This window comes from Lampris incognitus, chromosome 15 (genome assembly GCF_029633865.1).
Source record: "Lampris incognitus isolate fLamInc1 chromosome 15, fLamInc1.hap2, whole genome shotgun sequence".
Classification (NCBI taxonomy): Eukaryota; Metazoa; Chordata; class Actinopteri; order Lampriformes; family Lampridae; genus Lampris; species Lampris incognitus.
In genome coordinates, this window is record NC_079225.1 from 11538262 (window position 1) to 11610350 (window position 72089).

General features: G+C 48.5%; 1 protein-coding gene and 1 pseudogene across 1 annotated transcript; both read right to left on the reverse strand.

Moving 5' to 3' along the window:
* Positions 1 to 4781: 4781 nt before the first annotated feature.
* On the reverse strand, positions 4782 to 30756 carry gpr176 (G protein-coupled receptor 176). Its single transcript, XM_056295025.1, has 3 exons — positions 30322 to 30756; positions 16721 to 16973; positions 4782 to 6565 (listed from the first exon to the last, which is right to left on the reverse strand). Exons 1-3 carry the CDS (start codon positions 30545 to 30547, stop codon positions 5326 to 5328), a joined length of 1719 nt encoding a protein of 572 aa, XP_056151000.1. The 5' UTR covers positions 30548 to 30756; the 3' UTR covers positions 4782 to 5325.
* LOC130124783 (acyl-coenzyme A thioesterase 1-like) lies at positions 30554 to 45798 on the reverse strand (annotated as a pseudogene).
* Positions 45799 to 72089: the final 26291 nt, after the last annotated feature.

Consider the following 72089-nt stretch of genomic DNA (forward strand, 5'->3'; position numbering starts at 1 on the left):
TAGTGTGTTATATCGCTTGGAGGTGCATGTAAAATGTCTATAGAGTTGCAAAGCCCAAAGTCCACGCCAAAGGAAGTTGTTCTTTCCGACAGATCACCCGGCCTGGAGTGCCTCGTTTGTAGTCCAGCGTTTTCCTCCGTGACTTACTGTGTCACTATGTAACACATTTTCATAGTGCCCGCGAAGCGGCTGGTTTTCCCGCCCTCAAAGTTAGCGGAGGCGGCAGGACTCAAGCAAAGCTAGGTAGAGCGGAGGCCGGGAAAAGTTTGGTTAGTGCCTATCACAATGTCGAGAAGACACTATTTTCTTGGATATAAAGGCATATTCCCTTTGTATGGACTTCCAAAGGACGTCGAACGCGTAGCGGCTAGTTTTCCTGCCCTCAAAGTTAGTGGAGGCGGCAGGACTCAAACAAAGCTAGGTAGAGCGGAGGCCGGGAAAAGTTTGGTTAGTGCCTATCATAATGTCGAGAAGACACTATTTTCTTGGATACAAAGGCAAATTCCCTTTGTATGGACTTCCAAAGGAAGACGAACACGTAGCGGCTGGTTTTCCTGCCCTCAAAGTTAGCGGAGGCGGCAGGACTCAAGCAAAGCTAGGTAGAGCGGAGGCCGGGAAAAGTTTGGTTTGTGCCTATCACAATGTCGAGAAGACACTATTTTCCTGGGTACAAAGGCAAATTCCCTTTGTATGGACTTCCAAAGGACGACAAACGCGTAGTGGCTGGTTTTCCCGCCCTCAAAGTTAGCGGAGGCGGCAGGACTCAAACAAAGCTAGGTAGAGCGGAGGCCGGGAAAGTTTGGTTAGTGCCTATCACAATGTCGAGAAGACACTATTTTCTTGGATACAAAGGCAAATTCCCTTTGTATGGACTTCCAAAGGAAGACGAACACGTAGCGGCTGGTTTTCCCGCCCTCAAAGTTAGCGGAGGCGGCAGGACTCAAGCAAAGCTAGGTAGAGCGGAGGCCGGGAAAAGTTTGGTTAGTGCCTATCACAATGTCGAGAAGACACTATTTTCTTGGATATAAAGGCATATTCCCTTTGTATGGACTTCCAAAGGACGTCGAACGCGTAGCGGCTAGTTTTCCTGCCCTCAAAGTTAGTGGAGGCGGCAGGACTCAAACAAAGCTAGGTAGAGCGGAGGCCGGGAAAAGTTTGGTTAGTGCCTATCACAATGTCGAGAAGACACTATTTTCTTGGGTACAAAGGCAAATTCCCTTTGTATGGACTTCCAAAGGAAGACGAACACGTAGCGGCTGGTTTTCCTGCCCTCAAAGTTAGCGGAGGCGGCAGGACTCAAGCAAAGCTAGGTAGAGCGGAGGCCGGGAAAAGTTTGGTTTGTGCCTATCACAATGTCGAGAAGACACTATTTTCCTGGGTACAAAGGCAAATTCCCTTTGTATGGACTTCCAAAGGAAGATGAACGCGTAGCGGCTGGTTTTCCCGCCCTCAAAGTTAGCGGAGGCGGCAGGACTCAAACAAAGCTAGGTAGAGCGGAGGCCGGGAAAGTTTGGTTAGTGCCTATCACAATGTCGAGAAGACACTATTTTCTTGGGTGCAAAGGCAAATTCCCTTTGTATGGACTTCCAAAGGAAGACGAAGTGAAGAATCGGTTGCTAAAATTCCTTTTTACCACTATTCCGGAGTAGTACAATGCCAACCTTTTATGTCCCCTTCTTTTTACTGAGGACCGCTTCCTGAACCAGGCACAGTTCCGCGCTGGATTTTCCATTTGGTCGCCTTTCCTAAAGAAGAAAGCACCAGACAACAATGGATAGAGTTTCTTTTTTCGGGCCAACAACAGCCATATGCCACCGTGTTTGTTTGTTCACGCCAATTCACAGAGGAGTCCTTCCTCAACAGAGCCCGGTGGGAAGCTGGATTTTTGGCTAGGCTGGTGCTGAAACACAGGGCCGTGTTGAGGAGTCAGAAACACAAACTGTAAATAACATTATATCACTGAAATGTTTGTCTTGTGTTGATAATCGGACCAAATAGCTTGTGAACACAGTTTCAGTGCAGACAATGGATGTATACAGTTTGTTAGGGAGTGGTTTGCACAAACACTACAGCTGTTGCACTGGGCAGTCAGATTACATGCCTTTATTTCAACCGTATCTGCTCAAAATCGTGGGGGTTATTTTTACAACCAGCAAGGAGAAGAAGGACCCCGCCTCTGGTGTGGGAAGATGGCGGTGCGAATTCCCAGTACCGTCCGTGCAGTGTCTTTGTCCACGTCTGCGTCTAAGTGTTGTCTTCGTTTGGTGGCTGGGAGAGCTGGGGGGAATAGGGTGATTTCCCCCCACGCGCTACGTCCCCCTGGTGAAACTCCTCACTGTCAGGTGAGAAGAAGCGGCTGGTGACTCCACATGTACGGGAGGAGGCATGTGGTAGTCTGCAGCCCTCCCCGGCTCGGCAGAGGGGGGTGGAGCAGCGACCGGGATGGCTCAGAAGAGTGGGGTAATTGGCCGGATACAATTGGGGAGAAAAAATCCCCCCAAAAAAAACACTATAGAAGAAGAAAGTGAGCTTTTGGGGGGGGGGGGACTTCGGAGTGGCAAAAGGGACAGTATAACATAAATCTTTATTTATTTATTTTTACTGTGAATCGTGCAAAGCTACTGTAGTGGCGTCCCAGAATAAAAATATAGAGCTGGGATGAGCATGATAGGGCCACTTTCAATCAAATAAACTTTTTTTTTATTATTTGGTTGACTCTATGTAGATTAGGATTAGTTTGCCCCTGCCCCTGCAAAAAAGAAAAGAAATCCTGGATAATGCCTCTATGAATGTTTCTCATCACGTCTTGTTCGTGCCCACGCTTCATTTCCATTCCACACCGGCGACACAACAGAATACATATACCACCTCTACTCTGAGGGAATTGTCTCGAAAGGGGACGATTAGGGGGGGAAATAATGAAGTGAAAACTCTGATGGTCACTGTGACCATGGCAGTAATGCCGCTGACGACAGCGGTTGCCTGGATTACCAATAAACCAAAGCCAATAACAAACAGGGACTTTGTTCTCCTGTTTCTGCGTCTCAAAGGCTTCTCATGTGCTCCCTGTAACACCCCCCGGACTCCAAAGCAGATTAGACCATACCCTGTAGTCTGGTTTATGCGTTATAGAAGTTGTCTCTAGTTTTGAGTATTCAGAACCGCAGCTGTAATCTGTGTTAACTATGATTCGTGTTTACAAAAAGCCTTACAGGAGGGGCTTTCGTAGGCGTAGCGGGCAGTATTACAGTGAGTGTGGAAAGTGCACGGAGCTTTGATATGACCCAAGAGGTCCACGTCCAGGACAGGCGCTACTGGGAGAGCACATTAGAGGCTTTTGCGTAGGCAGTAAGCCTCTGAACTATCATTTGTGTGTCTAGACTTTGACCACGCATACCGTCACTTACAGTACCAAATCTGCAGCAGCAAAGCAAATATTGTACTGCTGCCAAGAAAAATATCTTTTTTTTTACCAAAATATCAGCTGTCTCAGACTCGAGACGTATCTTCTAGCTCTTCCTGGAAGATATGTAGGGTGCATTTCTAACTGGTGACTACTCACTGGTTTGTTGATGCTGTTTAGTCTTGGGGTAATAGCATATTTTCCAAAAGTAGCACATGTTGTCAACCATCGTTTCCCGGAAAAAACGTATATGCCGAGTTTGCGGGCCAAAACATAACCCCATGTTTTTTTTTAGAAATATAAAAAAAGGGAAAAGTAAGTGAGGCCCTAAAGAATTCATCCTTCCTGCTCACGCAAGGCCCAACAAAGACACAGCATGTGGAAATAAGATGTAAATAAGATGTCACTGATCTTTTGACCGACCTCATCACTGAACTGCGTGGGGTTAAACAATGAAAATATTTGTTTTGAATTTATATTTTAAATATTTATATTAATATTTATTTATATTTATTAATTTTATATGTTAAATATATTTATTTATATTTATTAATTTTATATTTTAAATATTTATATTTATTTATATTTATATTTATTAATTTTATATTATAAATATGTTTATATGTATTAATGTTATATTTTAAATATTTATATTTATTAATTTTATATTATAAATATGTTTATATTTATTAATTTTATATTTTAAACATTTATATATTAAACACCTTCGCCTTACCCCCCTCCCTCCTTTAAGTCAAAGCAACAGATTATTTATTTGTTTGTTTTATTAAGGCCTGATCACACAATTTCAACTGAAAGAACTGAAGTGAAAGAAGCGCAGAGCAGATCCACTATAGATTCTGGTTCATTGTGGACAGAGCTGGGGATTGTGGGTAGCCCCGGGAGTTGTGATAGCTTGACAAATATTTGAAGTGCAGCCCAACCATGTTTACCTCAGCCAGATCTGCAGGTAGGGGGAGTTTCTACTGTCTCGCGCATCAAGGCGAAGGCAACCGCCTCAGTAAGATGCAGAAGAAGAACAGAACCTTAAGATGACTCACGCCTGGCCTAGTTTTCAGATTATAAACGTTGAAGGTAAAGCTTGCACCTCCCTGCCTGTTTGTTCCGTTTTACAAACAAGACTGTATGAAGCAAGGCATTGATTTTCTGCCCGAGGGGAAGAGGCAATAAAATAAATCACACCAGACTTGGTTTAAAGATCCAGACTAAAATAAACTATTTGATTTTAGCCACCACAAGGAGGTGTTTCTTTACTAAAATATCTAAATCCTGGGAGAGTCGCGTGCAAGGTTCATAACAACAGGATAAATTCTTATTTCAGATTTTTTTTTAATAATATGTTCTTTCATATAGGACATTTTGCATTGTCATATTATAACAAATTGTTAAAATTCACTTAAACTCTGGGTACAAATGACACCATCTACAACATGTAAACCTCCAAACTGACAACTGTCCGAACTAAAAAACTATTAATCCATTCCAGATTTTGACTTTTTTTTTTTTTTTACAAATACATCATGGCTGGTTCATATGAATTATTGAACATTAATGAAGTAAAACATGGCAACAAAATTACACTGGCATAGGGTATGTAAAAGGACTGACAGTCCGATCACAGCATCATCCTTTTATCAGAAAATTAAAATCCTCACTTGACAAATTCCAGCAGAAACATGCTGATTATCAGTCCATCACTCGTAATTATTGGGTTTGTACAATGTATTTAATTTAGTCATCAATGTCAGCTCTCAAATCAAAGAACATTGTTGAGAGTTTTGAAAATTTCTCTAATTCATCAACCATGTACGGGTAAGAAGTAGAACTGAAGTGATCTGTTGGAACTCTCAGCTGACTGGGGAGGAGAAAAGTCTTTGTCATGGGTCAGGGATTATTATTGTTCAGGGGTCAACAGCAGGGATGGTGCTAACCTTATTGTTCCTGCTGATACGACGCTCTGGTCGGGGCCGTGGCTGCTTGGTCTGGATCAGCTCCTCAGGAGTATTCCCTAAAGGAGGCAGAAGCCTCTTCTTGCTGTTCCTTGTCTCGGGCAGCCACTGGGGCGGCAGCTCAAATGGGCCAAACCCAAACTGAGTGGCATCCTCTGCCTCCGTCGGCGTAGCGGGAGCCACCTGTGAAGAAGAGGCGTAGGCGCACGATTGGACCGGTGAGACCCGCGACGCTATGACTGGGGGAGGGCCCTCTTTGGTCACCACCACCCACTCCCCAGTCCCCTGCTGAAGGTCCTTCTTGGGGATCATGTCCCCTTGGAGAGCTACTTGTCTGGCTCCAACCTGGCTGTCCTCTTTGGGCTGAGAGCAGACCCCGGCCTCTAGAGAAGGGATTGCATTCCGCCCCTCCTCCTCTTCCTCCTCCTCTTCCTCAGAGGGCCTGAAGATCTGCTGCTGGCCGATGTTGAACATCTCCAGAAGCTGGCTCCCGGAGCGGCCGGCTGTCTCAAGCCCCCCTGACCCTTCAACCCCACCCTCCCCCTCCAACGATCCCAGACCCCCACTGCTCACCACGTTGCGGCGGCTGTAGCGCCTGTGAAGCCTGAGCAGCAGATCCAACAAGCTGCGACGTGCTGAGCGATTCACAGTCAGGAACAGGAGTGGGGTGGTGAGTAGAGACAACTTGGGCAGCCAGATGGCTGTGAGGTAAAGCGAGACAGGGAGCTTCTCGCTCTCTGCCAGAAAGGTGCGGTAGATCACCAGCACTCCATAGGGGGCGCTGCAGGCAGAGAAAGCCAGCACCACGGCCAGTAGGGTGGCATGGAGCTCAGCCTCTCGCTGGGACACGTAAGGTATGGAGATGCTGATCTGGGGCGTCCGCAATGCGGCGATTATCACTTTCTTCTTCTGGCTAGCGCTGAGAGCTCTGCGGATAAGCACCATGAAGAAGAAGACCAGAGCAAGAGGCAGGATCACGGTAGTGATGTTGTAGATCAGAACGTACACTGTGTGGCCCAGGGAACGGGCGTGGGTGTCTGAACATGACAAGGCGACATACACGTCAGTCACATTGGTCACAGCGAACACGGGGATGCTGGCCACCACTGCATGGACCCAGATGTAGATGACCAGGTCTCGGGATCTTGTGTCCGAGATCTTTCTCTCCAATGGGTAAAGAACTGAGTAATACCTAAAAAAGAAAAGAAAAAAAAGAATAAAGATGACATGCATCTTATTTCAGCTCAAAAATAACCAATACCTTCACCCCAGTGACCAATCAACATTCAGAATATGTTCATGGAGGATTTACATACAGGAGTATTTTGTAGTATTTTCACCCTAATCTGTCCTCCAAGTCCCCTCGATAGGAATGTTTGTAGTCAAGAGATAAACCTCTGATCTTTTCAACTCCCATGTCAGTTGCTTGTCGAAATGGTTAAAAAATCTCAGTTAAACTTCCATCAGATGATGGCTATTTCTACCACGCCCCCTACTGTACCGATTGGCAAACGTATGCTCTGTATCGACTACCATTGTGCCATATTGTTGACAAGTAGGGCCTAACATCAAAGACACCGAACTCGTCCTTAAAGACAGGATGGCAAGTGGGAACACTCGCGTTATAGTATTCTCCCCCCCGCCCCCCTTTTTCTCCCCAATTGTACCTGTCCGATTACCCCACTCTTCCGAGCCGTCCCGGTCGCTGCGCCACCCACTCTGCCGAGCCAGGCAGGGCTGCAGACTACCACATATCTCCTCCAGTTTATGTGGAGTCGCCAGCCGCTTCTTTTCACCTGACAGTGAGGAGTTTCACCAGGGGGGTGTAGCACATGGGAGGATCATGCTATTCCCCCCCAACAGGCGCCCCAACCGATCAGAGGAGGCGCTATAGTGCAGCGACCAGGACACATTACCCACATCCGGCTTCCCACTCGTAGACACGGCCAATTGTGTCTGTAGGGACGCCCGACCAAGCCGGAGGTAATACGGGGATTCGAACTGACGATCCCTGTATTGGTAGGCAACGGAATAGACCACTGTGCTACTAGTATTCTGTGCTCAAAAAAAACAAGAGATTGAAAGAGCACATGAGTATGACCCCCCTGCTTACCATGCGGAGCTACTATAACCAGCGTGGGCTACCACTAGAAAACCTTAAGCCCAAACGTGCCTAACTGATAAACTGCTACGGCCGTTGTGATGTGCGCTGCTCTCCCTACACCTCAGTCAACAATACTTCAGGTTATCCACATGCTGTGGCCTTCGCTGTGCAGTACTTGGCAGTACGTAATGCAAAATGACAGTCGGTCTCTGCACAGAGACCGTGCATGCACGCTGCACTGTGAAAGACATATCGTGCACTGCAAACCAGCGAACAGAGAAAAGATGATCTAATCTCTTTCCTTCACAGCACCGACTGCCACGTCGTATTTCTGGAGAGGCAGCGTCGACGGTTCATTAAAGGAGCATTATTTCTGGCCGGCTGCAGCAGGTGCTAGCTGCGACAAATGCCAGAAGAAGCGAGAAGAGACTTGTTTATTTCACAGTTTTTTTTTCCATAACGAGTGTGTTTTTGTGTGTGTGCGTGTTTGAAGGTGTGGCGGTTTCTCGGCATATCTGTGAACCAAGGCCTCCCCCCCCCCCCCCCATCTCCGCCGACTGTCTTGAAAGTAAATAATTCAGTGGCTTCGTAGCTTTCTGGCTGCATTTGTTGCTATGGAGCCAATAAAGGCTCCCGGACCGCAACCCTTAGTCGGGAGCTGCAAAAAATACAGACTCTGACTGCAGTCAAATGGAGAGGATAACAGAATCCCCCTCTGAGATGAGACCCCAACCGCCTGACGATACGGCGTGCCTTCGTTTGGGGCTGCGGGGCCGGCTTATCGCCCCTGGGTTAACTGGACTAACGCAGGGCGGATGGTCCACACCCCGCCCGCCCTGCCACCTATGGCTTCCGGCCGTTCTTCACATCAAGCGGAGCATGTTCGAAATGGGCCGAGCACGCAGCAGTGCAGGAGAGCTGCCGGTCAACTGACTCGCTCGTGCCGTCTGTAGCACAAACGGCAAGCGTCGGCCGCACACCTCCGATATGAAGGGCCCTCGTTCTAGCACTGTGCCAACACCTTATTCCTTGAAGGAAATGAGTCTGTGGGAGCGTCTGGGGAACAGAACAGTATTCTGAGCAGTCACAGTGACCATCCTGACACCAGGGTGTTGTGGTCCTTACAATGCCTGCAGCTTGCTGGGCAGTCGCAGTGCATCACATGGATGAACAGTAGCCACCATCCTGACACCAGTGTGTTCTGGTCCTCACAATACCTGCAGCTTGCTGAGCGAGCTTTAAAGGCCCGTCAGTACTAGCTATCCTTTTGGCATCCACAGCAGGGTGCACTAATTAGCAGCCAGTTGAATGACCCTTGAAGCCAGTATTGCCATTATTTGTTATGCAAATATCATTTTTTTAACAACATTGCTGTTGTACTGAGTAATCCGGTGCTGTTCTGCTTGAAGTTTGAGGGTGCTTAAATGGGGCTTTCTATTTCTGATTGCATCATATTAACCGACCTTCCTTTTGTCTTTCCTTTCCGTGTTCCTTTTGAATGTTAAAAATGTGTTACATGGGGCGTCCGGGTAGCGTAGCGGTCTATACCGTTGCCCACCAAGACGGGGAATCCGGTTCAAATCCCCGTGTTACCCCCGGCTTGGTCGGGTGTCCCAACATACACAGTTGGCCGTGTCTGTGGGTGGGAAGCCGGATGTGGGTACGTGTCCTGATCGCTGCACTAGCGCCTCCTCTGGTCGGTCGGGGTGCCTATTTGGGGGGGGGGGGGGACTGGGGGGGATAGTGTGATCCTCCCACGCGCTACATCCCCCTAGTGAAACTCCTCAGTGTCAGGTGAAAAGAAGCGGCTGGTGACTCCACATGTATTGGAGGAGACATGTGGTAGTCTGCAGCCCTCCCCGGATCAGCAGAGGGGGTGGAGCAGAGACCGGGACGGCTTGGGAAAGTGGGGCAATTGGGGAGAAAAAGGGGGAGAAATTGAAAAAAAAAACTGTTGCAAAATAGGTTGTGTGCAATCATAATGAGGATGATTATAATTTTTTGAGTTAGTGTTTGTAGTTGTAGTGGTGTAACAATACATGCAAAATCCTAAAAATGTAATGATAGTTCTGGAATATTTTTCACTGCATATCCATCATCTTCTGCTATAGAGGAAGATTGTGAAAATTTTTTGAAAATTGTGAGAAGCTGCTGCAAGGGAAAAGTTTTACATAGTGGATTTTGGTTATTGTTATTAGCGAGTGATGATCGCCAGAAGCCTTTTTGTTGGTATATTATATTTTCTTTTTTTCTTCTGGACAAAGTTCGAGCGATTCTCCGGTGAGTGCAGCGGAAGGGGAAATGCTAGCTAGCTAGCTGGCTGTATTAGCCACATTCTGATTCAATATGTGGGATTCAACATGTATTCAGTATGACATGTAGGTCAGGTGACTCGGCCATACTAAATTGTCCCTAGGTGCGAATGTGTGCGTGGCCTGTCCAGGGTGACTGCTGGGATCCCAGATGACCTCCGGATGTGGGCCACTTCAGGCAATGATGCGGCACCGATGGCCTTCCTCTGGCCCTGACAAAATGGATGTGAGCCTGAAGTGGCCCACATGTATAACAGCAAATATGGCCCACATATGCCAAATCAGATGTGGGCCTTTTCTGGCAAAGATGCGGTGCTCTGGGCAACATGTAATCTGGATGTGACCCTGAAGTGGCCCGTGTGGTGAATGGTGACCCAGGTCAAAAAGTAGTATACTTAAGTGTATTAGAAATATAATCTGTGTATACTAAAGTTAGTAAAAGTATACTTTTACTTTTTGTGCTTAAAGTATTCTTAAAATGTACTTTTAAAAAGTGTACTTCGAAATAGATGTCATTAACAACTGAAGTTGTACTCTATGAGTAGCTGAGTACACTTTAGTCTACTTGAAGGCAACAAAAAAAGTACAAAGAACGTGAAAGTGTACTTAGTACATTCTTTAAAACGTATAATTTGAATATGATAATTTTTCACCTGGGGAATATGGCCCAAATATCACAAAACAAATATGGGCCACCGTTGGCAAATATGTGGCACATGCGGCATTGCTATGGCCTGGTTCTGGCCCAGATCTGGCAAACAGGAGCGGACCGCCCGAGTGCCATCGTTCCACGCGGTATGTGGGCTGGATGGAAGTGTCAGGTGTGGGACGGGTCCGGGCCACAGCCATTTTGCTATCTGGGATAGGCTCCAGCATCCCTCTGACCCTGAGAGCAGGGTCAGCAGTTTGGCTAATGGATGGATGGATGGAAGGGTGTTTAAAACTTTCAACTATTTTTGTAAGATTTTGCATATACTTGTGAAAATACTGGTTAAGAAAAATGGGTAATGCTAGGCTGATGGGTAAAAAGTGCTAACGCTCAGCTTCCGAAAAGGTGCGTCTCCCTTCTGAGAGGAGCTGCTAAGGATCCTGGTAGACATCCAGCAGTTAAGCTAAGCTAGGCTTAGCATTTGCTCAGTTTGTCCGACTCAGTCTTAGTGGGACGCAGAGTAAAGCGTCACCATAATTCTTTTGAAAGAATGGCGTCTCTCTCTATGGACTCGGCCTGCTTTTGGCCTCAGCTCTGAGCACCACAGGAAGGTCGAGAACACTGCCGCTCCACGCGGCACACACATACCTCATTGATTTCCTCCAGCTCGGCTCCACAGGGGAGTGGATGGAGGTAGAAAAAGGTTTTTTCGGTTTCTCCCTCTGCTATTTCCTGGTGTTTAGCCCTTGTTTGATGCTGCTGTCTGGTGCATTATAGATTTTTTTTTTTGTTTCCAAGTTCTGGTGTGTTTCTAGTTTTACAAGAATTACTCCAACTAACTTGGCTGGGTAATATACAGGTACTGATTAGCTGATTTAGCGTACTGACTCAAACCCTCCACATCTCTCAAGAGGTACTTCCAAGTAGGGCAAAATGAGCTGATCGTGAAAACATGTGAGTTCACCACTGGCAGCCCATTTTAGCCACACATTTTAGTCACTAATGTGAAATAAGTTGTATTTGTTTTTGTTTTTAACCATTTCCTGGCAGAGGGTGCGTAGGCGAAGTGATGACTCATGCCTGAAATGCTTCCTCTAAGCAAAAACAACCATGGACATCATCCTAAAGCAAGCTGAGTTATTCCCCGAACAGCAACCTTCTCCTTATTTTCACACCTCAGATTATCCGTCCATCCCTTATCCAAACCGCTTATCCTGCTCTCAGGGTCGCAGGGATGCTGGAGCCTATCCCAGCAGTCATTGGGCGGCAGGCGGGGAGACACCCTCGACAGGCCGCCAGACCATCACACAGGGCTGACATACATACACACACACACACCTAGGGGCAATTTAGTACGGCTGATCCACCTGACCTACATGTCTTTGGACTGTGGGAGGAAACCAGAGCCCCCGGAGGAAACCCACACAGTCACGGGGAGAACATGCAACCTCCACACAGAGGACGACCCGGGACGATCCCCAACGTAGGACTACCCCAGAGCTCGAACCCAGGACCTTCTTGCTGTGAGGCTAACCACTGCGCCACCGTGCCGCCCCCCTCAGATAATGACGATCTTAAAGTTTATGATGTGAATTGTTACATACAACCTAAGCTAAAGGATCAGGCCGTGTTTTTTAAACTTATATTTTTGTATCGTGCAAATCGGTTATGATATCATTTTACTCACCAGCTTCATTATGGAGATCTTGGGCATGGGGCCACCAGTGGACTCCGCTTTAAAACGGCGTCTTATAGGGCAACGAAACACGAGGGTCAGACATACCTCAACAAGTCCAATTTAACCCAGTTACCTTAACCACATATTTGGGGAGGAAATGAAACGTTATCAGTGGTGGATGACGTTGCCGAGCTTCTTCCTGGCTCACCTTGCAGGAATAAGCAGGTCATAGGAGAACCAGGTCGAAAGTCACACTTTTCGGATAAATGTCATTTTAAAAGATAAAGTGAATTTACTCACCATGATCGAAAACAGCTTTTTGGGCGTGAATCTGCGAGAGACATGCCAACGCGGGTTTTCGCGGTTCTGTTAAGTGTCGCTTGCTGACACAGTTGGGCATATCAGACTTGTATGGACTCGGAGAAAATCGCCATATTACTTTCCACCCAGTTCTCCCCCACTTACCTAGATAGTAGGAACCACTGATCTATGGACTTAATAAACTCGGCAATAGAGAAGTCCTAGGTAAATAGTAGTTTCCCTGGATGTAACTCCAGTTCTATGAGCACGTGCTTAGCCCTCTAATAGGCTTCACTATTTGTTTACCCTTCGAGGCTCCACCACTTGAGACAGAACTTTTCCCTCACCACCCAATCCAAAGTGGTAGGAGCCACACAGCGCCCCACACCTATAAAACCCCAACGTCCACAGCTCGCCTCTCTTTGAACTCAGCAACAAAGACTGGGGCCAGCTGGGCTAGCGGTTTGAGGGCTACGCACGTACTCATAGAACTGGAGTTACTGCTACTTCTTTGTGGAAGGTACTCTGCCCTCTAACGGGCTTCGCGGTTAGGGATGAATGCACTCCCAGCTGAGCCTGACTGATACTAGTCAGACACCAAACAAAATAATGCCCCACGCGGCAGCAGTCCCACGGTCGAGTACTAATCCCTCTGCACCGCAACAGCAGTCCAACAGTCGAGCATTGCTCCACCTGACGGTCTAGTACCATATAGTGACAACTTGCCGAGGTCTTAGCACAGCCAACTTATCAGTCAACTAAAGATAAGGTCCCCTTTGACCTTGCACCAAGCACCGCATGGAGTACCGAGTCAACAGTCATATCTGTGAGATGTGACGGCACGAAGGTCAAAGTGGGGAACCAGGAAGCCACCAAGCAGATGTCTTCCACTGAAACTCCCCTGAAAAGTGCCATCAAGGATGCAATGCCCCTGGTAGGGTGCGCCAAAAAGGGAGTCAAGGCAGAGGGGCACATTGAGATGGAGGCACTACTCGCAGTCATTCAGAGACAACAAGTCCTGCCAGAGATTTCTGTACCCCACCTGCATAGCACACATGACATGGCCACCATTGATGGTGAAGGCCTGAGAGATCCGGGGAATGGCGACGACAGTTGTCTGGACCTCGGTAATCTCCATAGTTGACATGTCGGACTTCTCATGGGTGAGCTTATCAAGAGAACCAGCCAGAAAAGCTAAGTTGCTAGCCAGTGCCACCACCTGGGAGGCACCAGCACAGCTGCAGTCAACTAAGGGGACCGTCAACCGGTCACGTTCGTTGGACAGTGACAGCCAACTGCCTGACCAGAGGGAGGCTGAAGGGAGGAGGCAGGCCCTGACTGCATCCTCGATAAGAGGATGGGAGAGCTGGCGTTGGATCGGCTGAGGGAGCCTGGTCTGCTGCATCCTGTGGGCCCGAGAACCACGGCCTTGCCTGGAGCGGCGCACGAGGAAGGAGCACTGGGGGCGGTCTGACAGGATGCGGAAGCGGGGCAGACTAAGCTAGCTGCTAGCCCATGCAGACCAGCAGTTCCGGCAGTCATCTTGGCTGGTGTTCATTATCTGTGCAGTGGAATTTATGGACTGTGTTGCACTGAATGGACCGTGTTAACTGTTTGTGTGTGTGTGTGTGTGTGTGTGTGTGTGTGTGTGTGTTTTGTTTTGTTTTTTGTTTTGTTTTCTCTGTTTTTGGTGGTGTTTTTGGAAATGTGGATATGTTTTTATCTTTTGTGTTGCACTGCTGTGGGCTGGGTGAAACGAAACTTCGTTTCTTTTGTGTACTCAAGTACATGATAGAAATGAAAATAAATTGTTCTTGATTCTTGATTCTTGAAGAGGCACTCCCTTGTCTCACTCAAAGCCCTCCACAGAGAGGTAGTGTGCATAAGCCACAGCCGGAGTCTTGGTGCCAAGTGGGGAGGTCTACTCACACTGCACATAGTGGAAGATGGGCGCCATCTTGGGACATGGTACACGAAGGCGAGGCCTACCACATGGCTGGCCACAAAGGCCGACCGCGAAGTCACCCGGGGAGCAGCAGAAGTAGGAGACAACAGAAGCAGGATCCCCATCCTCTTGGTGGCCGAAGAAAACAGGCTGGGCAGATCACCGAGAGGATACCAGTGAACAGCCGGCGACTCCAAGTCAAGGAAGAGAGAGTCCGGGTCCTCTTCCTCGGAGACACAACAGTCGTCCTCCTCGTCATACTCGTCCCAGGGTTTAGAGCGGGCCGCCGCCCTCTCGCTCGTCAGCGTCTGCCCGATGCAGCAGTGGCAGAAGGAGTTGGCGTGCTTCTGCCTGTTCTCGCGCTCCACCCACGGGAGAGCGAGGCAGGCAGGGCAGGTCCCAACTTCCTCCTGGTGATGCCAACCCAGGCAAAAGAAGCAGGCCTTGTGGCCGTCCAGAGAAGCCATTTCAGCGGAGCAGGAGGGGCTGGTATTGGTAGGAGAAGACATAACTGCGACACCGGAGGGTGAGGGGTAGAGATAAATCCCAGAGCTGTACTCAAGGTGGCTGAGTGAAGAAGGGCGATGAGCAGCGGAGGTGCTGGGGTTTATTAGGTGGACGGCCGCTGCGTGGCTGCTACCACTTGATTGGGCGGTGAGGGAAAAGATCTGTCCCAGGTGCCGAGGTGGAAGGGTAAACCAATAGCGAAGCCTACTAGAGGGCGGAGCACGTACGACATAGAACAGGAAATCAAGTGCACAGCCTAAATGAAGTAGTATGGTACTTTTTGTCCCTGTTGTTACTGAAGGGGCAGGATTAATGCTCACGTTCAGTTGCGCGATCAACATGTCATTCACTGTAAGGCTGTGTCCAGCGGTGGCCACATGTCCAAGATCTCCAAAATAAAGCTGGTGATTGAAATTATACCATAACCAATATGCCCAATGGCAAAATCTACAAATATAAAACCCCATGTTGTAAAGAGATGGACTCACCATTTAAACATGTTCATTTATGAATTCAGACTGAAAAGACATAATTAAAATGATGTTGTAATGATTCCCCCCCCCCTTTTTTTCCTCCCCAATTGCATCCAGCCAATTACCCCACTCTTCCGAGCCGTCCCGGTCGCTGCTCCACCCCCTCTGCCGATCCGGGGAGGGCTGCAGACTACCACATGCCTCCTCCCATACATGTGGAGTCACCAGCTGCTTCTTTTCACCTGACAATGAGGGGTTTCGCCAGGGGGACGTAGCGCGTGGAAGGATCCCGCTATTTCCCCCCAGTTCCCCTTCCCCTCCGAACAGGCGCCCTGACTGACCAGAGGAGGCGCTGGTGCCCACATACCCACATCCGGCTTGCCACCCGCAGACACGGCTAATTGTGTCTGTAGGGACGCCCGACCAAGCCGGAGGTAACATGTGGATTCGAACAGGCAATCCCCGTGTTGGTAGGCGACGGAATAGACCGCCACGCTACCCGGATGCCCCAGACGAATTCTCTCCAGAATAATTGATTCCTTGACTTGTGTAGCTCAGTAACATTATAACATTTTTAAAGCGTTAACGTTTTTAAAGTTAAAGTGACTTGTGTTTTTTAAAATACATGTATGTGATATAATTTGGGGAAATGTCCTAATCCTACAACAGACCACATCTCCGGTTGTTGACCTGGCCGAAATAATTAATACTCAGGTGAATCTGAAATGTGTCTTGCAGTGTTACACTTCGTGAGAGCTAACGAGCACTGTAGTCCCACCGTTGCTTTTGACACAGCAGCATTTTGTTTTTGTTTTTTTACCCTTGTCTGGCAGTGCGCTCATGTAAGTTTCAAACCCTGCAAACTACCCAGACAGCATCCGGATGTGGGCCACTTCAGGCAATGATGCGGCACTGGTGGCCTTCTTCTGACCCTGACACAATGGATGTGAGCCTGAAGTGGCCCACATGTATAATAGCAAATATGGCCCAAATATGCCGAATCAAATGGGGGCCTTTTTTGGCAAAGATGCGGTGCTCTCGGCAACATGTGATCTGGATGTGACCCTGAAGTGGCCCGTGTGGTAAATGGTGAATATGGCCCAAATATCACAAAACAAATATGGGCCACCTTTGGCAAATATGTGGCACATGCGGCATTGCTATGGCTTGGTTCTGGCCCAGATCTGGCAAACAGGAGCGGACCGCCCAACTGCCATCATTCCATGCGGTATGTGGGCCGGATGAAGTGTCGGGTGTGGGACGGGTCCGGGCCACAGCAATTTTGCTATCTGGGTATAAATATTCATGATCATAGCATTGGAACAACGACTATATTATTTAAGAAAATGCATGTTTGTCTGTAAAGAAGACGAGCTGACCTGTCCAGGGCAATAGCGGTGAACGTGAGCACGGTGACGGAGCAGAAGAGCTTGTGCAGGAACTTGACGGCCTTGCAGAGCAGCAGCGCGTGGAGCCACCAGCAGCAGCGGGGGCTGGCCCCCAGTGCCACGTCGAAGGGCACGCACACCAGGCTGGCGCACAGGCACGAGCACGCCAGGTTCTTGATGAAGCGACTGGTCACGGACTTGAAGACGGTGGTGCAGCAGGTGCACCACAGCATCGTGGCATTGCCTGTGGGGGAGCGGAGGAGGTGGGGGGGGGTTAAACAGATGTGTCCAGGGGTATATTTGTGATTACAGATGTGTGTGTATTGTTTGTGTGTGTGTGCGCATATATTTGTGTATTTAAAGACAGTCAGTTTACAGACAGAGACCCCGTTTACACTTGGTTTTAAAATGCGTTTTTTGCGATCGGATCACAAGCGGGCAGCACTAAACACAAGTGTAAACGACCACCAAAACGTTTTGTGAGCCGGTTACTCAAACCGCTTGCCGAGGTGGTCTGGGGACGCATTTGACCACATATCTTTTGCGGTGTAAACGCCAATGCGTCCTGATGCGTCCCCGACCAGGACGTAACAGGAAATCTTCTTCTTCTTCGGTGTAACGAAATCCGATCACAAGTGGTCAGCAGGACGCATTTGGAGACGCATGATAGACACGGGTGTAAACGGCGACGTGTCTCGCTGTCCACTTGTGATCCGATCGCCCAGAACGCATTTTAAAACCAAGTGTAAACAGGGTCAGAGGAAGCCCCATAAGTAATGAGGTAGGTTCACGTTTTGGACAAGTTGCATGGGTCGGTGATTTCTCTCCCAGAGACTGACTGAGCTAAAATTCACTCTCTCACACTCACACACACACACACACCATAAACTCTCACAGAGAAACATCCAAAGATGCACAAAGGATGACACAGGACTCTGAGGTGCCATGTCGTTCACAAGTCAACAGCGGGAATAACCGTCTGTCAGGGGCAGCGTTCATACGTCCGTGTTTGCCAGTAGGAATTCATGGGGCAGCCGGAACGCGAACCCGGATCTCCCGCACCACGGGCGACTACGTTAACCGGTCGACTAAAGGGTCCGACCGGTTGCACCGCCCAGCAGGTAAATCCAAGGGATCCAAGGCGGTAAATAACTGCTTGCTCTTGGGCTGTGGAAAGACCCGAGCGCGTTAGGCCGGTGGAGGTGTTGGTGCCGTAGAAGCGTTGGCTAGCCAAATGCTAACTGGTGTAAACTACTAATAAGACACGTTAGCCCCTAGCTAGCGGGTCTGACCCTTTAGCCGAGCGGTTAGTGACGTCGCCTTGTGGTGTAGTACACCCCGTCTCAAATCCCGCACCGGGCAAGAAAATAACCGGTTACACTGGCGGTATCCACCATCATAAAAAAGCAGCAGAGAGTAAAGAAGGGAGTAGGACACGACGGAGGCATCGGTCAGAAACATGCCACAACCTCGGATGTGTAAAGTATGACGTTATTGTCAGTTGACTCGAGCCATTTACGTTCACTTCAGCTCCTGGTCCCCCCACACGTCCCTCGCTTTAATGTAACTCCGCTGTCCAATCTCCTTGAGGGCGCGCGCATCTAATCACGGATGAGCAAGAGCAAAAAAACTTCATCTAGATGTGAGATAGGGGGCGCCGTAATTCTCTATATGTAGACGAGCTGTACGACCTCTTCTACCCCCGTTTTTTTTTCTTCTCCTCAGTTGTACCCGGTCAATTACGGTAGAGGCTGGTTCCCGTCGATGCAGAGAACAGTCAACTGAGCATGCGCAAGTACTCGTCGCCTCCGTTGTTTGGGTAGGTTGAGGTTAGGGGCGGGGTTAGGGTTAACGTTAGCTAATCAGACGCAGAGTAGGGGCGGGTCTTCCTAGAATCCCAGCGCCTGGATGCTACGCGGGGCGTGTGGAGGCGTGGTAGAGGCATTTCGCGCATGCTCAGTTGACCCGTTCTCTACTCCATTTCCGTTCTCTGCATCGATGGGAACTAGCCTCTACCGGCCAATTACCCCACTCTCCCGAGCCGTCCCGGTCTCTGCTCCACCCCTTCTGCCGATCCGGGGGGAAGGGAGGGCTGCAGACTACCACATGCCTCCTCCCATACATGTGGAGTCGCCAGCCGCTTCTTTTCACCTGACAGTGAGGAGTTTCGCCGGGGGGACGTAGCGCTTGGGAGGATCACGCTCTTCCCCCCCCAGTCCCCGAACAAGCCGGAGGTAACACGGGGATTCGAACCGACGATCAACGCAACGGATCGCTACGCCATCCGGACGCCCCTGTCGTACCTCTTGTGCAGACCTTGTTGGAAATTGGGCGAGCTCGGTCAAAAACACAAACGTTCCCCTCGTGCAGACGTCGCAAATTAATGACGTATGAAAACGAACCGATTTCGACCGGGTTGCATTCGTGCAGTGCACGCGGTGTGCTGAGTCCACGGGGACCTTCATCAGCTCACCTGCGGGACCGGGTCGGGCTCAGTCTACCAACGCAGGTCTGGTGTAATATTTAGCAATGCCTCCATACAGGGAAGCCGCAACAGGATTTGAAGGTCTCGTGCATAACATGAAATACACCGTCTACCTCCAAATCAGCTGACCATAAAATGATGGCGCCCGTGTATGTAAGTGTTGCAGGGTGCGAATAACAAAACAATGAATAATTAACACGAGAGCAAAGAGAAAGTCTCGTTTCTGTTGTTGCAACGTGCCTCATAAATAACCAAACGCGGCAGACCAGGCTCCTTCTTATGCATGGCAAGCAGTGCTCCCGATACGGGTGTGGCTCCTCCCGGTGTGTGATGTGGATCTTGGACTCCGTGTAAAAAGGCTGGGATCTCCCCCTCCCTCACAACACGTCTCTCTTTCTCCACCTGTTTTCTGCTATTTAACTGCCTCCTGCCAAGTCACAGCATCTCTGCAAGCTCTCCATTACGATGCTGCTATTCCTGAAGGTGCAGCCCCTCACCACCCACACTGAGTTAAAACTCCACCCTTCTCACGTCTCGTTCATGGCTTCACAGCATCTCTGCAAGCTCTCCATTACGGTGCTGCTGTTCCTGAAGGTGCAGCCCCTCACCACCCACACTGAGTTGAACTCCACCCTTCTCACGTCTCGTTCATGGCTTCACAGCATCTCTGCAAGTTCTCGGTTACGGTGCTGCTGTTCCTGAAGGTGCAGCCCCTCACCACCCACACTGAGTTAAAACTCCACCCTTCTCACGTCCCGTTCATGGCTTCACAGCATCTCTGCAAGCTCTCCGTTACGGTGCTGCTGTTCCTGAAGGTGCAGCCCCTCACCACCCACACTGAGTTGAACTCCACCCTTCTCACGTCTCGTTCATGGCTTCACAGCATCTCTGCAAGCTCTCCGTTACGGTGCTGCTGTTCCTGAAGGTGCAGCCCCTCACCACCCACACTGAGTTGAACTCCACCCTTCTCACGTCTCGTTCATGGCTTTGTTGCAAATCTAATCTAGATTTTAGCCTTTCTGAGTATTTAACAAAAACTCTCAGTGGTTGCTAGAGTCGGAAATAGGACTTGGGTTGGCAAGTAAAGAAAAAGGTAAGAGTGGTGTAGCGGTCTATTCCGTTGCCTACCAACACGGGGATCCCGGTTCGAATCCCCGTGTTGCCTCCGGCTTGGTCGGGCATCCCTACAGGCACAATCGGCCGTGTCTGCGGGTGGGAAGCCGGATGTGGGTATGTGTACTGGTCGCTGCACTAGCGCCTCCTCTGGTCGGTCGGGGCGCCTGTTCGAGGGGGAGGGGGAACTGGTGGGAATAGCGTGATCCTCCCACGCGTTACGTTCCCCCTGGTGAAACTCCTCACCATCAGGTGAAAAGAAACGGCTGGCGACTCCACATGTATGGGAGGAGGCATGTGGTAGTCTGCAGCCCTCCCCGGATCGGCAGAGGCGGTGGAGCAGCAACTGGGACGGCTCCGAAGAGCGGGATAGTTAGCCAGATACAATCGACTGTGCAGAACTGTAGTCCACTGACTTCCGGTTTCTACTGCAGCGGGCATACCAGTTTCCTGTTTGTTGGCGCGTGCTATTGACAGTGGCATATTTTTCGCGATGCCTGCAAGATTCACCATGGATAAATGTCAACCACACGCACACAACTGCAGACAAACTTTCACCTGCACCTGCCAGCAAACGGGTGCAAAGTTTCAAGTTGTACATTTCAAGTTACGTCCACAAATATGAGGACGAGTGGACGGACGGTTGGAATTGTGGACGTAACTTGAAATGTACAACTTGAAACTTTGCGCCCGTTTGCTGGCAGGTGCAGGTGAAAGTTTGTCTGCAGTTGTGTGCATGTGGTTGACATTTATCCATGATAAATCCTGCAGCCATCGCGAAAAATATGCCATTGTCAATAGCACACGCCCAACAAACAGGAAACTGGTCTGACCGCTGCAGTAGAAACCGGAAGTCAGTGGACTACAGTTATGCACAGAGCCGAGCCGATTGGGGAGGAAAAATGGGGGGGGGGGGGTGAGAGAAGAGGGTTTGATTGATGTCCTCTGTAGAGATTTTGTACATTTGCCGTGTTGTTGTACCCATTAAGCGGTGCAGTGACAGCACCATAACCATTAATGAGACTGAAAAATGGTGACTGTTCGACTCCCTGTGGCGTGCGGACTAATGACATACCAACCAGGCGGCTTTTCCACCCCCGGCCTTTGCAGTGTAGTTTCCTGACCCTTGTGGCGCGTCGGCCCACTGACCTGAATACAGCACGATGTTCGCTCATGATGACATCTGTTTTCTCGACAAAGGCAGTAAACTGCTGATGATGTGTTCCAGCTGAAAACAACACATTTCATTAGGGTGGTGAAACGGCTGCTGGTGATAAATTCAAACAAATGCAAAGGCGACCGCGTCACGACAGCCTCTGGGGCATAAAGTCTGTGCTGGCTCTTCCTCCCAGGGCAAAATGCACGTCACAACCAGCTCTCCTGACCTCCTGAAGTCATATGAGGGCATCGAACACACCGAACCCTCTGCATTGTATCTCTGACACACACAAGGTCCAGAGTCGCACGGCCCGGGTAGACCGGCATCCTGTCAAACGGGAACTTCCTGTGACCAGCTGTGAGCAAGGCCGAGTCAGATATATCTTCATCATCTCCGAGCTCAACCAACCTCTTCCAGAAGGCTGGACGGTTTAGTCTGTAATGCTGTCAGACAGCGGCCTCTTGTCCCGTGAGCGCCCCCCCCCCCCACGTGCTTCCTGCACTCCGCTTCAGTCTGTTGTTTTGGTTTGAATCATACGGGATCAACCAAGGCCAAAAAGACTCGGACTTCCTGAAATGAGTTTTGGAAATAATCTGGCAATTTGCAGTTACCGGGTTATTATATAAAAACCATTATTATTATTTAAAATTATTATATAAGATTAAATTAATTATAATTATTCATTATATTTATTTATACATAATAATTATATTTATATATAGTTATATTTATATATAAATTATTATATAAAACCATTTGTGAACATGATTTAAAGAATGCAGGCATATAGTGTTTGAATGTTTAAAAAAATAAATTTAAAGTGTTGAATTGTATATGAAAATATGGATATAAGCAAAATTGTAAATGTGCAGAGAATATGTGTGACTGACAGCAACATGTTCTGCATGTGTGAATAACATTTGTATGTAGATGATTTCAAATGTGTGGTTGCAAAAAAATCAGAGCAAATACACATGGCTTTGTGAATACGTAAGAAAACCATTCAGAGAGACGATCTGTGTGTGGAAACAAGCCTTTAAGGTTGACATACAGGTGTGAAATGTGACCCTGTCTTACTGAGAGGACCTAGTCTGAATTATTGCTGTCAGATTCAATTTTTAAGATTTAAAAAATACATCAATAAAACAGTGCTCGAATCTTAAATCAAATTTAAACATGACAGCTGGTGATTGTTTATGGCATGAAACAGGCTTATACTGTCTCATAAAGAATTTATTTGACTCACTGGGTTATATCGTCACTTTCTTAAAATAATGGCCTAAGTCATATTTTCAAGTTTTTCAAAAAACAGAATAAACTGAAACTGAAACAAAATTTGTCAGTTTATTCTGTCTTTTGAAAAACTTGAAAATATGACTTATTTTAAGAAGGTGACTATATATATATATATATATATATATATATATATATATATATATATATGTATGTATATTCTTATATATCACGTTTCTAGTCTACCGACGGTGTTGTGTGCCTCGCATTCATCCATTCACATTCACTCATACACTGGTGGAGGAGGCTGCCATGCAAGGCACCAACCTGTGCATCAGGAGCAGATGGGGGTTCAGTGTCTTGCTCAAGGACAATTCAACACGCTCCCTGGAGGATCAAACCAGGAACATTCTGATTACTAGACGACCCGCTCTACCTCCTGAGCCTTTATAATTAGTTAATGAGTGTTGGCGGGGAAACGATGCATGGTGTTTGTTCTGCCTGCGTGCGCGGACCGCGCGGTTCTGTGACCGGGCCGCTGGTGTGAGAGTGATGCTGCACCCGGCCTGCAGTGAATCTATTAATGACCGAGCTGAGCACTGAGATGGAATCCATTTCAATGTTGATAATTATAATACAGCTGGATTCGAATTTGAGTTTACATGATAATTGAAAGCCCAGTAGGGATGGTTACTCATTTGACTGTCCAATCAGGGCGTGAGTTTGCCAGCCATTCATTTTCCCTTCCATTGTTCCTTCATTTGCAAGCGCCCCTCTAACATCGGTAGGGCAAACAACATCTAAAACCAATGGGTGATCGTTGTCATCGGTGGTCACTCGGGGTCCAGTATGACCGTCCTCCCTCTGGGTCCCTCTGGATCTTCAGGTGGGTGTAGAGGCCGATCCTGGAGCCGCATAATGGGAGGACGCCTGTGCGTGACAGCTTTTTACGTGGAATGGCTGATGTACCTGCAGCCACCACACGGTCCTTGGCAGGGGGTGGCCAGAGTCCAATGGCATGGAGAACCAACACGATTGGGGACAACCCTCTGTTGCAGCCTTCATCCACCTTCACTGCCGTTGTGACCTGGAGACATCTACCACCAGTTCCGCCGTTGAGATCTTTGTTGGATCTTGCTTCGTCTGGAACCTCCTCCTTGACCTCTCCGCCTTGGGTGACCCTACCAGGAGCCAAGCTCCAGACAGCATAGCCCTTGGGATCATTGGTACACACAAGCTTCTCCACCACGGGAAGGTGGCGATCCAGGAGAAGCAATGGGTGAGATAGGGCTGAGACACAGCAACATGGCTGCAAACATACCTTATGTGACTCTACAACAGTGGATCTTCTCTTTTTTCAGGCTCTGGAATAACAACAACAATTGCTTGTCGCTAGCTTTCTATGGGGGTGATAACATGGACTGTTGCACGTGTTAGGCTCCAACAGAGAATCCTACAGGTGAACAGAGGCTATGGTGAGTCCACACATATGGGAGGATGCACATGGTCTCTACACCCACCCAAACCACTGGAAGGGGTTGTAAAATTGTGGGAGTTTAGCCGAACAGGGAATTGGAGATGCCAAAAACGCCTCTATCGTCATAACTTCTTTGTTTCAGTTAACTGACAAAACTCGTGCCATGTAGAAAATGACCCCCAGGGCTCTCATTTGTCGAGGCTTTTTCTCGCGTACTGCAGTTTGATGGACTGCTTTAACCTGGCGCCATTAGAGCCAACATGAACAGCAACAGTATGGGCAGAAAGAAAGCAGCGTATCAATGAGTGCAAGTGCAAGTGGGAGCTTTGTCCTCTGCGTCCTGTGGGCCCAGGGACCACGGCCCTGCCTGGTGCTGCGCCCGAGGAGGTAACACCGAAGGCGGTCTGACATGACACGGAAGTGGGGCAGGCTAAGCTAACCGCTAGCCCATGCAGACCAGCAGTTCTGATAACACCGAGGGCGGTCTTGCGGCGGCCTCGCCTGGCGTTGACTTTGGTGTTTTTGGTATCGTCATGTGGAGTGCGGGGAGGTGTGTTGAGGGTGTCTGGCTGGGAGAGTTGGCGTTGGATCGGTTGAAGGACCCTAGTCTGCTGCGTCCGGCGGGTCCAAGGGCCACGGCCCCTACCTGGAGCTGCACCCGAAGAGGAAACACCGAGGGCATTCTGACAGGACGCGGAAGCGGGGCAGGCTAAGCTAACTGCTAGTCCATGCAGACCGGCGGTTCGGACAGTCATCCTGGCTGGCCTTCGTTCCCTCTGACAGCGATTTTTTTTGTTGTTGTTTAGTTTGGGTATGTGTGTTCTTGTAGTTTTTGGATATGTGTTGTTGTCTTTGTGTTGCACTGCTGGGGGCTGGGAAACGACATTTTGTTTCATTTCATGTGCGCCAGTTCATGAAATGAAACGACAAAGTTTCCCTGATTCCTGATGCGTTTTATCAGTGATATCAGAAAAGCAACGGAGAGACTTCCGGGCGGGGAATAGTGGGGACGGCCATCACCGTCCGGCCCCAGAGACATCAGGCCTTTACCAGGACTGGCTGGGTGGCTGTTCGCCCTGTCAGGGGGGAGAGTCTTCTTTCCAGGTACAATGACTGTAGTGCGGCCGCCGGATGAGTACCGGAAATGCACGTGGTTGGTGTAGTTACTCCTTCCAGTCCAGGAGATCTCTGATGAGGTTTCTATCCAGCAGTACTCCGTCTTGATATGGGAGGACTCGGTCGAGGAGAATCGATTCAGGGCGCGGGACATGGCGCACCATGAGGAGCACGTTGTTGGTTGATGTATGTGTGTGGTGTTTGTGCTAATTGAATGTGATAAATGCAGTTGTATTGTAACAACAGTGACACATCCCGGGCCTGCAGCGCTTCACGTAGGTGCAAGCAGCCCTAATAAAGCCCAGCAGAACCACCACTCCCCTTTTGTCGTCAATGCCTGCATTGTCCAGGAAAAAATATTTATCTAGGTCTTCCTTTGTGCCTGAAATGCTCACCTGGCAATTGAGGGACACCCTGGTAACCATTGTCACGGCGGCTAGAGAGGAAAAAGGCTTGACCCCTCCGATATTGCTTTTATCGTTTAGACGTGTCGTGTAGCCAGGGACGGCTCCAGAAATACCCACTCTTTGTCCAAAAAAAAAAAAAAAAAAGCTAAGGTTTGGCCTTGAGTGTCAATGAATATCTTTGACAAGCTTTCAAAAACGAGATAAGCACCCTCTGCAGTAAATAAAGCAACATAAACATTCATAATTCAAATTAACACGACTATTTTTGTCTGTCGTAATGAATGCTGGCTATAGATTAGGAGAAGCATGTGCTTTATGATGTGTTGAGCATCATGGATGGTGTATGGGTGGTGTATGCATGGTGTATGGACGGTGTATGGTGTATGGAAGGTGTATGCATGGTGTGTGGGTGGTGGATGGTGTGTGGATGGTGTATGGGTGGTGTGTGGATAACGTGTGGGTGATGTATGCATGGTGTATGGATGGTGTATGGATAGTGTATGGATGGTGTATGGATGATGTGTGGGTGGTGTATGCATGGTGTATGGATAGTGTATGGGTGGCTATGCATGGTGTATGGTAGATGTATCGATGGTGTATGCATGGTGTATTGGTGGTGTATGGGTGGTGTATGCATGGTGTATTGTGGTGTATGGATGGTGTATGGTATGAACGGTGTGTATGCATGGTGTGTGGATGGTGTATAGATGGTGTATGGTATGGATGGTGTGTACATGGTATATGCATGGTGTATGGGTGGTGTATGCATAGTGTATGGATGGTGTATGCATGGTGTATGCATGGTGTATGCATAGTGTATGCATGGTGTATGGTATGGATGGTGTGTACATGGTGTATGCATGGTGTATGGGTGGTGTATGCATAGTGTATGGATGGTGTATGCATGATGTGTGGGTGGTGTATGGATGGTGTATGGATGGTGGGTCCCAATACACTGTGCCTCCATAAGGAGACATGTGGACAGAGCTGATGGATGTCAGCGAGGTCCCTCTGAACTGGATCTGCAAAACCCTGACCTACGTGTCACAGCCGTAGATTATAACGACACGGGTCAACACCGGCGACATCTCCGTGTGAGGGACGAGGCTCAAACCCGGAGCGGCGTTCGCCGTGTCTAAAGACCCACCAGCGGTGAAGCACGCCGGGACAACTGTAGAACAGTTAGATCTGAAGACATCCGGGGGGACAGGACAGAACGGCCCCTGGCTGGGACTGATTTCTCACCCGTTATTCTATATGTCGTTCAGGTGGACGCTCGGCCTTCGGGTGGGCTCTGGGGGGCTGAAGCTTGATTCAACTGAATCAGCGGTGACCCGCCTTCTCCCTGACTCCCAGCCATGTGGTCGGTTTAATGGAAACATAAACGTCACATGTTTAAGTCTCTCACATTATGAAAAGTCCGAAGTTCCTAACATGAGCTTCCAAAGGACCAGCGTCGGCCAAAGGAGCATATGTAAACTATATGTTGTAGCGAATTCGGGGGGGGGGGGGCAGTCTTGGAGATCGCCGCCACAGCCGGGACGCGAACCCGTGTCTCCCACTCCGCAAGCGACAACGTTAACCAGTAGACTAAAGGGGCCGACTCGTTAGCCAAGGGCCAACGTGTCTACTTATCCATGCACGTTACAATATATATATATATATATATATATATATATAGAGAGAGAGAGAGAGAGAGAGAGAGAGAGAGAGAGAGAGAGAGAGAGAGGGAGAGAGAGATGTATGTATTGTGGCCCGAGAGCTGCTGTCAGTGTACAGTAAATAAGGAAGTAAGGTTCGTTTCCTTTGCTGGAACTTACGACAGGTGTAGTGAATTCAGGGGGCAGCCGGGAACCGCTACAGCCAGCAAGCGAACCCGGGTCGCTCGCGACTACGTCAACCAGTAGACTAAAGGGTCCGACCCGTTAGCCAACCGGCTAGCGAGTCTACTCCTTTATGATCGTTACACTGGCTCGCGCACGGGTTCAGTGGTTTGAGAGAGAATGGTAGGGTATAAATATACCACGTGGTAGAGACTTGTTTTGCTGCTGCTCCCACACAAGCCAGTAAGACAAGCCAGTAAGACAGCCCAGTAAGACAAGCCCAGTAAGACAAGACAGTAAGACAAGCCCAGTAAGACAAGCCCAGTAAGACAAGACAGTAAGACAAGCCAGTAAGACAAGCCCAGTAAGACAGCCCACTAGGCAGTAAGACAACCCAGTAAGACAAGCCAGTAAGACAACCCAGTAAGACAAGCCAGTAAGACAGCCCAGTAAGACAGTAAGACAACCCAGTAAGACAGCCCAGTAAGACAGTAAGACAACCCAGTAAGACAGCCCAGTAAGACAGCCCAGTCAGACAACCCAGTAAGACAGCCCAGTAAGACAGCCCAGTAAGACAACCCAGTAAGACAGCCCAGTAAGACAGTAAGACAAGCCAGTAAGACAGCCCAGTAAGACAGCCCAGTAAGACAGTAAGACAAGCCAGTAAGACAGCCCAGTAAGACAGCCCAGTAAGACAACCCAGTAAGACAGCCCAGTAAGACAGTAAGACAACCAAGTAAGACAACCCAGTAAGACAGTAAGACAGCCCAGTAAGACAACCCAGTAAGACAGCCCAGTAAGACAGTAAGACAAGCCAGTAAGACAGCCCAGTAAGACAGCCCAGTAAGACAACCCAGTAAGACAACCCAGTGAGACAACCCAGTAAGACAGTAAGACAGCCCAGTAAGACAGCCCAGTAAGACAGCCCAGTAAGACAGTAAGACAACCCAGTAAGACAACCCAGTGAAACAACCCAGTAAGACAGTAAGACAGCCCAGTAAGACAGCCCAGTAAGACAGTAAGACAGCCCAGTAAGACAGCCCACTAAGACAGTAAGACAACCCAGTGAGACAACCCAGTAAGACAGCCCAGTAAGACAGTAAGACAGCCCAGTAAGACAGCCCAGTAAGACAGCCCACTAAGACAGTAAGACAGCCCAGTAAGACAGTAAGACAGCCCAGTAAGACAGCCCAGTAAGACAGTAAGACAGCCCAGTAAGACAACCCAGTAAGACAGTAAGACAGCCCAGTAAGACAGCCCAGTAAGACAACCCAGTAAGACAGTAAGACAGCCCAGTAAGACAGTAAGACAGCCCAGTAAGACAGCCCAGTAAGACAGTAAGACAGCCCACTAAGACAGTAAGACAGCCCAGTAAGACAGTAAGACAGCCCAGTAAGACAGCCCAGTAAGACAGTAAGACAGCCCAGTAAGACTTCGTGTTGGTGTTTTCGGTGCTGTGACTGAAGAGACTGGTGAAGTCCCTCTGAGCTGCCGCGGGGCTGCAGGTCACCCAACACGCACCTCTCATGTGTTGTGTTGCTCTAGTGTTTGTTCTGCACTTATACATGTATTGTTTTATACATGCGTCTTATACTAAAGGAAAGGGGCTCTAAAAGACTTTAAAGACCTAAACTAGGCAGAAATAACCTTGTCCATCCATCCGCTTTCTTTGCCTGTTTCCTTTCCAGGGCCACAGAGGGCAAGGAGATGCCATGGGCCAGTTGCCCGTCCATCACAGAGCCAACACAGTGACAATGATCTCCCCTTCACCCACCTTCCGGAAATGTACCGTCTCGTTTCCCCACACCTGTCTTTTGACTGCACGGTGGCGCAGTGGTCGGCACTGTCGCCTCACAGCAAGAAGGTCCTGGGTTCGAACCCCGGGGTTGTCCAACCTTGGGGGTCATCCCAGGTCCTTTCTGTGTGGAGTTTGCATGTTCTCCCCGTTGCCACGGTGGGGTTTCTCCGGGTGCCCCGGTTTCCCCCACCATCAAATAGACATTCCTGTCTGTGCCCTTAACCGAGGCATGGCAAGAGGAGCTGGAGTCGGTACCCGGATGCTGCATGGCGGCTGCCCGCTGCTACTCGCTACCCAGCTAGGATGGGTTCAATGCGGAGACCAATCAAGTATCTCCAACCAGAGCAGGAACACGCAAACTGTCCAACTCCATTTCCTCTTGCTGTCAGGTCCCGGTACCAACCACCAAGACCCCCCCCCCAGTACCACCAAGACCCCCCAGTACCAACCACCAAGACCCCACGCTGACCCCCCTTATCTGAACATACACTCTGAAGTGGGCTTCACGGCATGTCTCTCGTGAACTCAGGGGGGGGGGGGACCCGTGCTGATAGGTCTCCAAAATAATCCGACCAGCAGGGGTTTTTTCTGTCCTCAGACACCGTTCAGCCAAACCCCCACCCACCCCCACCCCCCGTTCAGCTGTGGCTGATTGAATTTGGAACAGTTTGTTTGCCATTGCAAGATTGCATATTCATGTTTGCGCCGTGGAGGGGAACAGAGAACAGGTGGAGTACACCCGGCGACCCCTCCGTCTACACCTCCCTGTTCAAACATCAAATCCAGTCAAACATCAGACGGTCGGAGCCGGTGATGGAGGATTCTGGTGCAGCTCTCGCGTGTTCTGAGCAAGCTCTAGAAGCAGTAAGGGTAAAAGTGTGCATGTGAAGGGGGGGAACCCCCCCTCGTCCCCCCCCCCCCGAGGTTCTGCAGGAGCTCCGCGGGCCTCGGTGTTGAGGTGCTGTGATAAAGCCCACTTACCAAGAAGCGAGCCAACGAGGACGAGAACTTGAACGGCGGTGGCGAAGTCCCTGTAAGCCTGCTCCTGGAAGAGCAGCTGCCGGACGTGCACGCCGGGCGTCTCGTCGTCCCACCGAACGGTGGTTGCCGGACCCGAGCCGTTCCGAGTAGCGGACCAGAGGCTGGCCGGTGTCACGTTGGCGGCGCCGTCCCCGGGCGGAGACGGAGCCCAGCTTCCTCGATCCATGTTCCTTCACCCGGCGACTGGCTGGGATGTGTTTCTCGGCGTCTCCTTCCTCTCCTTCCTCTCCTTCCTCTTCTTCTTCTTCTCTACATCTTGAGGAGACCTATAGCAGGACGTCAACGCCAGTCAAGGCTGAGGCAGCACGACGTGCCGTGCCGGAGGCGCGCGCTGTTGATGCCTTTCCAAAATAACGCCAAAAAAAACCAAAAACGCAGAGCTCATGTCGGAAGGACATGCAGGCTGCAGAGGTGATACGAGCGGAGAGGGGGGAGAGACTTAAAACGATGTTCAGTCGTTATAACGTCTGAAAAGCGTCACGGCGAGCGAGCACGAGATCGGAGTTCAACGAGCAGCCCGCGCGCCCGCATGAATTTCTATTGCGGATGTTTTTGAGGGTTTTTTTGGGGTTTTTGCAGATGATGCATCTAATTATCCACAAGCCATTGCAAAGCCATGCGCAGTGGGGGTGGCGCGTCGTGCTCCGGCACCGCGTGCAGTTGGCGGACGCGGTGGACGCCGTGAGGCTGGTCAGGCGTCCGTTCCCCCCGGTGAGGCCGCGTGGAAGCAGCCCGTCCCTGCCCACCCCAACCCGTGGGGGGGGGGGGCTGCACGCGCCACGCGCTGAGGGACCGTCACGTCAGATCAGCTGGACTGGCGCACTCGGGGTCGGGGGGTCCGCCGCTCAGTGTTTCGGTTCACGAGATGTACTAGAAGCCCCCCCCCCCTCCCTCCCGTAGGCTCCTCTTTGCATCCCCACAACACGGCGCATCCGCCTGCGTTCACTTAAAGCGCACCTCCGTTATTACTTTTCCATTTCACGTGCATGAAAACTAGCAACATGGGGTTTTTTTTAAATTGGGTTTTGTTTTTGTTTTACAAGCGTGGCAGCGCACCGAAGGCAGGTGGCTGGCGCCTGGAAAAAACGATTGCGCTTTGTCTGTAAAACTATCTGGATAATCTACAAACACCATCCATCCATCCATCCATCCGTTATCCAAACCGCTTGTCCTGCTCTCAGGGTCACGGGATGCTGGAGCCTATCCCAGCAGCCATTGGGCGGCAGGCGAGGAGACACCCTGGACAGGCTGCCAGGCCATCACCGGGTCCCCACACACACATTCACAGCCCAGATAGCATCCGGATGTGGGCCACTTCAGGCAGTGATGCGGCACTGATGGTCTTCTTCTGGCCCTGACACAATGCACCTACTTCGAATGTTATCGGTCATTTAAACGGCCGTCATCAGTTGTCATCAGACCATAGATATGAGATAGTGTGGGGCCTACTGACGTCAGCCTGAAGTGGCCCACATGTATAATAGCAAATATGGCTCAAATATGCCAAATCAAATGTGGGCCTTTCTTGGCAAAGATGCGGTGCTCTCGGCGACATGTGATCCGGATGTGACCCTGAAGTGGCCCCGTGTGGTAAATGGTGAATATGGCCCAAATATCACACAACAAATATGGGCCACCTTTGGCAAATATGTGGCACATGCAGCATTGCTATGGCTCGGTTCTGGCCCACATCTGGCAAACAGGAGCGGACCACCCAAGTGCCATCATTCCACGCGGTATGTGGGCCGGATGAAAGTATCGGTGTGGGACGGGTCTGGACCACGGCAACTTTGCCATCTGGGATCTAGGGACAATTTAGTACGGCCGGTTCACCTGACCTACATGTCTTTGGACTGTGGGAGGAAACCGGAGCCCGCGGAGGAAACCCACACAGACACGGGGAGAACATGCAAACTCCGCACAGAGGACGACCCGAGACAAGCCCAAAGGTTGGGCTACCCCGGGGGCTCAAACCCAGGACCTTCTTGCTGTGAGGCGACCGCGCTAACCACTGCGCCAAACTGTAAATAGTGACAACAGACTAGATTCCCTATAGGTCCGTAAGTATACAGAGGGTCGTGGAAACAGGTTGTTTTGGTGAGACAAGATTTGCTTTCACATCTTCACCACATCATGGATGACTAACACTGGGCCGGTGAAAGGAGGCTATGAGCAAATATTCAAAACGATTTCAACATGGTTTGAATGGTGTGAGCGTTGCTTTCCACCGTGTTGACTAAGCTCTTCTTGGTGTCAAATCTCAAAAAATAAATCTTGCTGTAACTGAATGCCGCGTTGTTGTCCCTCCTGTGCTTGTAGCAGGTTTTCACACACAGCTGAGACATTTCTCTCGGGTGAGCCGAATTCACTGCTGCAAAACCCCTTAACTTGAACCGCACACACCCGCACACACCATCATCATCATCATCTGCGGTCACTCGGGGTCGAGTATGACCGTCCTCCCTCTGGGTCCCTCTGGGTCTTCAGGTGGGTGTAGAGGCCGATCCTGGAGCCGCATAATGGGGAGGAGTGGCCGATGCACCTGCAGCCGCCACACGGCCCTTGGCAGGGGGTGGCCAGAGTCCAATGGCATGGAGAACCAAGAGGATTGGGGGCCACCCTCTGTTGCAGCCTTCATCCGCCTTCACTGCCGTTGTGACCTGGAGACGTCTTCCACCAGTTCCACCGTTGAGGTCTTTGTTAGATCGCGCTTTGTCGGGAACCTCCCCCTTGAGCTGTCCGCCTTGGGTGACCCTACCAGGAACCAAGCTGCGGACAGAATTACACTCATCTATGTTAATCTAGACTATATATATATATATATATATATATATATATAAAGCAGCCCCCCCCACAGGTCTATACTGATGAGGAGTCCACAGTGGACACCCAGACCACAGCTCTTCCACAGGCCGTTTGTACATGGGGGACACAATGACAGCTGAGAGGGGCGAGCATTTAGCACTAATTAGCACTAATTAAAATAAAATGTGAATGAAATGAAAGCCACTTTGTGTTGTCATTGAATTCTTACAACGAATTTTGTCTTCTGCATTTAACCCATCCTATTGTACTGGGGCAGCGGGCAGCTGCAGAGACCAACTCCAGTTCTTCTCTCCATTGCCTTGCTCAGGGGCGCAGACAGGAGTATTCACCCTAACATGCATGTCTTTTTGATGGTGGGGGGGAAACCGGAGCACTCCGGGGAAACCCATGCAGATAAGGGGAGAACATGCAAACCCCACGCAGAAAGGACCTGGGACGGCCTGGGGTTCGAACCCAGGACCTTCTTGCTGTGAAGCAACAGTGCTAACCACTGGCCCACTGTGCCGCGGCTGCCGCCCTATTCAACTAAATAATCACTCTAGCAGTGAGGTGACTGTTTCCTGGATTTGCAAGAAGGGAACTAGTGAATGCACCACTGAAAATGTGTGAGCAGATTTTATGCTTCTGCATCTTAAAACCGTGTGAACCAAGGCACCGGTGGTCTGACACAACATCCTCCATATGGTTTTAAGTGGCCATCTCAAAGGTGAAGACGGCGTCAGAGATGTGACCGTGTCTGTGTATGGGACGTTGCACTAAACTGAACGATTCACTAGGGTTTCAAGATCCAAAGCGAAGCGATTTGCATCGGCGGCGGCGTAGCTGTTAGAGTCGGCAAGCATTTTCACTCTTTTATGAGCAAGAACAACAGAGGAGATAAAGCTGGAGGACTCGACAGGCCGCGTGTGGTTTAGCAGGAGGGAACGGACATGTTCCTAGTCCATTTGAAACATCAGCACTGTAAAGGCCGTAATGACTTGGGAGGTGAGTGGGGTGAACATACATTTGAATTTATTGCTGAAAAACTGCAGGTACGGCCGATTCCCCTGACCTACATGTCTTTGGACTGTGGGAGGAAACCGGAGCCCCCGGAGGAAACCCACGCAGACACGGGGAGAACATACAAACACAGAGGACGACCTGGGATGACTCCTAAGGTTGGACTACCCTGGGGATCGAACCCAGGACCTTCTTACTGTGAATTGTCCTTAGGTGTGAATGTGTTGGCCCTGTGATGGTCTGGCGGCCTGTCCAGGGTGTCTCCCCGCCTGCCGCCCAATGACTGCTGGGATAGGCTCCAGCATCCCCACGACCCCGATTGGGACAAGCGGCTTGGATAATGGTTGGATGGATGGATGGAAAACTGCAGGTAGACTACCTCCTCTGCCAGAGAGACCAAATCGAGATGAAGACTGAGTAAAGTAAGACAGCGATGACCAGATGACACGTGGCCTATGTGAATAATAACTCACATGAGGCAAACGGCGTAGTGTGGGCCATGCGTTCAGACACACAGAGAGTTGGGTTCAGACTGAATAAAAAGCAGACTTAAGAGATCATAATGGCTCTCCTAACAGTGGGAAGTTGGAGATACTAGAACTTGGAAACAAGGTATCGTACACTTTTATACGGCTTCTTATCGGACATGGTTCCCGTGTTCTCTAGGGACCAGTTCAGGTCATCTTCACCAAGCACTATCAGTATGGTTCCTCCTCATTTGATTGTCTCAGCATCTCTGCAGGCAGCTGGACACCTATGGAGAACTTAAATAATGTTGCTAGACATTTTCCACAACACAATTTATGAGACAGCGCTTACAGATTTTTCTCAGGCAAAATTATGTTAGGGGCGGCACGGTGGCGCAATGGTTAGCGCAGTCGCCTCACAGCAAGAAGGTCCTGGGTTCGAGCCCCGGGGTAGTCCAACCTTGGGGGTCGTCCTCTGTGTGGAGTTTGCATGTTCTCCCCGTGTCTGCGTGGGTTTCCTCCGGGTGCTCCGGTTTCCTCCCACAGTCCAAAGACATGTAGGTCAGGTGAATCGGCCGTACTAAATTGTCCCCATGTGTGAATGTGTGGGCCCTGTGATGGTCTGGCGGCCTGTCCAGGGTGTCTCCCCGCCTGCCGCCCAACGACTGCTGGGATAGGCTCCAGCATCCCCGCAACCCTGAGAGCAGGATAAGTGGTTTGGGTAATGAATGGATGGAAAATTATGTTCGGCGGAAATGATATGAGTTGAAGCTACTTGATTCATGGTTTAATGGATATCTATTTAATAATAATCATTTGGACATACCATGATAACATAATCCTAAGTCCCAACATAGCCCATTTTTATAAGTATATATGTATGCAGACAGGTGACAACGTTAAAACCTGAGTGCCTGACCCCTCATTTTCTTGGCATGGTTTGGGTCCACTTGTCCCCTTGGCGGGTCACTGCAGATCAATACAAAGTTATTCTGAGTGATCACCTTTATCCTATGATGAGACATTTCTGTCCTGATGGGAGGGGTCTCTTCCAGGATGACAATGCCCCCATCCACGGCACGAGGGGTCACTGGATGGTTTGGTGAGGATGAACATGGTGTAAATCACATGCTGTGGCCTTCAGTCACCAGATCTCAACCCAACTGAACACCTATGGGACGTTTTGCTCTCCACCACCATCATCAAATCGCCACATGAGGGAATATCTTCTGGAAGAATGGCGTCCATCCCTCCGGTAGAGTTCAGAGACTTGTAGAACCTATGACAAGGAGCACTGAAGCTGTTCTGGAGGCTCGTGGTGGACCAACACCTTACTTTATGTTGGTTTTTCCTTTGTCAGCCGTCTGGATGTGTGCCTTATGTTAGAGCTGGTGTAGAAATAGAGAACAGACCCGCCATGGGGAACCTTCTCAAAGGCAACAACGCGCGGAAAAACACAGCCCCCAATTTGACTTTATGTGTGGGTTCCACCCATTAAACTAACTTCAATTCAGTTTTCCGCCAATTAAGCAACCGACGATGCACTGCTGAAGAAACTGTCAACTGTTGGGCTTTTATGGTAAAGAATGTCAGCCCATCCCGGTTTAATGGGAAGTACTCTGCTACGTTGACAATCTTCGTAAAAGATTTGGAAAAGGTCACAGAGAACCACCTGCTCGGGTTTACACAGCTCATACGTCGTTTTCCATTTGACCTACCGGGGAATTCATGCCATCTGGGTCACGCGCCGAGTGTGCTCCGCTGTCTTCCCTTGTTTTCTACAGCTCTGGTGACGTCTGCCCACAGAGCTGGTCAATCGGAGCACTTAGGTCCATGTCAAACGGGGCTCATACAGAATCAATAAGTATGCAACGGTACTGGCAGTTGATAGGAGAGGACGATGTGCTTTACATTAGCCCAAGGCTCCAACAATATCTTCCCTGACATGAACAGGTGCTGCGGTCGATGAATATAATTTACCCTCGTTGAAAGGCACTGCCCAAAATATCATGCGAGTAACATGATGAACATTAAGAGAGCTGGTGTTGGATCGGCAGGGGGGAGCCTGGTCTGCTGCGTCCGGTGGGCCCAGGGACCACGGCCCTGCCCGGAGCCGCACCCGAGGAGGGCGGTCCGACAGGACGCGGAAGCGGGAGAGGCTAAGCTAACTGCTAGCCCATGCAGACTGTCGGTTCCGACAGTCATCCTGGCTGGCGTTCCTTCTCCTGGACAGTGGAATTTTTTGGACTGTGTTGCACTGAATGGACTGAGTCGTCAACTGTTTGTGTTGGGGTTTTTTTCTCTCTGAACAGAAACTGACATTGTTTACATGCAGTACGCAAAACAGTACATTTTGTTGATGCTGCATGCTGGTGTGTGCGTGCATGCGTGCGCTTGTAGGTAGCGGTGGGGGTGGCTTATCACCATGCAGATTCTTTTGTGCCCATGTAAAAGGAAAAGCAAAGACAATGCTCTTGGCCTGGAGATTATTTTTGATCTCTGCCGAATCTACATTTTGCTCCCTACACTTGATCTTCCAGCAGCATCACCCTTCAGTATCTGTCACAGTCCATGGACAGCAGTGGGGTTGGCAGTGAGGAGTGCTGAAATCCACAGAAAATGCTGATCTATGTCAATAACCTTATGCGGCAGTTTAAGTCAACATAACTTCAAAATAAGACTGAACCATGATCAACAATACTACTGATCCCACCTCACAACCCACCTGCAGACTGCACGCGTTGCTTTCCAAATGGCACTCTTATGGTCCAAGTGCGTCCTGAAGAACTCCCGGGCTCGAACCCACGGGTCGAGCTGCGCCTCAGAAGGGGATTTCGGCTCCCCACCAAACACCACCACTTCCCCACAGCCCCATCTAACCCAGATGGACCATGGGGCATGTGATAGATCACGTCCAAGTGTCCGGGATATTTGACCATCTCAGATGTCTCTTTGCCGTGAGCCCTCATGGTTTCAGCAGCCCACGGGGCAAGAAGAGAGCTGTTCCAGTAGCTGTCATCTTCAGAACCAGCAGAGAAATGGACAGCTGCTGCGTTCTATCGGTATCACAGACGCCTGGTTCTCCTCCAGCATCGGGTCAGGCAAGGCAACCCTTACATCGAACACCCCAGAGTCAGTGATTCTGATGTTTTTTTAATGACGGTTTAAGGGGAGGGATAACGGTGCCTTACAGTATTGGAGTTGCAGGCATTAATGCAGACACATCCTGAGATCCCAGAGAGACAAGATGCCACTGGCAAAGCCAGGGCAGCACTACGAGGGATCGAGAAAATGCCTATGCCAGGGCCTCGGCCCTACAACAGAGGAGAGCTGTATGATTGAATTACATTCACATTAATCTTTGTTTTACTTTGACAAAATTGAACTGTATCATGTCCCATTTCCCAAATTGTTTAAAAAAAAGAAAATGAATGAGCCCTTTAAACAATCAAGATAGCACAATAACCACTAGAGGGCAACATTAGCCCAGCAAATACAAATACGTATAGGACCCTGAACTCTCAATTTCACTGTTTACGTTAATGTTGTAACGAAACTGTTAAGGACAAATGAAATGATGCCACGTCTTTAAATCGAAAATGAAATGTATACTGAATTTTTAAAGTGATGTGAAACAAGTCAGCAAATTCAGCACATGCGGGCACAGAGACCATGGGGCTGACCTGAAGGTCCTCACCCTTTTCTTCTCCCTTTATGGCTCCATTTATCATCTTCAGTCAGTTTCCGTTCCGTCTATCTGTAAATTAGTTCTACATCATGAATTGGGTTAGGAAATGCCACAGCGGCGTCTGAATCAGAATTGTGGACAACTTAATAAAATTATCCAACCATGTGAGTTTGTGCATTCATTTATTTCCATGGGATATTGCTCAGAGGTGGACTCAATCCTCTTCTCTTTTTTTTAAATATCAACATTAAAATTGTAATTAAAAGGAAAAAAATAAATCCAAAGTCAGCAAACATGAGGAAAATATCCATTTACATGAAGAATTATCTGAATGAATCATTTCTAACGCTTGTTTTCTAGCAATAACCCATTCAAAAACTACGTATTGTATGTTGATTATTTAAATAAAGTCTAACTATAGGAGTCTTAGTAGGCTGGTGTAGTGCAAAAGGAAATGCAATTTCTTTGTTACATATATCTACCTAATTATCTAAATAATACAAACAGATCAAACACTATATGATTAGGAAAGCTTGCCATTTACACAACAATGACCTCTGTCTTAAAAAAAAAAAAATTTAAGTTCATACCATGACCCAACAATGTGTCAACATTAAGGCACTTCCCTTCCATGCCAGATGGAATCACAGATTTACTCTTCATCTCGTGCATTTTCTTTACAAATATTTGGACATGAGAGAGAAAGCGTCACTTCAAAAAGCTTCACTGTTAAAGGATTAGTTCACAATTGTTTGGTTTTAAACCCAGACTTCATTGAAACGTCTGACGCAAGTTAGAATCGAACAGGCAAAACTTAACTGATTGCCTCAGTAGTGAGAAACGTGCAACTTGGCGTATCTCTCTCGCTTAATCAATATTAATAAACATAATCCTAGATTTTTCTCTGAGACCGTAGCTAAATTTACTGAAAGCAGAAGTCTGTTAACTGCTCCCCATTCACGGCCCATGAGTTTCTATGCTTTTTTCCCTGAAATAAGGTTGATGAGATTAGAAACAAAATTAGTTCTTCAAACTCCAGCTACTCCTGCAGATCCTGTCTTGCCAAATTCACATGAGCCACGGGAGGTGTGATCTGAAAGAGATTGGAGGCCGCAAGGTGGGAACAGGGGAGAATGTGGCTAGGTGGCATCGAATGGTAGTCTGCAGGATGACTTTGGAGATGAAGCAAGTGAAGGCAGAGCCAAGGATCAAATAGTGGATGTTGAAGAAGGAAGACTGTTGTGTGGAGTTAAGACAGACACTGGGGGGTAGGGAAGAGTTACTGGATGGCTGGGACACTACTTCAGAAATAATGAGGGAGACAGCTAGGAAGGTACTTGTGTCATCTGGACAGAGGAAGGAAAACAAGGAGACTTGGTGGTGGAATGAGGAAGCACAGGAAAGTGCTCAGGAAAGTATATGGAGGTTGGCGAAGAAGAAGTGGGATAGTCAGAGAGATGAAGAAAGTAGACAGGAGTACAAGGAGAGGTAGCGTAAGGTGAGGAGCGAGCTGGCGAAGGCAAGGGAAAAGGCGTATCGTGAGTTGTATGAGAGGTTAGACACTAAGGAGGGAGAAAATGACTTGTACCGATTGGCAAGACAGAGGGACCAAGATAGGACGGCTGTGCAGCAGGTTAGGGTGATGAAGGATAGAGATGGAAATGTGCTGGCAAGCGAGGAGAGTGTAGGCCGCTCTGATGGCCGAGCGGCATAAACCGCCGTTCTTGCAGTCCGCTCGTCATGTGGCTGGGAGGTTCGTATCCCAGACTCGCCGTAACCGGTCAGGGCCAGAGCGTCCACGGGGTAAGGCATTCATTAGGCCACCCTTACCCGAGGGATAGTAGGTGTAGCTCGGTGTAGTGTTCGGTGACTCATCATTCTCCAGTGACCCATCTGGCCCATCCGGGCGCCTGCAGCCAAGCGACCGAAAGCATTCTCCCTACGCCTCCTTCGCGGCCTGAAGGTGATGCAATTCATGCAAGGCTTCAGCGTGTGAAATAGCGAGAGCAGCCGACACGAATTTAATGGAAGCTGGTGTTACGACTGACTCCTCCCTGTGGAAACGGGATCCAGCGGAGTTATTCGACAAAAGTTCCGGCCATATGCCATTGGGTTAATCAGGTGGGATAAGGGGGAAAACTAGAAATGAATCTATTAAAAAAAAGTGAGGAGGGTGTGTTGAGAAGGTGGAAGGAGTACTCTGAGGGACTGATGAATGAGGAAAATGAGAGCGAGGGAAGGTTGGATGATGTGGGGATAGTGAGTCAGGAAGTGTGGTGGATTAGCAAGGAGGAAGTGAGGGCAGCTATGAAGAGGATGAAGAGTGGAAAGGCAGTTGGTCCAGATGACATGGTACCTGTGGAGGCCTGGAGATGTTTAGGAGAGATGACGGTGGAGTTTATAACTAGATTGTTTAACACAATCTTGGAAAGTGAGAGGATGCCTGAGGAGTGGAGAAGAAGCGTACTGGTACCAATTTTCAAGAATAAGGGCGATGTGCAGAACTGTAGCAAATACAGAGGTATAAAGTTGATCAGCCACAGCATGAAGACATGGGAAAGAGTAATAGAAGCTAGGTTAAGAGGAGACATGATGGTTAGTGAGCAGCAGTATGGTTTCATGGCTTTGACAAATGCCCAGTTAGGATAACCACACTTAATCAGGGCCTCTTTAATGTGGGATTTCCTATGTGGGGCCTAAGGGTACATCTGTGGCCATCTTACAATGTTGTGATTGCAACTATTCCCCAATCCTCTGTGAATAGTACACATGTGAATGGTACACGTGGCCATTTGAACGGTAGTTATTGGTCTAGGCTGCTGCTGAGAATCTGACTGAACACCTTATTCATGTTTGTGAATGTTCTCATTCATCCAGGTCATCGTTATCCTTTGGAAAACGCCTTATTCACATTTGCAGCTTCTCTTTGCTCTCCGGGGAATTCCATTGTGTTCATCGCAGCCATCTCCATCGACAGAGCGATGGCACAAGTAACCCTTGAACGTGAGATCCCGTTCGGTTAGCAGTTTCCTCTGGATTGCTTCAACTCTAAGCCCACTTACACATTTATCATGTCTGGTCCAAGTAGCCTGCGAATTCAGAGTGTGGGGAAAGTTGCTTTAGCCCCACTATATACTCTGCCCTGAATCTTCCTCTTTCTGAGTTTGCTTTTGAAAACGAAAATGTTCCACAATCACCAACGGTTTGGGCTTGTAGTGCTCCACTAGCGTTTTGCTAATCCCTCCATATGCTAATATGCTTGGCTTAGCTGGCATAGTCAGATTCCTTAGCAAATGGTAGGCTTCAGTTCCAATCAGGCGACAGGCATGGGCGCAAGTCCATGAATACTGGGATGGCATCCAAGCCTTTCCTGTGCCCCTGTCCACAGGGTTAGTGGTTGTGTCAGGGAGGGCATCTGACATAACATTTTGACAAATCAGTATGAGGATTGACAAGACCATACCGGATCGGTCAAGGCCCGGGTTAACAACAGCCGCCGCTGGTGCTGTGCCCTCACAGGGTACTGATGGAAACTGTAAAATCTTCTGTGGTGACCCCTGAGAAACAAGGAATAAGCTGAAAGAAGAAGAAGAAGAAGAAGAAGAAGAAGAAGAAGAAGAAGAAGAAGAAGGCTTCAGCTCCAGTCACTGACAAAAATACACTAACCTTTTTGTCATCAGCCACATCATTTGCCACCATCCATTGTTCAAATCTTTAGGGATACGACTCAAAATCTTCTCGGCATTCCTTGTATTCCGATGCTGTGCCTACACTGAAACTAGCCGTGTTGCTGTTTTACTCAGGCTAACTTTGTTAGCAACTAACCCAGTTTTCCCACCACACAGTCCTTTGTTTTACATCTTTTCATTTACTTCTTCCGGCTCTCTGTCCCTCAGGATGTGAATCATTTTTGGTCTTTTCAACAATTCCATCCCATCCTCCTCGCCACTGTTAGATCTGGGGTTAATGAACACAGAGACGGAGTGGAGAACTCAAGTGTGTTTCATTCTGTTCTGTTCTGTTCTTTCTGAACTATTCAGAACGGACGGTTAAAGCACTTGAACTTGATTAACATAACAGTCCACATTAAACCCAGCTCTCACCACCAAAACTTGTGGTCAGTGTCACACTCTAATTGCTCCCCAACACAACACGAACTAGGAACAACAACGCAACTCATTACTGACACTAACAACAGGTCGCCACTTGGGCCGTCTATACATATGTGTTTATTCACACCCGTATGCATCCATCCATCCATTATCAGAACCGCTTATCCTGCTCTCAGGGTTGCGGGGATGCTGGAGCCTATCCCAGCAGTCATTGCAGGTGGGGAGACACCCTGGACAGGCCGCCAGGCCATCACAGGGCCGACACACACACACACACACACATACACACACACACATACACACACCTACTCATACCAAGGGACAATTTAGTACGGCCAATTCACCTGACCTACATGTCTTTGGACTGTGGGAGGAAACCGGAGCCCCCAGAGGAAACCCACACAGATACGGGGAGAACATGCAGACTCCACACAGAGGACGACCCGGGACGACCCCCAAGGTTGGACTACCCCGGGGGTCGAACCCAGGACCTTCTTGCTGTGAGGCAACCGCGCTAACCACCAGGCCCATTCGTATGGAACACACATCAAATCAGATTTTGGTCTTCTTCAAAAAATATTCTAAACAAACACAAAATACATGAATATACATGTGACTGTACTATGACTTTCCCATTTTTGAAAACGCTATAGTCACATCGTTTTTGAGGCTTAAACAACTGCTCGATTGGTCGGGGTTGAAGCCCAGCCAAAAGAACTTCTAAAGTCCAAAGGTTTCTCAATACTGCAGTGATAAGTGGAGTTTTTGTCTATCCGATTCCAAATGATCCCTGACATGTTTTCGATGAGGGCTGGACTCATCAGAAAAGTGATCCTTTCCCATAAAGCTTCCAGGACACTTGCAGGTGTGACTGAAGTAATGTGCTGTTTTAAAAAGGCTGGTTTAAATGACTCTAACATGGCAGAGCAGACACATCAGAGACAGAATGATGTTCTGGTATTGCTTCGTGGCACTTTGACAGCATCTTTCAGAATGAAATAAGCAGCTAAACCAAAACCATCGTCAATACACTGAAAGGCCTGCTTGGTGGGGAATCGGATCACGTGACAACATCGGTCTCTAGCCGGTACTCTTATCATCCGAGTGCTTCCCGAAGAACTCCTGGACTGGAACCCACAGGTCGAGCTGTGCCTCAGAAGGGAGATTTCGGCTCCCCACCAAACACCGCCACTTCCCCACAGCCCCATCTAACCCAGATGGACCGCGGCGCATGTAGTAGCTCACTTCCAAGGCGCCACTGTGAGAGATGGATAAAATGCCTCTGCCAGGGCCTTGGACCTAAAACAGACGAGGTATGTTGTACACCGCTTTCCTTTCTTTAAAAAGGAATTAATTCTGCATCCATTGAAATGTCTTGTTTCACCCAATATGTTGCCAAATCCGGGAGGGAGGGGGGGGGTAAAAAGTAGCGCAGCCACATGTAATATGAGGAGTCCCGAAGTCAAAGGACGGCAACAAAAAAAAAAAGAAAAAAGTATGACACAGAAATCTTGCAGCATTTCTTTGATTTCACATTTCAAGATGTAAAGCTACCATTCTGAACATCGTTGTGTTTATTTAACTAAGTAATACCTACGATGACACCCGTAATTGCAGGGGTGGTTGACCACTCCAAATCCAAGGGATCCATTTGAAATTAAAAAGAATGTTCAGCAGCTTGTGCAGGTCCACACCTCCCCTGCTACTGAACGAAGAACATGGCTGAACCTGGATCTTAGCTGCTGATCTTGTTTGTAAAGGTATTTTACAAGCTTGGCCTATAACACCTGCTTGTTAGCCACTGCAAAAAACTTGTTGCTGCCTGTCTTAATCTCCCGCAGTTGGCTGCCATGAAAGTATTAAACTCTGTGTGCTGTAATATTTTCCCCGGGATCGTTCTATCAGACAGTTACCATTACGAGTACAATCACGTTGACAGTTTGTCGACTAACTATTGTCTTGGATATGCCAGCAAGAGATGATAATCAAAAGGGAGACGTGTTTGCATGTAAAACTTAGGGATTGCATCTTTAAGTGGACCCTCTTTTTTGCACTACTATCTTCAGTAATAGCACCAAAATCAAATGCAACCAAGCGTGCCAGAGATTAAAAAAAAAAAAACCAATAGTACCGAAAAGTATTAAAAGTAAAAACAAAGTAAAAATTTAATTTGCACAACATTTTAATTCATAAATCTCAATAACTTACCTTTGGATGTCTATTCAAAAAGGCCAAAGCCTCCTCAAAATGCCCAAAGTCCAAGTGTTGTGGCAGTGTTTTAGGCAAGTCCGTGTAGCCATAATAGGCCAACGCCAGAACTGCAAAGCCTTTATTTGCCAAGAGACTGGCTGTGGGTTCACAAAGGCCCCCGCCTATGGTGTACAAATCCAGAGCCCCAAGCAACAGAGCCTTCCTTTGATAGGGCAAGAAAATAAAGCATGAAAGGGACACAAGGGCTAAAGACGAACAAGAATGAAACAGTGGAAGAGGAGGTTGTCAGAACACTACATTGAACTAAGTTTTTTAACCTCGATCACCAGGGTGAATCCCCGTGTTACCTCCGGCTTGGTCAGGTGTCCGTACAGACACAACTGGCCGTGTCTGCGGGTGGGAAGCCAGATGTGGTTATGTGTCCCGGTCGCTGCACTAACGCCTCCTCTGGTCAGTCGGGGCCAGTGGCGTATCTAGAGATTTTTTCCTGGGGTGGCAAAGGGGTGGCATGAGGTTCAATGAGGGGGGCAATGGACATTATTCTAAACGTATCATTATTCAAAACTCGGATTTCATCGAATGTATTTTGTTCTCTACTGTTTGAGACGAGTTTGTTGCGGGTCTCATTGACCTTCACCATGCATGTACATAAAATACACTTTAAAACATATTATCTGATTTATAAATGGGGTGGCAACAGGGGTGGCAAGACTGAGTCCCAGAGGTGGCAGCTGCCACCCCTTGCCACCCCGTAGAGCCGCGCCTGGTCGGGGCACCTGTTCGAGGGGAGGGGGAACTGGGGGGAATAGCGTTATCCTCCCACACGCGATGTTCCTCTGGCAAAACTCCTAACTGTCAGGTGAAAAGAAGCGGCTGGCGACTCCACATTTATCGGAGGAAGCATGTGGTAGTCTGTAGCCCTCTCAAGCTCAGTAGAGGGGTTGGAGCAGTGACCGGGACGGCTCCGAAGAGTGGGATAATTGGACAGGTACAGTTGGGGAGAAAAAAGGGGGAAAAAATCCACAGAAAAAAAGAAATTGTTGGGTCAGAGAGCCAGGTGGCCAGGTGGTTTTCCATGACCATCACACCCTATGTCATAGGGTGTGATGGTCATGGCCTGCAGAACATCCTGCAAAGGATGTTCTGCAGGCCATGCAGGAACTGCAGGATGTTCTGCAGTTCATACAGGACCTGTCTGATGGTGCCTGCACTGCTTTAACCTTGTGGGTGTTTGCAGCAGCGATGACAGCGGGCCATGGTGGGTTTTACTGCTTCATGGTCAGTAGCCACCCCTTGGTCAAGCGCTTCCTGATGGGGGTCCGTAGGCTGAGGTCCCCTACTCGACGCTTTGTTTCTCAGTGGGACCTGCAGATGGCTCTAGATGGGTTGGCTGGCCCGCCATTTGAGCAACTTGGTCAGACGGACTTGGAGTTGTTATCTGTCAAGATGGCTATTCTCTTGGCTCTTACTTCGGCCAAAATGGCAAGGAGCCTGCGTGTCTTATCGGTACATCCCTCCTGCATGTCTGTCAGTGACGACAAGGGGTCAATGGAAATGTGCCTCAACCTGTCCTTCCAGCCAAAGGTCATCACCTCTTCATTCAGGTCAAGGGTCATCTGTCTGAGAATGTTCTTTCCTCCTCCTCACACTGACAAGGAAGAGCGCCTCCACGCCCTGTGTCCAGTGAGGGCACTTTGTTATGTGGAGCGCTAGGTGACGGTCAGGAAATCCGACTGACTATTCATCTTCCATGGAGATCGGGCTCAGGGGGCTCCTCTGTCGGCGCAACAGCTCGTCCACTGGATTTGTGACACAGTCCACAAGAGTTGCGATGCTATGGGCCACCCCACCCCTTTGGGCCTCAGGGCGCACTCTACTAGGGGCATTGCATCCTTGATGGCACTTGTCAGGGGAGTTTCAGTGGAAGACATCTGCTTGGTGGCTTCCTGGTTCTCCACTTCGACCTTCGAGCAGTCATATCTCAGGGATATGACTGCTGACTCGATACACCAGGAGGCCTCATCTTCACTCGACTGACAAGTTGGCTGTGTTGAGCCCTCGGCTGGTTGTTTCAATATGGTAAGAGAACCTCAGGTGGGGCAGTGCTCGACTGTTGGACTGCTGTTGTGGTGCAGTATGGTATGATACCCTCAGGTGGGGCAGTACTCGACTGTTAGCCTACTGCCGTGTGGGGTGTTATCATGGTTGGTGTCTGACTAGTGTCAGTCGGGCCCAGCTGGGAGTACATTCATCCCTAATGGCCTTAACCTTAGGTGAACCAATAGCGAAGCCCATTAGAGGGCAGAGCATGTACGGCATATAAATCGTAGTTACCCTGGATATATATCCAGTTCTATGAGTACATGCATAGCCCTCTAACCTCTAGCCCAACAGGTCTCAGTCTTTGTTGCTGAGTTCAAAGGCAGACAAGCTGCGAAGATGCTGGGGTTTTACAGGTGGTGGGGCGCAGTGTGGCTCCTACCACTTTGGATTGGGTGGTGAGGGAAAAATCTGTCTAAGGTGCCGAGGCAGAGCCTCGAAGGGATAAACCAATAGCTTGTTAGAGGATGGAGCACGTACTCATAGAACTGCAGTTACATCCAGGGTAACTACCAGATTGAAGATTGGTTGGGGGGCTAACGCAGTGGACTGGATTCCAGCAGGGTAACAGCAACAGAGAAGAAGCTGTTTCTAAGCCTGCTGAACTTCATAGCCTACCTGTATTGTTGCATTGTAAATGTCCATGTGACAAGCCTGCTGCCCAATGACTGCTGGGATAGGCTCTAGCATCCCCACGACCCTGAGAGCAGGATAAACGGCTTGGATAATGGATGGATGGATGGATGGATGGATGACGAGTCCTGAAACTGTTGAATTGTGACAAAAGTCCTTTCTGTTAGATTAGTAGGTACCACACTCGAAGTCACACCTTCTGTTAAAGGACTATACAACTGTTATGGCATGTTTTAGCCTATTTACTGCAAATTGCCCATTTACTAACCTACAACTCATGTATCCATCCGCCCATTATCCGAACCGCTTATCCTGCTCTCAGGGTCGCGGGATGCTGGAGCCTATCCCAGCAGTCGTTGGGTGGCAGGCCGGGAAACACCCTGGACAGGCTGCCAGGCCATCACACAGGGCCGACACACACACACAAACACTTGGGGACAATTTAGTACAGCCGATTCACCTGACCTACATGTCTTCGGACTACAGGAGGAAACCGGACCACCCAATGGAAACCCACGCAGACACAGGGAGAACATGCAAACCCCACACAGAGGGTGACCCGGGACGACCCCAAGATTGGGCTAACCCGGGGCTCGAACCCAGGACCTTCTTGCTGTGAGGCGAACGCGCTGACCACTGCGCCACTGTGCCACCAACTCGTGTATCTAAATTTTTAATTTTTACATCTAGCCAACGCGTTGGAAAATGACCGTTTTGGATAAGTTTTCCCTGCCCTCCAGGCAACCACTGGTGCCCATTCATTTCAATATGAAAATCAGCACACGGACTTGAAACCTATTGAGATAGTTAACAATCCATCACGGTGAACATTTATCGCCTTTGGCAAAGTTATCATCGCTGGATAACTTTTCATCCGCGTTTTCAGCTAGGTTATACCGCAACGACGGGGTGACCTTTGACACAGAAATAAAATAAAGGACACTGTTAAAGTGACTGGGGTGGATGCCGTCTGTCCAGCAAGTTTCCCGTCTCTGCAAGTTAATCAGAAAAAATGTTTCATCTGGATACAATGTGTATTGACAGATGCATTTCATCTGAGTGACCTCTTCGGTCACGAGCCAAGAGGTCACTTAGCTGAGTGATGGACCGTATCTGTCAATAAACGTATCCGGGTGAAGCGAGTCTGCATTCTTTGAGTTTCTTACCTGGATTACTGAGCATGCGCAAAGACACCGTCTGCAGGTTAGCTCGTTTCCACACGTTACTGAGGGTGCATGGAAACCAACGGCTGCCTGGAAGATGGGGGGAAAAATAAATGTTTAACAAAAATCCTAAATAGCACGCTCGTCTTGGGGGAAATGGTCGGTGGCCCTTTAAACAACATGTTCCTCGTCTCCGTCCAAGATCCGCCTCCCTTACAGGGGTTGCCATGGAGACGGCGCGAGAACCGGGCGGCTGGCAAGAGTCTCGCATTTGTCGTTTCCGCGCACCCAAATAAGGCGCTGGCAAGGCTCGGGACGAGGAGCGGCGCCGCCGTGGAAGAAGAAGAAGCAGAAGAAGAAGAAGAGAAACGGCGCAGACCCGCTGTCCATGTCTCCGCTGTGAGCCACATACTGGAGGGCTTTCGGTTCCCTTTTACGTTGGTGAGTCTGGTCTGGGGGGTTTTCTTTCTTCGCCAGCTAAGCATAGGCCGTTCACTGTGTGTGATAGTCTCTCTCCCCCCTCTCTCTCTCTCTCTCTCCTTGTCCCTTTCTCCCCTCTGTATATGTTCCGTTTCCGCATGCGCGCCACCAAAACAGTAACGTTAACGGCTGTCGTTATCTTTCTTCTTCGACGTTTTCATGTCTGTAAAACTAAAGATTTGAGGTATGTATATATGTGTGTGTGTGTGTGGGGGGGGGTCCAATAGCTTATCTCGTTAAAGACACAAGTCCGGAGCAGAACTGAGAGAATTTGAAACGACAACAACCCAAAAGACGTATCCGAAAACGTTTCGTTTCTCGTGAGCAAGCGTGTTGGTGAGAATACGCCGCGATCGACTCTGCCGCGGTATTGGTACGGTACGCACCGCACCGCGGGGCGCCCTTACTGTCAACGGCGTTGCAGCGGATCAGCTGCGTTGCCGAAAGTGATCCGCGATATGTGAAAGTAGCCAAGCCGAGACACCCAGCGACGTGTGAGAGGGAGGGGGGGGTGGTTTTCTGTTTTGGGTTTTTTTTTTGGGGGGGGGGGGGACTCACGGCCAACTAACGGTACCCGACGTCAGGCCGCGGTCGTCAGCCCAGAAGGTTTGGCTCCGTGTTGTTTTCCTTGTCCGATGTACAGTGCGTGTGTAGGCTGGCCGCCCGGAGCACTCTTTGTTTAAATGTCTGGCAGTACAGTCACACGTGTCGACGCGTGTGACTCGGTGGGGCTGATAGGAAAGGCTCTCGCCCCAACTTTATTGCCACGGTGGGGCGAAAGCATCTGCATTTCCTCCGGGGGGGGGGGACTCTCAGTTGTGTCTGTCAAGGGTATATTACTCCCGTGCGGGCTTTTCTACTGTTATTACACTCCCGTGCATGCTTTTCTACTGTTATTCCACTCCCGTGCATGCTTTTCTACTGTTATTCCACTCCCGTGCATGCTTTCTACTGTTATTTCACTCCCGTGCATGCTTTTCTACTGTTATTCCACTCCCTCGCATGCTTTTCTACTGTTATTTCACTCCCGTGCAGGCTTTTCTGCTGTTATTCCACTCCCGTGCATGCTTTTCTACTGTTATTCCACTCCCGTGCATGCTTTTCTACTGTTATTCCACTCCCGTGCATGCTTTTCTACTGTTATTCCACTCCCTTGCATGCTTTTCTACTGTTATTCCACTCTCGTGCAGGCTTTTCTACTGTTATTTCACTCCCGTGCATGCTTTTCTACTGTTATTCCACTCCCGTGCAGGCTTTTCTACTGTTATTCCACTCCCGTGCAGGCTTTTCTACTGTTATTCCACTCCCGTGCAGGCTTTTCTACTGTTATTTCCTGGTGCATTTGGGTTCTGGTACGTCCCTGCGTTGTAGATGATCCAAATAAGCAACAGTCATTTGTGATCAACCCTTCAAGATGTGTCATCCTGCTCTTCAGTACGGTTCTTTGTTGTTGTTTTTTTTTTTTTTTTTGCATTTCCACTCTTGTGCATTACCCCGGCAATATATTGGCATGCAATTTATGTTCTGTTTTTGTGTGAGGATACAGCATGCTTTGGAAGTGCCCTGTGAATGGAAATAAGACTTGTTATATGTCTGCCTCGCTCACTCTCAGTTCTGTCCACCTCACCTTTTGTACAGCATGTGCTTCTGTTCAGCATACCCCCCTCCTCCTTTGCTTTTTTATTTTGCCTTGGCTTTTCTTCTCTCTGCTTTCTTCTCTCTCTCTCTCTCTCTCTCTCTCTCTCTCTCTCTCTCTCTCTCTCTCTCTCTCTCTCTCTCTCTCTCTGCCTGCGGCACAGCAGTACAGAGGGTTGGCCAGGCCCTGCTGGGTTAAACGCTGCATATTACTCGGTAACAATGGGGCCATTCTGTACCTTCCTAGATCTCTGGCCTTAGACTCAGCCTGGTTTCACCACCAAAGGCTGGGGGCAAAAAGTAGCATAGGGACCTATCGGGTGGCAATCAATTCACTGCTTTTTCTTTGGCACACTGAGAGCTCTCTGTTCCCAAACACATGCCTGCTTCGCTGCTCTCCCTGGCTGCCTTTGCATTCCAGGAGCACCAGGCAGCTGAGAAACCGCAGTAGCAGCCTGCTGGCTGGCTGGCTGACTGGTTTCTGAAGTGGAGAGTTGCACATTTTTTCCAAGTCTGACTAGAGCAGATATCCTTGCTGTCATAATCTCCATTTCCCCATGCATCTGGCTGACGTCTAGTCTCCATGATTGAAAACTATAAGTTCCTGTTATTTCTCTCTCGTCCAAATAATAAGGATGCTCCAAAATCGATGTCCTGAAATAGCATGGTATATCTTAAATGGCCGTAACTTAAAGACACTTGAGAGGTTTTAAAAACTTCAGATATGTTTCTTTCTTTTCGGAAATAGACATTTTGAGCACAAGATTATGTCCTCTGGTTAAGGTTGACGTTTTAGAGTGGAATCGGGCCAGCTACAGTGGCTCTGTTTTCACAGTGGTTAGCAGTGTTTCTCTTAAGGATAGTTTTCCACAGGTTGCGCTGATCCTTTAATCAAACAGAGAACTTTGACCAGTTGGGCCAGTTGTTTTATAGCAGCTATCCGACTCTTCTACCAGATGGTGTTACCAGGCATCTGATGTCCTGGCATGGACGGCCTGCCGCCTTCATGCTGTGGTGACAGTTCATGTTGCTGCGGAGCACTGATTGTGCTGTTTGTTTCCACGTCGCGCCACAGGTTGCTGTCATTTGTTTTCATATAGCTGATCTACTTAGGCTGTTGGGTTTTATTTTGGTTTTGGTTTTGTTTTTTCATGTTTTGATGGCAACGGGCATTTGAGGTAGATCTAGATAGTAACCACAAGGATCGTCCTCATTGGACGCGTCCAATGAGGAAATAGCTACTCCTGTTATTTTTGTCGGGTGTGTTGTAATGTTTGACGCCCGTCACATATCTCAGTTCCCATAAGCCTAGTTGTTCATTATTGGCCAAGTCTTGTGCTATTAGCAAGAAGGAAATTCAATCTAAAAGACTTGTGTGATCTATCTTTTGTCCTTTGGGGCCTTTAACTGTGTTGGCTGGTTGTGGGTCCAATTAGTTCAATAAGATAGATGTGATTATGTGAACCATCTGATTCCGATGCAACTGTCATCATGTTCGAAGGGGGTCGCTGTGGTGTAATGGCTTGAATGTCAGATATCTAGCATGGGTTTGTCTGTGCTTCCTCACAAGAGCCGTTTATCTGGAAAAGATCAGAAAACTAAAAATAGTCCCCATTTCATGATAAAATCTAGGCCGAATGGACCGTTTCAGGCGGTGTGAAGGATTTCGAGTAATATTAAAAATATGTTTCCAGGGAGGAAACACTCAGTCACAGTCTTCAATGTCACAATCTTCTCATGAACAACGCTGTGGTGCTGCCAGATAGCAAACAAACACAAACCCAATCTAGACAATTTGTATTCAATTTTGGATTAAGGTAAACCCATTATTTCCATGCTCTTCCAGTTCTCGGTGTTAATGATATGATAAATACATCAATACACTATCAGTGTGTTAAAAGGCAAAGTTAATATGGTCAAATTATATGAATTGGGTAATGACTTCTTGGTAAACCACCTAGAAAACCTAAAGAATCTTCCTCAAAGCACCAAGCTACCATGTGCTAGTGATATTTGGCAGGATATCTTAAGCCATAATTAATGTTTCTCCTTGCTTAAACTCTTGTGTGAAAGCAATTAAGCTAATTCTGCTGAAGTTTTCACATTGCAAACATCTTGGCAGGTCAATACTACGTCTTCAGCTCTCTCAGCCGGTCTTTTCTCCTGCAAAATTGAACACCACTCCAAGAGGTTATTTACATCTCTATAAGTGCCTCGAAGCAAAATGTGTCTTTTTAGGTCTGTGTCTTCAACCTCTGTTTTGTCCTTGCAGCTCAGAGCTTCCTCTGACTAGAATTCATCAGAGTTAATGTCAGGGCTTACAGTACAAGTCAGACCTACACAGCGAGGTTGTGACGACGCCACCGCGGCGCTCTAGAGAGCATCTATGGCTCAAATGGCCAATGCAGGTTCTGTGGAAGTGTTTCTGACTGTCTGCCCTTTGGCACAGTCCAGCAGCCAAGCTGTTCTGCCAAAACCAGCCTGCGTCATTCTCTCCCGCCAGCCTGTGTGCTGCATGCAGGTACCTCTCGTCACTTCCCTGTTGGGAACAATGGAAAGATGGCAGGCAGTGGGGGGGATTGCTGCCATGTGTATGTCTTTGTGTGCGTTGCATCATCGCGGCAGTCCCGGTTAGTTTGTGGCAGCACTTACAGCTACGCGGTGGATCTGCAAGCAAATTTGTGGCTGTCTAAGTGCAGCCGTGTCATTACTGTAGCCATTAGCTCAGCAGCTTTGTGTAATTGTAATGGGCTCCCTGCCCCCTCCGGGGTATGTGCTCCCTGCTAGGCTGTCTCCCACCAAGGCAAGCTAATGCGACTAACTAATTCACTGGACTCTCTCTCACCTCTCATCGCACAATCAGGTAGCAGTGCACCTTGATCTCAATTATCCAACTGGCAACTTCTCTAGGGAAGTGAGTCTGATTAAAGAGGTCACATCATGGTTTGGGTTTTTTTCACCTTTCCTTTAGTGTGTTATATCGCTGGGAGGTGCAGGTAAAATGTCTGTCGAGTTAAAAAGCACAAAGTCCACGCCAAAGGGACAGAAAACACCGCCAGAACCGCCTCGTTTGTAGTCCAGCGTTGTTTATCTACGTCACTATGTTAACACACTGCATAAGGCCCACGTAGCGGCTAGCTTTTCCCGCCCTCAAACAAAGTTCGGTAGAGCGGACGGGTCACAGATTTTGGTGCAAAACCGGGAAGAGTTTGGTTAGTGCATATCACAATGTCCAGAAGACCCCATTTTCTTCGGTGAGAAGGCAAATTCCCTTTGTATGGACTTCCAAAGCAAGACAAAATGAGGAATCTGTGATTAAAATCCCTTTTTACCACTATTCCTCTGCAGTACAACCCCAAACCTTTTATGTCCCCCTTCCTTTTACCAAGGACTGCTTCCTAAACCAGGCACAGTTCAATGCTGGATTTTCTATTTGTTCACCTTTCCTAAAGAAGAAAGCACCAGACAACATTGGGTACAGTTTCTTTTTTTGGACCAGCAACAGCCATATGCCAACGTGTTTGTTTGTTCATGTCACTTCACAGAGGAGTCCTTCCTCAACAGAGCCCAGTATGAAGCCAGATTTTTGGCTAGGCTAGTGCTAAAACACAGGGTTGTTCCGTCTGTAAAAGGCCATGTTGAGGAGTCAGTAGTGCAAGCTGTAAGTACCATTATGTCACTGAAATGTTTGTGTTGTATTGATGATCAGACCAAATGGCTTATGAATACAGTTTCAGTTCAGACAATGAGCGTATACAATGAAGCTAAAGTTGCCCCCCCCCTTTTTTTTTTTCCTCCCCAATTGTACTTGGCCAATTACCCTACTCTTCTGAGCTGTTCTGGTCGCTGCTCCACCCCCTCTGACGATCCGGGAGGGCTGCAGACTACCACGTCTCCTCCGATACACGCGGGGTCGCCAGCTGCTTCTTTTCACCTGACAGTGAGGAGTTTCACCAGGGGGACATGGCACGTGAGAGGATCATGCTATTCCCCCCAGTCCCCCCCCCCCAACAGTTGTGTCTGTAGGATGCCCAACAAAGCCAGAGGTAATACGGGGATTCGATCCAGTGATCCCTGTGTTGGTAGGCAACAGAATAGACTGCCACACTACCCGGACGCTCGGCGCTAAAGTTATTTAAGGTGTTAACTGCGATTTGCTTAAAACAATACAGCCGTGCACCAAGCAAGTCAAGTCAATTTTATTTGCATAGCCTAATATCACAAATTACAAATTTGTCTCAAGGGGCTTTACAGCAACACAACATCCTGTTCTTAGACCCTCGTATCGGATAAGGAACAATTCTCTGGAAAAAAAAAAACCTTTAAGAGGGAGAAAAAATAGAAAGAAACCTCAGGGGGAGCAACAGAGGAGGGATCTCTCTCCCAAGACGGACAACGTGCAATGGATGTTGTGTTTATACAATTTGCAGAATACAACATTGAAAGAGGATAACAGAATTATAATGGAATTATAAATATGTGAAGCATATGATGTGAAGGATGCCAAGCAGTGTCCAGACACCACCGGAAAAGCCCAGGACCCGAGCCACACGATCAGCATCACACATCTGAGTGACAGAAGGATATAACATTAAAACAGGATAACAAAATTATATGGATTTATAAGATATATAAAAAGAAAATGTGATGAGGGGGATGCCAAGCAGTGTCCAGGTGGCGACCACCATCACCATAGAGACCTGGGAGGAGGACGTACTGCACGTGCACACAAGGGAGACTTGCATCACACCATTCACACACACAAAAAGAGAAAGGAGAAGACATTCTGAGAGAGAGAAAAGACATGTGAGAGAAGAGAACAGTTTGCAATAGTCAGTAACTATACGCTATAATCTCATCGGCAGAACAGTGGTTGGTAAATTCATTGAGACAGAAACCAACCCGCCATGCAGTACAGGTTGTGAATCACTCAACTTACAGGCAACTAATTGTAAGCTAAAGTAAAAAGATGAGTTTTAAGTTTGGATTTAAAGGACTCAACAGACTCTGATTGTCTGATGGGAGCAGGCAGGTTATTCCACAAGAACGGGGCTCGACAGGAAAAGACCCTGCCACCGACTGACTTCTTTTTAACTTTGGGTACACACAGGAGCCCTGTATTTTGAGAGTGAAGAGCTCAAGATGGCATGTAAGGTTTAAGGAGATCAGACTGGTAGGATGGGGCAAGCCCATTTAGGATTTTAGAAGTCAGCAGAAGCACCTTGTATTCTGATCTAACATGGAAAGGAAGCCAATGAAGGGAGGCAAGAATTGGTGTAATATGGTCAAATTTCCTAGATTTAATTAGGATTCTAGCAGCTGCATTCTGAACCATCTGGAGACTTTTAGTGCTAGAATGTGGCAGACCTGAAAACAGAACATTACAGTAATCAAGTCTGGTAGAAACAAATGCATGTATTAGAGTCTCTGCGTCAGCCCTGGGCAGGAAAGACCGAGTGTTAGCTGTTAGATAAGTGGGGAAAAAAAGCAGTCTTGGTGATTTCTTTACTGTGCTTATCAAAGGAAAGGCTGGGATCATATGTAACACCAAGGTTTTTGGCTGCCGCACTTTGTGAAAGCACAGAGGTGTCGATTGTTATCGTTGCTTGATCAGATTGGTGTCTGTGGCTAGCAGGGCCAATGACCGGCATCTCGGTTTTATTCACATTTAAAAGCAGAAAGTTTAGTGACATCCAGTTTTCCACAGCAGCCAAGCAGGCCTCTAAGTTAGTCATTTGAGTATGAACATCAGCCCTTATAGCCACATACAGCTGAGTATCATCAGCATAGCAATGCAGATGTACTCCGTAACTGTATAATTTGATGATTTGTGCCTTCCACACTTAAGCACGCCACACTTCCCTGCTGTGGAGAGACCAAGTAGTGGACCAAGCACTCCGATATATGCCTATATTCCAACCATATCCGCTCAAAATCGTGGTGTTATTTACACAACAACCAAGGATAAACGTCAGGATCCCCCAAATGCGAATTTCTTCAAGTAACAAGCGATCAACTATAATTTTTATAATACCAAACTCAGTTACACTCAAGCAAAGATATTCCATGCTAAAAGCTTGTCACACTACAGTCTTCTTGGTAAGTATATGCACACGTTCTCACAAAACGGTCTGCTGGAGTAGTATTATAGTGTAGCAAATTCAGGGGGCAGGCGGGATCCACCGCAGCCGGGACGCGAACCCGGGTCCCCCGCACCACGGGCGACTACGCCAACCAGTCGACTAAAGGGTCCGACTCGTTAGCCAAGGGCCGGCGAGTCTAGTTATCCGTGCACGTTACACTGGGCATTTAATGTACTCCAGCATACCGACAATGCAGGGAGCTGCTATACAGTTTGGCGAAAGCAGAATAACATTTTACTAGCTAGCTACCTAACCTTCGTTATTGACGGACAGCAGACATTCTCCACTTCAGTCGGCATTTTAGTGCATTTCCAACACGTACACTGATTAACAGGGGCAGATATAGAAACGTTTTTATATGGCTTGTGATTGAAAGACTAAATCCACCGTACGCAGGTAGTGAGCGTAATATTTACCGGAGACATCCTGCTGTAATCTTTGTTGCCACGGATGTTTGTGCTGTCCACTCTCACGTTCTGGGCCGTATTCGGGCTCAAACATGTACAGATGGATTTGAGACGTTGCCATTTCCAGTTAACAATGAGAAATTATGTGACTTGGTAGGCTTATACTTACAGAAAATCCTACACCGGTGTTGCATCAAACTGTGTTTCCCCACGGAGCTCTGTTTCCCCGTGAGGATGGAGCGGAGCCAAAGGCGCTGACCGCTTCCCCTTGGCATGCTTCTACAAGTTGGCCAATCAGAACAAACCAGTGGTCTTTTAGGGAGGGGGAGGGGCTTAAAGAGACAGCTAAAACAAGCCAAAACGGCTTGTAAAAGGATAAAGGATGATAAAGCTTAAAAAAGGTAAAATATAAAGCTTATAATATATAAAAGCTTAATAAAATTATATATTTATAAAAATTGAACTTTTAAAGCTTGATAACGGATGACCTGAGGGGCGGCATAAAGTGCAAGTATAAGATAAATAAGGACCCTTTTTTTAACGGTGAATCAAGCAAAGCTACTCTAGCGGAGCTCCAGATAAAGGTGTCAAACTGGAATGAGCATGATAGGACGACTTTAATATGGTGGTGGTAGTAGGGAGTGGGGGGGGTGGGGGTGCAGAGCTATGCTTTCCTGTTTTTTAAGGCTCTGTTGCTTTTTCTTTTTTTTTTAAGGTGTCTTTATTGTCAGCCATTGTCTGTTTTCCTCTGGCTGCTTTCTGGGAACCCAGCTGGTGTAATATTGTTGATGTTGAGCAGGCGTTGTGGAGGCACAAATGCAATGATGCGCTAAGCTTGTAACAATGCAAGTCTTATAACAGTACAAGTCTTATAACGGTACGAGTCTTGTAACAGTACGAGTCTTGTAACAGTACAAGTCTTATAACAGTACAGGTCTTATAACAGAAAAATTCTTATAAAGTACAAGTCTTATAACAGTACAGGTCTTATAACAGTACAGGTCTTATAACAGAAAAATTCTTATGAAGTACAAGTCTTATAACAGTACAGGTCTTATAACAGTACAGGTCTTATAACAGTACAGGTCTTATAACAGTACAGGTCTTATAACAGTACAAGTCTTATAAAGTACAAGTCTTATAACAGTACAGGTCTTATAACAGTAAAATTCTTATAAAGTACAAGTCTTATAACAGTACAGGTCTTATAACAGAAAAATTCTTATAAAGTACACGTCTTATAACAGTACAGGTCTTATAACAGTACAGGTCTTATAACGGTACAGGTCTTATAACAGTACAGGTCTTATAAAGTACAAGTCTTATAACAGTACAAGTCTTATAACAGTACAGGTCTTATAACAGTACAGGTCTTATAACAGTACAAGTCTTATAAAGTACAAGTCTTATAACAGTACAGGTCTTATAACAGTAAAATTCTTATAAAGTACAAGTCTTATAACAGTACAGGTCTTATAACAGAAAAATTCTTATAAAGTACACGTCTTATAACAGTACAGGTCTTATAACAGTACAGGTCTTATAACGGTACAGGTCTTATAACAGTACAGGTCTTATAAAGTACAAGTCTTATAACAGTACAAGTCTTATAACAGTACAGGTCTTATAACAGTAAAATTCTTATAAAGTACAAGTCTTGTAACAGTACAGGTCTTATAACAGTACAAGTCTTATAACAGTACAAATCCTACAACAGTACCAGTGCTAGGCTCTGTTATCAGGTTGCAAGAAATGTTTTGTTGAGTCCCTTTGTTCTAATTCTGTCTCGTTCACTGATTTGTATATTGTGATGCTGATATTGTGTATAATATGATTTGATATAATACTATGTGCAGAGACGCGTTGATATTTAGGCGATACAACAGTGGACGTACTCCGAATTAAAAGACATGCAGTCCATTTTCCAGCTTTCGGTTTTAATTCATAACCGTCATTCAGAGAAATGTACAGAGGCGTCAAAACTTCCATTCAGCAGATGTGTTAACAGATTAATCAGTGATATCAGGTTAGCTATTAGTGAAGTCATGAACACTTTGAGTTCTTTGGCGGCGTTAAACCCGGAAGGTTTATGTCGACTGATGGTAAGTCAGCTGCTTCCTTGAGAAGTAAAATATCATGTTTTTTGGTTTGGTCTATTATTTTGTTGTTGTTGTTGTATACCATCCATATAAGTAATCCTCGCTTTCTTCTCTTGTCTCCACTTTTGGCTCCGTAATGAGCAATCTAAAAAAAAAAAAACAAGTGACTAAGTGAACCAAGAGGTATTACTTACGGATAGGGGTGTTGATAACCGGTATTGATAACTGTGATATTTGAAAATGAAATATTGATATCATGTTAATAAAACACATGATAATATCGTGTAAATAATCCAGTGCCGCTTACATAATTTCAGTTTCTTTCTGTTCTTGCTTTGTCCCCCCCCACCCTGATACACACACACACACACACACACACACACACACCTGACACGATGCAGTAACTAGCTAGCTAGCTACTACCACAGTGTGTGGCTACTACTGCCACGCAAAATCGTGTCATGATAAATGGAAAGAGGAAAAAATGATGTAAGGACCTGGTCAGTGGACATTAAATCACAGTATATCAGATGGTCGGACGGCACGGTGGCGCGGTGGTTAGCGCGGTCGCCTCACTGCGAGAAGGTCCTGGGTTCGAACCCCAGGGTTGTCCAACTTTGGGGGTCATCCCAGGTCGTTCTCTGTGTGGAGTTTGCATGTTGTCCGCGTGTCTGCGTGGGTTTCCTGCGGGTGGTCCAGTTTCCTCCCACAGTCCAATGAATCGGCCGTATTAAATTGTCCCTAGGTGTGAATGTGTTGGCCCTGTGATGGGAGAACATGCCAACGCCACACAGAGGATGACCCGGGACGACCCCCAAGGTTGAACAACCCCGGGGCTCGAACCCAGGGCCTTGTTGCTGTGAGGAGACTACGCAAACCTCTGTGCCGCCTCCACTGCCCTGTCACTGCCACTGCGCTGTCGGCCCTGTGATGGTCTGGCGGCCTGTCCAGGGTGTCTCCCCGCCTGCCGCCCAATGACTGCTGGGATAGGCTCCAGCATCCCGCGACCCCTAAGCAGGATAAGCGGCTTGAATAATGGATGGATATATAGGATGGTCCTCTGCTCCCCGCTAGTGGTTTAGTTTTAGGTGACATTGTGTTGATGCAGATGTTAGGCCTTGTGGATCTTTTGTTTTTCACTTCATCTGGTTGTCTTTTCACCATCCGTTAAGTTTAATTGTCCTTTTTTTATGCGTCTGTACAGTTCTCTACCTCCCTACACGCATTTTGAGTGTAATTCACTTGCCAAAAAGAGACAAACTGCACAATAAACAAAGTTAAAGATGAATTTGACGAATAGCATTATTTTCTTTTTCAGATTTTCTATAGATGTCCTGATAATATCGTTATCGGGAATTCTTTTTTTGGAGGGGAGGGGTTTCCCCCTTTTTCACCCCAATTGTACCTGTCCAATTACCCCACTCTTCTGAGCTGTCCCAGTCGCTGCTCCACCCCCCTCTGCCGATCCAGGGAGGGCTGCAGACTACCACATGCCTCCTCCCATACATGTGGAGTCGCCAGCCGCTTCTTTTCACCTGACAGTGAGGAGTTTCACCGGGGGGGATGCAGCGCGTGGGAGGATCCCCCAGTTCCCCCTCCCCCCTGAAAAGGCGCCCCGACCGACCAGAGGAGGCGCTAGTGCAGCAACCAGGACGCATATAGACCAGGCTTCCCACCCGCAGACAAGGCCGACTGTAGGGGCGCCCGACCAAGCTGGAGGTAACACGGGGATTCGAACCAGCGATCCCCGTGTCGGTAGGCGACAGAATAGACCGCTCCGCTACCCGGACGCCCCAGTTATCATGAAATCTTTTGGCCACGATAATCGTGTAATGAAAATCTCATATGGTGACAGCCCTACTTCTTCATAATGTACGACGGCACCAAAACAATAAGACAAAATCACAAAACAGGAAGTTTGCTTCTCGAGGAAGCGCTTGTCGTCAGGCGACCCAACCGGGCGGATTCAAAAAGCTGCTGGTCGTCTTTATTGATCACATGCTCGTGGAACAAGGGTAGTTTCTCTCAGATCACCTAATTACTCCCCATTTTCCCATATCTCATTCTCAAACCGCCCGGATAGCCATGTCCTGTGTCCAAACGTAAACCAACGTGGACGGAACAGCCATTTGTGAGAACAGAAAAGCGGAGACGGTAGACGTTAGACAGACACGGGAACTCGGAACAGTTTAGCTGTTCACGACTTCACGAATAGCTCCGCGGATGTCGCCCGTCTTCTGTTGACACGCCTATATATAGACGCGGCTTATTTTAACATCTGTTTTTTCTCGCTTGACGACGGCGTTTGAATCAAAACCAAAAGCCAGAGAACTGATCGTGTCTCTTTTGTTATTTAGCATGAAAAGAGGAAGTACGTGCGCGCGCACACGCACACACACACACACACACACATACACACAACAGGCATAGTCACTTGTAGTGCAAATGCTACATCAGGATATGCCAAAGGGTCTCTCTCTCTCTCTCTCTCTCTCTCTCTCTCTCTCTCTCTCTCTCTCTCTGTGTTACTGCCTCTCTCTTTCACCTTTAATCTCTCTCTCTATCCCACTCGCTCTCTCTTTTAATACCCCCCCCCCGCCCCCTCCGTCACCCCGGTGGCTTTGGGTTATGTAATCCTAGCTGAATGTTGACAGTAATCCATCCCGTCCTCTGTGTGCCCAGGACAGGTTAAAGTGTAGAGTCGCTGCTCTGGTTGCCGGACGAAAAGATGTGCGATGGAATGGTAGCGTTTCAGACGAGAGTCCTGTCCTCCTCCTCCTCCTCCTCCTCGTCCCTAGTCCACAGGCTGGCTGCCTCTGTGCTCCTCCTCCTCCTGACTGTGCTCCCTCACTGTCACGCATCAGGTAAGAGACACACACCCACCCACCCACTTTCTCTCTCTCTCTCTCTCTCTCTCTCTCTCTCTCTCTCTCTCTCTCTCTCTCTCTCTCTCTCTCTCTCTGTGGCTCTCAGTACAAAATCGTAAGTATCAAATCAAATGTCAGATGTAAAAAATACACTAAGTAGAGTGGTAGATCAGAAGGCAGAGCATGAGTTGTGAGGAGGCTAACTGCAGCTGCCATGTGTCTCCATGTCTCTGGGCTGGGACATGCACCATGCGCTGGTGTCTCTTGCTGCATCTGTGGCGCTGGCACTGTTTTGTCCAAGCAGATGTTGCATTTTAGTCTGGTCAGAGGATCAAAACCTTGGAGTTGATGTTTAATTTTTGCAAAGGACTTGGCTCTGATGTCCTCATACGTGCTACATCGTAGCAGGAAGTGTTGCTGTGTCGGCACCTGTCTCTGTGGACCGGGCTGGCACCGCCTGTCTTCTCTGGGCAGCGGGTCTGCCTGTGTGGGCCAGTCTCTACGGCCAAGCTGTGATCACCGAGCCTGTACATGGTTCATGTCTTTCTGACTTCCTGATCAGTCACGCTGCTCACATAGTCTGCCACCTTTTACTGTGTGTTTACAGCCAAATAGCATCCCTCTCTCTCTCTGTCTCTATGTTCTCTCTCTCTCTCTCTCCCTCTGTTCTGTCGGTCTGTCTGTCTCTCTCTGTCTGTCTGTCTGTCTGTCTGTCTGTCTGTCTGTCTGTCTGTCTGTCTGTCTCTCTGTCTCTCTCTCTCTCTCTCTCTCTTTCTCTGTTCTGTCGGTCTGTCTGTCTGTCTCTCTCTCTCTCTCTCTGTTCTGTCTGTCTGTCTGTCTCTCTCTGTCTCTCTGTTCTCTCTCTCTCTCTCCCTCTGTTCTGTCCTTCTGTCTCTGTCTCTCTGTCTGCTGTCTGTCTCTCTCTCTCTCTCTCTCTCTCTCTCTCTCTCTCTCTCTCTCTCTCTCTCTCTCTATCTGCTGTCTGTCTGTCTCTCTCGCTGTCTGTCTGTGTGTCTCTCTCTCTCTCTGTCTGCTGTCTGTCTGTCTCTCTCTCTGTCTGCTGTCTGTCTGTCTGTCTCTCTCTCTGTCTGCTGTCTGTCTCTCTCTCTCTCTCTGTCTGCTGTCTGTCTGTCTCCCTCTCTGTCTGCTGTCTGTCTGTCTGTGTCTGTCTGTTGTCTGTCTGTCTCTCTCTCTCTGTTGCTCTCTTTCTCTGTCTGTCTGTTGTCTGTCTCTCTCTCTGTTTGTCTCTCTGTCTGCTGTCTGTCTGTCTCCCTCTCTGTCTGCTGTCTGTCTGTCTCCCTCTCTGTCTGCTGTCTGTTTGTCTGTGTCTGTCTGTTGTCTGTCTGTCTCTCTCTCTGTTGCTCTCTTTCTCTGTCTGTCTGTCTCTCTCTCTCTCTGTTTGTCTGTGTCTCTGTCTGTCTGTCTCGCTCTGTCTGTCTGTCTGTCTGTCTGTCTGTCTGTCTGTCTGTCTGTCTGTCTGTCTGTCTGTCTGTCCGTCTGTCCGTCCATCTGTCACTCTCTCTCTGTCTCTCTCTCTCTCTCTCCTCTGTGTTTGTCTGTCTGTCTCTCTCTCTCTGTCTTTATGTCTGTCTGTCTCTCTCTCTCTCTCAGACTCTCTCTCACACACACACACACACACACACACACACACACACACACACACACACACACACCCGAATGCATCAAAAAACACTGTCTCACTCCCGCTCTGTCTATCTCACGAGCTGACTGAAGTTATTTTTGTCCTCATCCCGCGGATCGGATCGGCTGCGTTAAATTGGCTTGTTTAACCTTTGGGTGGGTCAGAGGTTTCTGCTGCAGTGGTGCGTCCCCCATGACTCCGTCCTCGGCCCTGATGGATCCCAGCAGCTCCCCCACGTCACCGAGGTAAAGAGAGAGAGCAGAGTGTGGTCACGTTGCTGTCACAAGGTTTTAATCAGCCCGGACGTTTAAGCGTCCTCAGAGGGCTTTTAACACAGATAGAGAGCTGTGTGTGTCTCTCTCTCTCTCTCTCTCTCTCTCTCTCTCTCTCTCTCTCTCTCTCTCTCTCTTCCCCCCCCCCCCATTCACTCGCTCACTCACTCACAGGCACACGTAGGTTGGTTTCACCTCCTTCGTGTCCGCTGCCGTGACATGTCGGTTGGGGTGTGGGATTAAAAGGCGGTGCAGGTAGAAGACGATTATGTGCGGCGCCACGCTCCTTAAATGAGGAGGAGGAGGAGGAGACGCCGCTGGTGGCGTGCGCTCTCCCAACCCTGTCCGCCTGTGCCAGCTTTCCTTTTTTTTCCCCACCAATCCTCTGGCGTTCCAGCCCCCCCCCCCCCCCACCACCACCACCCCCCCTTGTGCTCTCTCCGTACACACACTCACACACACGTACACCGTTCCCACACACACACACACACACACACACACACACACACAGCCAGTTCATGAACGCTGCCAGATGTCCTTGACACAGGAGAGCAGGCAGGCTGTGTGTGTGTGTGTGTGTGTGTGTGTGTGTGTGTGTGTGTGTGTGTGTGTGTGTGTGTGTGTGTGTGTGTGTTATGGCCTCAGAAGAATGCACGGCAGTGTTGCAGTGGCAGGAATGCTTCCATTGATTTGTTTTCGTTATGTACCGTCTGAATAAATCTTGCATAGTGTGTTTGTTTGGAAATGTAAGTGATGGAAACGTTGGGGCGAGAGAACGGGGGGGGGGGGGCAGAAAAGACGAGGGAATCGGTGAAAGATCGATAGTAAGGGAGAGAGAGGGAGAGTGTGGGCACTGCTCATCCCAAGTGTTTCATCTCTTTGGGTCTTATGTAACACACATGATTCATGTAAAGCCCAGAGGGTTTTATTCACATCCACGTTCTCTCCAGCGCACTTACACACACACACACACACACACACACACACACACACACACACACTGGCATCAATCAGAATGAGGAGAATGTGTCCTCAAATGCCTGGCCACGTGCAGGCATACTTGTACACACACGCGCACGTGTGTGTGTGTGTGTGTGTGTGTGAGTGTGTGTTTAATAGTCGTGTCAGCCTGTGTGTCTGTGTTTACACTGTACGTGTGGACGTTCTGCCTTATATGTGCATAACTGTGCATGTCTAAGTGAAAACAGGAAGGCCTTTGTGGTGCAGGCAATATTGCTGCTGTATACTGAGATATTCTTTTTTTAAAGGTGCAGAGCTCCGGGCAATAAATAAATAAATAAATAAAATGTGTATCTAGCAGCCATTAGCTCTTAAACCCACAATATTTAGGAGCCAAATCAAATTTTCAGGAGCCAGGGCGTCCGGGTAGCGTAGCGGTCTGTTCCACCAACATGGTGATTGCCGGTTCGAATCCCCGTGTTACCTCCGACTTGGTTGGGCGTCCCTACAGACACAACTGGCCGTGTCTGCGGGGGGGAGCCGGATGTGGGTATGTGTCCTGGTCGCTGCACTAGCGCCACCTCTGGTCGGTCAGGGTGCCTGTTCGGAGGGTAATAGCGTGATCCTCCCACAAGCTATGTCGCCCTGGTGAAACTCCTCACTGTCAGGTTCAAAGAAGCAGCTGGTGACTCCACATGTATCACAGGAGGCATGTGGTCTGCAGTCCTCCCCGGATTGGCAAAGGGGGTGGAGCAGCAACCGAGATGGTACGGAAGAGTGGGGTAGTTGGCCAGCTGCAATTGGGGAGAAAAAGGCGGGGGAGGGGGGTATCCAAAAAAAATGTTTAAATTAACAAGTTAGTCGCATTGGCGACCGTTTTAGTCACCATCTGGAGCCCTACGTTATCAGATGTTTTTTAGACATTGACGTCTCAGGTATAGGGTTCATGTATGAGCGACTTTAGACATGCTAACTCCTTCTACTGCTGCACCAACAAGTATGAGCGACTTTAGACATGCTAACTCCTTTTACTGCTGCACCAACACGTATGAGCGACTTTAGACATGCTAACTGCTTCTGCTGCACCAAGTATGAGCGACTTTAGACATGCCAGCTCCTTCTAGTGCTGCACCAACAAGTATGAGCGACTTTAGACATGCTAACTCCTTCTACTGCTGCACCAACACATATGAGCGAGTTTAGACATGCTAACTGCTTCTGCTGCACCAAGTATGAGCGACTTTAGACATGCTAACTCCTTCTACTGCTACACCAACAAGTATGAGCGACTTTAGACATGCTAACTGATTCTGCTGCACCAACAAGTATGAGCGACTTTAGACATGCTAACTGATTCTGCTGCATCAACAAGTATGAGCGACTTTAGACATGCTAACTCCTTCTATTGCTGCACCAACAAGTATGAGCAACTTTAGACATGCTAACTCCTTCTATTGCTGCACCAACAAGTATGAGTGACTTCAGACATGCTAACTTCTTCTACTGCTGCACCACGTATGAGCGACTTTAGACATGCTGACTCCTTCTACTGCTGCACCAACAAGAATGAGCGACTTTAGACATGCTAACTTCTTCTACTGCTGCACCAACAAGTATGAGCGACTTTAGACATGCTAACTCCTTCTACTGCTGCACCAACAATATTAAGGATTGAAGGGTTTACAAGTTAGACAAAGGACCTTCAAAATAGATGCCTTTTTAAAGAAAACATATATTTTAATCCCATTTCTAATGAGAGATTGGAGTTTTGTAGTCTCCATTAAAACAGATTATGATGAAAATCTGGAATTTTGCATCCGATTCTTTCAGAAGTCATCATCTTGCTCGGACATTTAGTCTTCAGTTCAGTACACCAAGCCTTCATATTCTCTGTCTGTCTGTCTGTCTGTCTGTCTGTCTGTCTGTCTGTCTGTCTCTTTGTCTCTCTCACCTGCCACTCTTCCCCTATAGATGTAATACATAATTCAGATGTGTAATCCCTGGACATGTCCTGGGAAAGGAGATTGCTCTGGAAATGTTCATTAATAGGAAATTGCATCACTGCTGACAGGGTTATTCAAGGCTTCTACAAATAGCAGTGTGGGATGAATAGAAATGGATGCTGAAATAATGGATTTGCATAGCGTTGCACTAGCACCGACCTACAGCACACGGCAGTATTATACGGTCCAATTGCATTTTTAACCTTTGGGAGGGTACATCACTTTTGGTCCCCTTTCTTTTTGTAGACATATTTTTGTGGAGATTTATTTTTGTAATGACGGTGGGAGGGAAGATGACAGCAAAGGTTATATGAGCCGTACAGCCTTTCACTGCTCCGCTGTCACACAGCCAGCACCACAGTTACTGAAGACGCTCTTCATTTTTCCCCCTTTTTCAAACGGGCAGAAAAATGGCTTCAAGCTTTCTGATTGACTATTCGACCCAGTATGAGAAAAGTTTAAACAAAAGTGTGTGTAGCAGGAATAAGCTGTGGTAGAACCTAGTCAGAGAGCAAGTGTTTTGTTTTTGTTTTTTAATCTTGAGGCATGCTCAATAATCCAGGTAAGAAACTCAGAGAAGGTTGAATCCGTTCATCTGGACACAACGTTTACTGACAGATATGTTTCATAACGCCGGGTTCAGACTAGCCGATTTTGACGCGATTTTGTCATTGCCGACAAATTTTAAGCGCCGGGCCCGATTTATGAACGTCGGGGACGACAAACGCTCTTATAGTGTGACGTAATCCAAGAGCAGCATCAGACGCCCCCCGACTCGACAAGTCTAGCATGTCAGAACTTTTTTTGCATTTTCCGTCTAGTTTGACACCCCTGATCGACGCTCAAAGAGGTGTTCCTGATGCTGACCAACAGGAAAACAGGATGCTGTCCTATTGGTCAATGAATGGATGACAGAAGCAGCACACATAGCGCTTCTTCCATGACTGACACTTCTTGACCCGCCTCCCTGAAGACCTATGAACTCGCACACGGTCGTGATGACACTAGATGATGTGATGACGGCAGCATGCTATGATGGGTCAGGATCATCTTGTGGCGTGGCCAGTCTGGCGGCCAAGACAGGACGCGAATTTATAGCAGTAGTCTGACATGGTGCCACCGTGAAAGACAAAAAATATCCTGTGGTCTGATCCGGGCACAAGTGACCTCTTCGGTCTAAGACTGAAGAGGTCACTTAAGTTGGGTGATGAAACGTATCTGTCAATAAACATTGTATCCAGATGAACTGACTCAACCTTCTTTGAAATGTTTGTTTACTTTTTAGCTGTACATAATTTTAAAAAAAAACTGTGTAAACAAACTTGCCATTAGCGCATCTGCTATGCTAACATGAATAACATCCTCAGCGTTTATTGAGGTGTTTACTCGACCCCGTTTTCTTCAGGACATTTTTTTCCAAAAGCGTCTGCAAGCTGGTATATTTATTTTTGTAAGGGTTAGTGCTGTAGCCGCTGAGGTAAACAAACACTGTGTTACCCCCCCCCCCCTTTAGGCCTACAGGGAAAGATGACTGTGTTCATTTGTTCTTTCAACGTTTTATTACATTGTAATACAACTAAGAGTCCGTAGTTCCGACTGATTAATTAATGTCCAATCACAAACTTGGTAAGAGGGGTGAGCCCGGGGTAAGGGACATCCGGATTCGACAGCAGGTTTTATTTGAGAGGGTTTCCTTCTAACATTGCTGTCCTACACAGTCTGTCTGTATTTTAACATGGTTTATGAGTGTGGAGAAGACGCTATTCCTCCAAAAAAATAAAAAATATTTGGTACCCCTCATTTAACGTTAACCATAGATATGCCAACTATTGGCGTCCAGGTGGTGTAGCGGTCTATTCCGTTGCTGACCAACACGGGGCTCGCCAGATCGAATCCCCATGTTACCTCCGGCTTGGTCGGATGTACCCTCAAACACAATTGGCCGTTGTCTGTGGGTGGGAAGCCGGATGTGGGTATGTGTCCTGGTCGCTGCACTAGCGCCTCCTCTGGTCGGTCAGGGGTGCCTGTTGGGGGGGGGGGGACTGGGGGGAATAGCGTGATCCTCCCACGTACTCTGTCACCCTGGTGAAACTCCTCACTGTCAGGTGAAAAGAAGGGGCTGGCGGCTCCACATGTATGGGAGGAGGCATGTGGTAGTCTGCAGCCCTCCCCGGATCAGCAGAGGGGGTGGAGCAGCGACTGGGACGGCTCGGAAGAGTGGAGTAATTGGCTGGATACAGTTGGGGAGAAAATGTGTGTGTGTGTGTGGGGGGGGTCCACAAAAAAAATAATACAACACAACTAAAAGATCCATAACTGACTTCACTAATACCCACATTCAGCTGGGAAATGAAACGCTGCAATTTAAAGTGTGTTAATTTGAGTTTTTTTGTATCCTGAAGTCACAGTGTGTGTACTATAGTTCAGGAATTAAGGGTACAGGTTAATGATAAATCCTGGCGGTGTGGAAGACTTTTCAGGACCTTGTGTGAACGGGCTTGAAACCAGGTGAAGTGCGAACAAGTATTACTTGTTTTCTGTCCTCGGGCTGTCTGATGAGTGTGAGGACGTCCTATAAAGGCTGGGTTTCACATATTCCAGGATCACCCCCAGAAAATATTAAAGTTGCGTGCCCTTACCTCTTGACTGCACTCCCTTAGTGTGGCTGCGGGTCAGCCATTGCCTTTGTCCCGCTGTACAGGAAGTGGTCCGGCCAATTACCCCACTCTTCCGAGCCATCCCGGTCGCTGCTCCACCCCCTCAGCCGAACTGGGGGGAGCTGCAGACTACCACATGCCTCCTCCCATACATGTGGAGTCACCTGCCGCTTCTTTTCACCTGACCTTGAGGCGTTTCGCCAGGGGGACGTAGCGCGTGGGAGGATCACGCTATTCCACCCCAGTTCCCCCTCCGAGCAGAGGAGGCGCTAGTGTAGCGGCCAGAGCACACACCCACATCCGGCTAATTGTGTCTGTAGAGATGCCCGACCAAGCCGGAGGTAACATGGGAGTTCAGTCCGGCGATCCTTGTGTTGGTAGTCAACGGAATAGACCGCTATGCCACCCAGACGCCAACCACAGAAGTCTTAAACACTTTATATAGATATAGATATAGATATAGTACTATGAGGCTGATTTAAACTGAGGTGTACGGTGATCCGTGTAGGTGAGGTGGATTAGATCAACAGCCGCTGTAAAGAGCAGAGGAGCAGCAGTGCGGCAGAACACCAGGGAAGGCCTGAAGTCTGTCATGCACAGGCCTGTGGCGTTCTCTGTGTGGGGGTTGACATTTATGTACGTTCTCATGTGAGAACAGGAGCTGGCTCCCCCTAGGCCCCGAGGAAAACATGGAGTTGGTCTGAAAAGGAAAACATTGGGGGGTGGGGGGGGGGCTGAGAGAAAGGGGAAGAAAAAGTAAGATGGCAAAAATCTTGGAGCTACAGCTCATTTTTCTGATGGCCTTTGAGATTTGTGTTTATTGTTTGCGGTTGTCCATCCTCTGCCTCTGCTTCGGTTCCTTATCCTGCGCCGAGCGGCTCCGCTTGCTGTTGCGCGGACCGTTGCCTTCGTTTTGTCTTGCAAGTCTTTGACTAACCACGGGGGTGTGATGGCTCCTCTTTTCTTCCCTTCCCACTGTAATCATAGACCTTGGCGGCTGGGTAGCATCACTGCTGTGACCGTAAAGGAAAATGTCAAAACAGGCCATACCCTACTGCTGGCATCTTCTAATGACCCCTCTTTGAAAGTGGTTGCCTCCTCTAATAAAGCGGAAAGACAGGCGTTCGAGAAGCTGGTGCTGTGCGATTCGCCCGCCAACTCTCGGCTCTCCGACCTCACAGGAGATTTCCTGGTAGGCTGGACCAACGGGAGTCCTAGGTTTCCTAATTTGACTGTGGCTGGTAGCCCCCGAAGACCCCTAATTGAGGAGGGTCGTAGGCAGAAGGAGCAAAACAACACCCTGGCCACTGACTCCCTTTTGAAATGTGAGACAAAGGAGGTTTTTTTTTTTTTAGGGGGTGGTGAGAGGCCACAGGCCCGACCACGGCGAGCTGCAGCTCCTATACATCACCAGTCTCCAATTAGGACTCGTAACTCCCTGCGCCTGCAGACATGCGTTTATGTGTGCGCATTTCAAGCATCGAACAATTTTGCCGCCTTCTCGCCCTCCCTAGACGTCTCTCGCTCTCTCGCTCCCGCTCCCGCTCTCTCTCTCTCCAAGCTCTCAGCCATTAGCCAGGTAAGACCAGAGGCCATTAGAAAGTGGTGTAGCAGTCTATTCCGTTGCCTACCAACACGGGGATCACCGGTTCGAGTCCCCGTGTTACCGCCGGCTTGGTCGGGCGTCATTACAGACGCAATTGGCCGTGTCTTCGGGTGGAAAGCCAGATGTGGGTGTGTGTCCTGGTCGCTGCACCAAGCGCCTCCTCTGGTCGGTCGGGGCGCCTGTTTGGGGGGGGGGGGGGGGTAACGTGATCCTCCCACGCGACGCGCTAAGTCCCCCTGGTGAAACTCCTCACCGTCAGGTGAAAAGAAGCGGCTGGCGACTCCACGTGTATGGGAGGAGGCATGTGGTAGTCTGCAGCCCTCACCCGGATCGGCAGAGGGGGCGGAGCAGCGACCGGGACGGCTCGGAAGAGCGGGGTAATTGGCCGCATACAATCGGGGAGATAAGGGGAGGGGTCCACAAAAAAAGAAGATGGTGTGGCAGGAGAAGCCACCATACTGTCTCTCTCTCTCCTCCATTCCCTTTGTGTTTATCGACTCGGAGGGACTCGCCGCTGCTCCCTGGTGCCCCGCGGTGCCGTGTGATGGCTCTCCTACCCGTCCCAGTCCTGCAGGGGAGAAGCCGTGCCAGGTGAAGCGCCACACCACAGAAAAGACCCCGCGAGCAGAAGTTACAGGACCGTGTCGGTCTTTCGTATTTACGGCCTGGATGTCGGGGATGGCGGTTAATCACGTAGAACCACACACACACACACACACCCCCACCCTCCGCATGCTG

Bases quoted from the DNA above. Each gene is read 5' to 3' on its own strand.
- gpr176 (XM_056295025.1), bottom strand. From the start codon at position 30,547: ATGGATCGAGGAAGCTGGGCTCCGTCTCCGCCCGGGGACGGCGCCGCC. The intron at 16,974-30,321 runs GTAAGTGGGCTT...GCTCCCCCACAG, and splicing joins CCTCGTTGGCTCGCTTCTTG to GCAATGCCACGATGCTGTGG. The intron at 6,566-16,720 runs GTCAGCTCGTCT...TTTCTTTTTTAG, and splicing joins ACCGCTATTGCCCTGGACAG to GTATTACTCAGTTCTTTACC.